General features: G+C 36.7%; 8 protein-coding genes, 1 long non-coding RNA gene and 1 pseudogene across 10 annotated transcripts in view; 8 read left to right on the top strand and 2 right to left on the bottom strand.

The window, feature by feature from the left end:
- Positions 1-696, top strand: part of LOC103930271 (transmembrane protein 184A) — a 3,955-nt gene extending 3,259 nt beyond the window's left edge. The window contains exon 8 of the mRNA XM_048583467.1: positions 1-696. This exon is cut by the window's left edge and continues 58 nt beyond it. Coding sequence (XP_048439424.1) covers positions 1-317 — 317 coding nt within the window. The 3' untranslated portion in view covers positions 318-696.
- A 1,550-nt stretch (positions 697-2,246) lies between these two features.
- Positions 2,247-3,337, top strand: LOC108865792. Its single transcript, XM_018643257.2, has one exon. The coding sequence runs from the start codon at positions 2,596-2,598 to the stop codon at positions 2,986-2,988; it is 393 nt and encodes a 130-aa protein (XP_018498773.2). The 5' UTR covers positions 2,247-2,595; the 3' UTR covers positions 2,989-3,337.
- A 12,225-nt stretch (positions 3,338-15,562) lies between these two features.
- Positions 15,563-17,926, top strand: LOC125476957. Its single transcript, XR_007258230.1, has 2 exons — positions 15,563-16,605; positions 17,325-17,926. It is a non-coding gene; the product is annotated as an uncharacterized LOC125476957 (long non-coding RNA).
- A 5,470-nt stretch (positions 17,927-23,396) lies between these two features.
- Positions 23,397-29,119, top strand: LOC103930273 (phytochrome A-2). 2 transcript variants are annotated; one of them, XM_009339583.3, is made up of 5 exons: positions 23,397-24,119; positions 24,866-26,935; positions 27,087-27,903; positions 28,183-28,473; positions 28,587-29,119. In XM_009339583.3, the coding sequence occupies exons 2-5, from the start codon at positions 24,877-24,879 to the stop codon at positions 28,789-28,791; spliced, it is 3,372 nt and encodes a 1,123-aa protein (XP_009337858.2). In that variant the 5' UTR covers positions 23,397-24,119; positions 24,866-24,876; the 3' UTR covers positions 28,792-29,119. The 2 variants fall into 2 exon arrangements, with proteins under 2 accessions (XP_009337858.2, XP_048439423.1); XM_048583466.1 differs by having other exon boundaries at positions 23,397-24,124.
- Positions 29,120-30,537: 1,418 nt separating this feature from the next.
- Positions 30,538-34,063, top strand: LOC125476829 (glutamate--tRNA ligase, cytoplasmic-like). Its single transcript, XM_048583390.1, has 6 exons — positions 30,538-30,925; positions 31,045-31,287; positions 31,652-31,834; positions 31,878-32,770; positions 32,995-33,459; positions 33,672-34,063. The coding sequence occupies exons 1-6, from the start codon at positions 30,784-30,786 to the stop codon at positions 33,888-33,890; spliced, it is 2,145 nt and encodes a 714-aa protein (XP_048439347.1). The 5' UTR covers positions 30,538-30,783; the 3' UTR covers positions 33,891-34,063.
- Positions 34,064-35,354: 1,291 nt separating this feature from the next.
- On the bottom strand, positions 35,355-36,794 carry LOC125476706 (rhicadhesin receptor-like). The gene is made up of 2 exons (XM_048583090.1): positions 36,597-36,794; positions 35,355-36,040 (listed from the first exon to the last, which is right to left on the bottom strand). Exons 1-2 carry the CDS (start codon positions 36,703-36,705, stop codon positions 35,496-35,498), a joined length of 654 nt encoding a protein of 217 aa, XP_048439047.1. The 5' UTR covers positions 36,706-36,794; the 3' UTR covers positions 35,355-35,495.
- Positions 36,795-41,451: 4,657 nt separating this feature from the next.
- Positions 41,452-43,409, bottom strand: LOC103955831 (pentatricopeptide repeat-containing protein At3g56550). Its single transcript, XM_009367733.2, has one exon. The coding sequence runs from the start codon at positions 43,254-43,256 to the stop codon at positions 41,493-41,495; it is 1,764 nt and encodes a 587-aa protein (XP_009366008.2). The 5' UTR covers positions 43,257-43,409; the 3' UTR covers positions 41,452-41,492.
- Positions 43,410-43,513: 104 nt separating this feature from the next.
- Positions 43,514-47,098, top strand: LOC125476828 (annotated as a pseudogene).
- A 3,726-nt stretch (positions 47,099-50,824) lies between these two features.
- Positions 50,825-53,435, top strand: LOC125476620 (protein NRT1/ PTR FAMILY 4.5-like). The gene is made up of 6 exons (XM_048582912.1): positions 50,825-50,890; positions 50,986-51,073; positions 51,193-51,410; positions 51,517-51,933; positions 52,029-52,153; positions 52,586-53,435. Exons 1-6 carry the CDS (start codon positions 50,825-50,827, stop codon positions 53,433-53,435), a joined length of 1,764 nt encoding a protein of 587 aa, XP_048438869.1.
- Positions 53,436-62,667: 9,232 nt separating this feature from the next.
- LOC125476884 (pectin acetylesterase 12-like) lies at positions 62,668-66,381 on the top strand. The gene is made up of 13 exons (XM_048583465.1): positions 62,668-62,821; positions 62,904-63,165; positions 63,790-63,872; positions 64,111-64,240; positions 64,334-64,407; positions 64,572-64,658; positions 64,729-64,853; positions 64,962-65,022; positions 65,147-65,200; positions 65,326-65,403; positions 65,504-65,609; positions 65,720-65,865; positions 65,972-66,381. Exons 2-13 carry the CDS (start codon positions 62,979-62,981, stop codon positions 66,083-66,085), a joined length of 1,245 nt encoding a protein of 414 aa, XP_048439422.1. The 5' UTR covers positions 62,668-62,821; positions 62,904-62,978; the 3' UTR covers positions 66,086-66,381.
- Positions 66,382-70,096: the final 3,715 nt, after the last annotated feature.

Genomic DNA, 70,096 nt, shown 5'->3' with positions numbered 1-70,096 from the left:
AGAGGAAATATCGGTCACGCACCTTTGTGCCGACTGGCCCAGAGATGGATGCTGTCAGAAGAAACAAGAACATGTTTGGGAACAAGATAGATGACATACAGCTTTCCAGTCTATCATCTTCTAGTGCAACCACTCCGAATAATACTGGCCCAATACCGGAGTCTAAGAATTCAGATGCAATGAAGTCTTCCCTTCTTGTTGATAACTTGAATTCTGCATCAGTGCCGTATGACATGTCACTCATCGACTTAGACCTGAACAGTTACCCCGCAAAGGTTCCTTCAGCAAATGAAGGTGGCACTAGGCGACAACAATAGTCTGTGGTAGACATGTATGAAGAATATTCTTACTAGGAAAACAGCTTTAAAAGGGCCCTGAGGCCTTCGGGAAAGCCTCAGTTGCTTAATAGTGTGGTGAAAATGATGTCGGGTATACTCCCTTTTTCTCTCCTTGGTTTGATGCACTTTCGTCACAAATATCAGGCTTCCCACTGAGATTGTTTTCAATGTCTTGTTAGTTCAGTGTGCATTGTAGATATGGAAAATTTAATTGTCATACTTGCTAGGTCACAATAGGAAACACAAATCGATCTGTTTTTTTTTTTCGCATTTTTTGTTGCACAATGAAGAGTTCTGTTGCCTATTGGATGTCTTGGACTTGATATTGAAATATTTTCCTGAACTGTAACTTGGTACATGGTTCATGTTTTGTTCTTTCTTTACTTTCATACCGAGCAATCGGACTTTATAATCCACCTCTCTTGATGTCTTGGATGAAGTATTTCTATTCGACGAAAGGGTTGAAAAACTGTTATGAGACAATGGTGATGTTCGTTATAAGATAATGATGCATACTAATGTTAGTCTGGCAACAACTCCATGACTATCAGGTTTCTTGACTGCGAACGAAAGCGATGGGCTTCTGGATATAATTCTTTATACATTGCTGTTAATATCTTGTGCTTGCTGGATTAGTTTAGAATTTTGTTCTAGTTTGATGAGGTGGAACAGAAAATATTTTGATGACTTTTAGACGTTAAGTCCTCCCAATGACTCTTGGTGCATCTGATTTGAACTTTGAGGTGTTGTGTATAACAAGGGAGTTGCAATACATGACTATACAAATTGCATCATCTACCTGTAAGTGGTAAACTTGTGAAGGGAGAAATTGCAAAATGTATGAGTTGTTAAGAATTTAGATGCCTATCCCTTCTCTAATTGGTGTTTGGGAAGTTACGGGTTGGTTGGAAGCGTTTTTAATATGACTAAAAGCGCTTTTGGAGTAAATGTTTTTTGGTTTCAAAAGCATTTGAAGTGCTTCTTACAAGTATATAACTGGTGCATATTGCAAGAAGCGCTTCAAATGCATTTTTAGGATTTATTTGCGTTTTTTAATAAAGATTGATCCAAAAAATACTTTCAATAAAAATCTTTTCAGTTATTTTAAGACCAGTTACAAACAAGCCTTTCATCTCTTCTCTAATTGGTATTTGGGCAGTTAATCTCTTCTCTAATTGGTATTTGGGCAGGTATAATCTCTTCCCTAATTGGGTGTTTGGGCAGTTAATCTCTTCACTAATTGGTATTTAGGCAGTTAATCTCTTCTCTAATTGGTATTTGGGCAGTTAATCTAATGATCCAAGTTGTGTTGACTTTCATATTGATTAATTAAACTACAAGTATCATGTGATGTGCTTTGGTAAGTGTGGGGTTTTGTAGACGGCCGTTCATTTTGAACGGAGCTTGGCTGCTGAAAAATCAGCAGCAGCTCCTGCGGCTAGAGAATTACAAATGCACACGTGTTCAAATAATTGTTTTTTTAATTGCAACTTGAATACGTATTCACCCGTGATTCATTAGTAGGAGGAGCTGCTGCTAATTTTTTCAATAGTCAAGTTTTCTCCGTTCATTTTTCACTTAACTTACCTTTCTTATTATTTTTCTGCAATATTTTAAATTATTTTAATATATTGATTAACCTAAAAAGTTAAAACGGTGTTGATGTTGGGTAGAAACAAAAACAAAAGTTAAGGATGATGTCATAACATATCATCACAGAACCTAACCATATCTCCCCATGCCTCCCATGCAATAGTAAATAGAGTGGAAGAAACAAAGTCCAACAAGGAAAGCAAAGGGAAAAGCAAGACATGAAAGGCACGTGACCGTCCATCCAAAAAGACCACGAGCTTATCTCCTAACCACGTGTTAAACCAAGACTAATATATAGCACAAGAGAGAGAGGAGGGGACTCTTAAGTTTAGAGAGAGAAGAAGCAATGAGTCAGTGCTTTTAGCTGCAGGTAAGTTTCTCTCCTGATTTGTACACGCGCTTTGGCGCAGTCGTCGCTGGCCTATGGCCTTCCTAAGCAAACCCAACTTATGACTTAACCAACCCAAGGTACGTCGAATTTATACAATCTCAAGAGTCTCCCACCCACCTTTTTATTTCTCTTTAAACGACGCCTTTACTTTTCAACCTCCATATTTCATACCCCAAATAAAAAGACAACAAAGCCCTCTCCTCTCTCTCTCTCTCTCTCTCTCTCTCTCTCTAAACTCTCAGTTGTTGTTTCTCTCCGGCTGAGTTCTCCTCCATGGCCGACCTGTGGGGACAGAGCTTTCACCGCGTCGGAACCTACCCATCAATCAGCAGAAGCACCTCATTGGCTAGCAGTACTAGCAATGGATCCTACTACAACAGCTTCATGGAGCAGGGAAGCAGCAACTACACGTTGATGGAGAAGAGGCAGCTTTTTCTCAGAAGCTACCAGTTCAGCAGGAAGAAGAGCCTGACGGAGAGGATAAAAGGGTCTTTTTACAAAGTCAAGAGGGTCATATGGCTGCGGCTGAGGTCGGCGAGGAAGCTCCGGAAGTTGGTTTGTTTCAGGCTCAGATATGGCGTTTCCTACCGGAGAAGAAGACTCTTCCGTCTGCTGAATAATTACCATCATGCCCGCAAATGCGATAACTCCTACTGCTTCTGGTAGGGAGTACCAGTACTCACTCATGTCAATTTCTAACTCTTCTTTTATCTCCCTTTGTTTTTGGGGAGCGGTTTTCTCGCACTCTTTTTTTTAACCATTTGCGCTCCAAATTGAATATTTTACATATCTTTTCTACACCAACGGGTGCAGAATGAGCGCAGGAGGTTAAAACAAGAATGTTAAAATTACGATGGTTATTTTTTTTTTTTTTGTATTTATGCAATTTCTAAGAAAAAAGTGGTGCTTGAACTTGAAAAGTATTAGAATTATGCCAGTAGATTCACACCACAATTTGATGTTGTTTCCAGGAGTTAAAGAACCAGTTATATACATGATGAAGCCTCTTTCTAATCATTTGGTGATATATAGTAGTTGTTAATTATTGACATGGTTTTTTGCTCTCTAGTTTAAGGGTGGGGGTAGGGGAGATCTAGGAAAAGGGTGAGTTTTAGTAGCTTTTGGGTGATTTATTTATTTAGGTCTAAAAATTTGTCTATAGTGCGGTTAACTGTATTTTTAAAATGTAGATATAGCAGTAATATTGTTGATGCTTTAATCTTTCAATATGATCTTGTAGATATATCATTGATAACCTTGACTGCACGTTTAAAAGTGCAGTTAACCACACCGGAAAATAACTATATATCTAATTGGTGTGAAAGTCCCAAAATAGTAAAACTTTAGTATATGTTTGATGAGATTGAGAATCTCAAAGGAGAAAGGAATGGAGGCCACCATCCAGCTAGGGTTTGGTTTCTAGGTTACTCAAATTTTGAGGTCCATTTTTGGAAGAGGCAAATGGAAAAAGAAACATTGTGCAAATCTAAGTTCAAAGTTTGAGAACTTTGAGTCTCGATGGATTTGCAAACCCAAAAAAAGTCAAGCGATTCAAAGATCCAAGTTTGAATGAAAGATATGAAGCAAAAAAGTCAACATTGGGGAACTGTGACATTTGTTGAAGTTGATCACAAATTCATATTGCTTGGACTCTTTGTATTCTGTTTACACTTTTTCTTTCTTTCTTTTTTTTCTCTGTTCTCTTAGCGGTTCGCTGGCAGGGTTTTTTCTAGTGCGCAGTAAATCTTGCGCTATAGTTACGAAATGTGAGTAGTTGGTCGATTGACTCTTTATATTTCTCGTTGGAAAACTTCTGTTAAGTGGCATTACAAATTTACAATATAGTTTTGATTCACAGGGCATTGGTATTTCCGTCCTTCACTAAAAGTTGTAGGCAGGATAATGAGACCAAATAAAAGAGTCAATCAAACTACATGCCACTGATTTAAGTGTTCTATAAGCTAGCTGCCTATCTTTTTTAATTTTATTAATATGCAGATGTAAGTTAGGATGATGCGTCTTTCCCTTACATCTACATTCAAATTATGTTTCGTGAATCAGAATAGTTTAGAATATTAATTTTGTATTTCGAAAAGACCGTTTACTTAAAATCTAATCTTTTAGTGCATTATAAATTACGAACAGAAGAAAATGGCTACATGTTGGAGCAAAGCTCTACCCTTTATATAAAGAGAATATAAATATAATCACACATGGCATGCCTAATGGCTTTATTGGGAATCAACGTCAGAGATAAGTGGAAATCTAAGAATATAAAAATGAAGGGGCAAGATTAATCAATATTTAGGTACATTCTGCAGTATCGGGACACATGTATAAAAGGGTTTTCTTTACCAAATTGCTCATCATCTTTTTTTATGGCTTGGCTTGGAAGGAAGAACAAAGAAGAATCTTTCATTTCACATGCTTACAAAGACAGATCCAATTGCTTGGGATACAAAGTGTGAGTAGAAAAATTTAGATAGAGTTATCTGATTATGACAGCTTTTACATAAAATAAAATTAACTTGTAATTAAACGTTGGAGTTGAATTCAACAAAAATATTAAATTAATGGTCTAATGATTTTACGAGAATAATCAAACTGGTCGCGTGATCAAGTTGTCGTACTCAAATTTTTCTCTTGAATGACATTGCTTTCATGGACAACTCATCAGCAAGCTGAATGTGCTCGGTTGACAATTCACAAAAAGATTGCGGAAGAAAATGATATGTGGCTGTACAAACGAGGCCGGCAGCAGTGATGTTTAATTTAGTTTAAATTAATAATATATTTGATTAATTGTTTCACACATATGTCTAAGAATTACAATAAATAGAAGGTGAATAACTTCTTGTTGCATGTGTTTTCGGATCAAGAAAAAAGGTTCTTTGAAGAAACATGTACGATATTATACTATTGGTTTTGGGTTCAAAAGTCAACCAGATTTAAGAACTGACTGCTTGGCGTGGCAACGGTAACATACATACATACTTGCTAAGCAAAAATAAAATAAAATCAGATCGTGTTGAAAACTTTGTTTATAATTTATATATGATCTAACCAAACTGCAATGGTAAGAGGAAATCTTTGTTTATAACATTTGCCATGCGGCAGATTTTGTAGTTTCGATAGGGGTGGGCTATAATTTTCTGTTCAATGTGTTACATATGTGCAAATGACTGATGAGACTTTCTTGAGTACTCTAGAATATTTGATATTCTAAGTGTGTTATATATGTGCAAATGACTAAAAATACTTTCTTAAGTATTTTAGAGTATTTGATATTCTAAATGTTTTAACCGTTAGATCTTTATTTAAAATACAAAAATCAAGATTTAACTGTTAAAACAATACTCTGAACCACCTAAAAATTTTGGTGACAGACTGGTGTTGTGAGTTGTTAGGGTAGTCTAGGCTAATTTTTACTAGGATGGGATGAGCATAGAGTGGCAGTGTACTTGAAAATTGGCACTAAGCTTTTGATTTTTCAAAAACCTGACGCCGCGGGGTTACAACGCTCACCATAGTTTTAAGGTTGGTTCCGGCCTTGAGATAATTGAAGAGATTAAACTTAGGCTATCAGCCTAAAAACTAGAACATGATAGAAAGCTTTCACTTTTGGGTGACTAATTTTTGGTGTGGCAGTTATACGATATCAGAGAGACCATGAAGCCACTCAGCAATTAGAATCATATTATGAGAGAGACAAAGTGCCTAATTGATTGCTCATCTAAAATTTGCACAACTAAAATTTGAGTAAAAGAGTGTTTGATTGGTTTCAAGCATCATGTGATTAGATGCTGAGGGAGAACTTATCACTTTTCTTATGTGCGATCTCTTAGCGCTTTCACCTGTTTTGCCATTGTTCATGCAAGGGCAGGTCAATCACAGATACTATTCACATTGAAAATACACACACACAAACACACACATATATATATATATATATACACTTTGTTGATCTTATCCTCCACGTGTCATTATCACCTTAGATTTCCAATGAGATTTTTGACACACCTCTCTGAGTTTTTAGCTGTCGGATTAAATGAATCAAAGAAGATCAAAAGATAAAAATTAACAAATTGTGTGTGGGAGGTAAAAATGAGTGTGTAGATAACACCACCTTTTTTGTTTTAGACATAATCAAAGAGATATTTTACTTAGGTCTGCAACTTGATCAGTGTTGGTTATGAGTCATGATTCATGAGTATGCAAATCTGTAACTCGATCAGCAATATATTAGCACATATAAAGGAGAAGGAATCAAGTATAGCTATGCATGCATTGCCTCAAGGTTCGTTTCTTTACAGATTTTGATGAGTAGGAGCTCAAAATGGTATTGTTATTGGAACGTTAAAGTGAATCTTTTTTGGGTTGGGAGAAGAAAGAGTTCAGTGTTTGGGATGGTGGCCGAAAGAGAAATCGGATTTTGCCTGTTTTAATTCAAGCTCAAGGCAGACATTGCATTATAGTTTATGTTATGCAGCAACTATGAATTGAGTTCAGACTGTGATGTTGCAGTTTTTGTTTTACTTTAAAAGCACTTCCACCCCTAACAAATGTGCTAGCTCAAACTCTATTTTTTAGGCCAGCCGCCCCCCACCCCCACCCTCTCTTCCCCCCAAAACATTAAAAAAGAAAAACTCACCCCACGCCACCCAATAGGTTGGCCCAAAGTGGAGGCCAGCTTTGAGCCTAACACATAATAGACTGAGCAAGAGACCGGTCTACATGACGCCAGGCTGATGTCAGCTATGTGAATTTGTTTTTTTTTGCCGTTGGTGCGTGGGATAGACATGCGCGTGGGCGCGCGTCCAACAGTTGGATTTCATTTTTTTGAAATCCAAGGGTCCAAATTAATTAACTTAATAAAAACTTGTTTAAAAATACAGAAAATAAAATAAAAGATTATATATATACCTAACCATCTTTCACAAAAAATGTATTTTTGGAAAATGACACGTGGCGTGACAAGATTGGTTAAAAATTATATCCGAAATTAAAATTACAATTATTTTATAAAAAAAATTAATAATATTTTAATATGAATTGACTAGATTTTTGCCTAGCTCATTTTTAAAGGATGAAGATGCATTTGGTCAATTACTGTTCATTGTAGTCACTTACTATTCATTTGGATGGATTAAATAAACTTTGGACCATCTCATAGTTGCTCTAATAAGTCGCGTTCAATATTGACTTTGGTAGCTCGTCGTCTTGCCCGATTTAGCTTAAGTATCGGTAGCTGTCAGGAATGGCTGGTCTGCCCTCCTAGTTTTATCACTGATCTTGTCCTTGAGGACCGTTTGTAATGAATCCTTCAGGATGGGGTTGGGGCTGTTTTGCCTCGCCTCTTTTAATGAAATCTACAAAAAAAATATTGGTTTTGGTATTTTATTGTGCACGAGTCTGAAACCTATCATACCAAAGTCGAACATTTGATATGACTAATTCACCTACCATTAATTGGAAATTGCAATGCATGGTTTGAAATCGAGTTGACCCTATTCCTAAATATCAAAAATTAAAACAAGGGCTGCCAGTCAGTTGTTATGCAATGAAATCAATATAATTTTTGTTTGTTTTTGGTGCACTAGTGTACTATAAAATCTAATTGATCTGTTTATAATTAACATAAATTTTGTCGATATTTTTTTAAGAGGTATTCATCAATTTATCATCTGAACTTGTGACTATTGGCTAATTTTCCCGCTCAATTTTAATTTTGGCTAATTTCCCCCCTCCCCCTCAACTCTCATAATTAGTCAATTTTCCCCCTCAACTTTAATTTTGGCCAATTTCCCCCTTTAATTCTCATAATTAGTCAATTTGCACCTTACTATTTTTTTTTTTTATTTTTCATCTATTCTTCCGTTAAGTACATATCCGCATGACTGCCTTTAAAGGGCAAAAAAGTTATTTTCCCAACACATTCTATCTTCTTCCTTTTCTTCGAACTTTCTCTTCTTCTTCGTTGTCTCCATGCTGAGCCCATGACTGCTGCCAACGCCTCCCTCCTCTGTTGTTTGCAGCCCAGTCCATTTGATATGCTGCTTGTGCAGTTTGCAGTTGTCCACACCCTGTCGCCTCCTCCCTCGGCCTCGTCTACCTCTGGTAAGGTGTAGGGAAACCTACTTAACAGAAAATGACAGTAGAGTGCAAATTGACTTTTTTTTGGCCTTCAAAGGCAGTCATGTGGATACCTACTTAACGGAAGAATAGATGAAAAATTAAAAAAAAATTAACAGTAGGGTGCAAATTGACTAATTATGAGAGTTGAGGGAGAAAATTGACTAATTATGAGACTTGAGGGGGAAAATTGGCAAATCCTTACAAGTTCAGGGAATAAATTGATGAATACCTCTTTTTTTAAAATATTATAACATTTTAAACATAATTATCCTTATGGAAATTCCCGTGATACCCTATTCTTCACATGCAAGATAACGTTGGAAGTGGAAAAAACAATCTATGAGTTCAGTTGGTATTTAGGTTTAGATTGGATTGAATAACTTATATAGTTTATGGTACATGTGAAGGTAGAGGTGAGTGATTAGACATGAAAAACACGTATTCTTCTAATCTTACCCATTTGTGAGGATTTAAAAATATTACTTTTCTTCCTGAGCAATTCATCTTCTACCTTCAAGTTAGACAAAATTTCTTCATTTCTTCTTTCAACAGATCTTAACAGAATGAGTTGTCCAATTCACCTCAATTCCAGGCACCAAACGAGTATACAAAATTATTCCTCACATTAAATGGAGCATTGTAAGACAATCATGCACAATATTCAGTTCACCTACTGAAAATTTTGTCTACTTAATTGGAGGGTAAAAGTTTAATTATGTGAGAAACAAATAAACATTAATAACAAAGTTGTATCTCACTAAGTGAAGATGGTTATATGAATTTTATGACGGCAGTGCCTCAAATTTGGGCCAAATAAGAAAAGAAAAAAAATCATATAAACTGAGACACGGATATACAATAACATGAATAACGAAGGCATCATGCTATTTGATACAGTTCCTAATTGATACAATATTAGGACTGCAGTATTTGATGCTGCATCTCCTTACAGAAGGACGAGATTAGAACTGGAAGCCCCCATTGAGTGGAGAAGATAATAGTTGGATATGCTCCATCAACCTTCATTCTGTTCACAATGTACTACATATCCTTGAAATCCTGCTTGTCCATACAGCCACAGAAAAAATCTTCAGAGTAAGCTTCCGAGAGTGCGATAACCGAAAACCCCTTGGCCTTCCATTCATTTTCTTCACCCATTGTTGCCTTTCTGGCCTTCCCACCTTCTCATTGCTCTTGGCTAGCTTCTCATAGTTGCATCCCAGCCTTCCCCCAACAGTGTCTTGGAAACCCATCAACACTGAGAGGACAAAGAAGATAAAGTGATCTGTATAAAAGGGTGAGATTACAAGACTTCTAATACTCATGTGCCTTATATAAAGGGAAAGAGCTTGTGGGTGCTAAACGGAGGTTATGAGTACAGAATCTGGTTTTAATGTTCTTCCAAATAGATAGTGGTTGTTGGGGTTGCGTGGCTCGATACAAACCCTGGATTTACACTTGGATGGATTCATTGTGCGTAGTTTCACAGTAATATTGAATTTGAGCAGTAAAGTTATGGACAATATCAGTACTAGATCAGGCTCAGTACTGCTGCTGTACCTTGCTCCCTTGCTCCCTTGAGTTTATTAATGCAACAGAAGATTTGGGAACATTAGTGGCATGTGCAAATGATTGATGTCCATGTTAGGGTTGCAAATCAAATCCAATATTTGCTAAAGAAAGTGAGGTTTGCAGTTGTGATGTTTAAGTAAAAGCTGGTTTAGTTGTTTTTGTTTAATTATATTACACTAATGAGTCCATAATCTAGTCAAGGCTATGATCTGTTGGTCTAATTAGTCCAAGATTGAATTAAACAAGTGGTTGGGAATTGGCAGCTTTTGTTTAATTAAGAAGGTTAGAGCATTTTCAAAGGAGATGTTAAATTTTAAACATCAAAATGATGTTTGATAGCTTATGTGACAATTTGACATTTTGTACAATATTTTGCTCTACCTGATATGTTAAATAACAAACGTCATTTAATAAAAAAATTTATTTTTTTGTGAATCCAATGATTAAGGAAACCAATCAAATATTAAAAAAACATAAAAAAATTTATTATATATTATATTAATCTATTAAAAAGTCATTTAATAAACATGGCATCTACTGTCAAATTTGACAGCAAAAGATCTTGCTTTCAAATGACTCAGCGCCACATAAGAAATTGAAGGCTCGGTTGGAGAGAGTTTGCTGCTATTTTTTACTGTTGTATGTCTACGTGGTAATTTTGACAACTTCTTTGAAGATGATCTTATGTTGTATTTGTCTGCATTTTATTTTAGGCTGACTTGAAAATCTAGAATCTATTCCATTTTGTGTCTGGACTGATCAGCCCAAATTTTGGTTGAGCCATCAATTTCTTGGGTCAAATTTGACATAATTTAAGGGAAGGACCTTAAGAATATTTTTTAGAATAAACAATATTATTTATATTAAAGGGTGGTCTAAAATTAATAAGAGAAAGTCTTAAGTCCCCTCATTCAAACTCACCCCTTGCATTCCGACTCTACCATTGAATTTTAGCCGAACATTTGATATTATTAATTCAACTACAATAAATTGAATTCACAGAACAGATGATGCAATGCATAGTCTAAAATCGGGTTAACTATTCATAAATATCAAAAAATTAAAAAAAAAGGGCTGAGAGTTGTTACGTAATCGCATCAATGTATTTTCTGTTTGTTTTAGGTGCATTAGTGTAACTTTATATTTTTTTAGAAAACATTGACGGTTTAAGAGAAACTGGTGCATTAGTGTACCATAAAATCTTTAGATTTACCTATTTATACTTAACATAATATACAATATATTGTGATCATATATATTGTAACATTTTGTTGATTTTAAACAAAACTACCCTTGTTAAAATCCATGACATTTGAAAGAATGATTTTGTGGCAGAGAAAATGAAAGAAGTGAATTCATGTGGATGGGAATATGATGATGATGATGATGATAAAATATAATCCACTTCAATTAATACATAATACACAACTGATCAATATAGATAAAAAGTGCAATATGCCAATCACATGTGAAGGCAAAGGACTATACACACACAGACACACACACACAACCGCGGTTTTCCAAACTATATAATACATATTGTCATATATAAAAGTTAAAAAGCAGGATAATATGTGATTAACTTAAGATACGACATGTGTGGCATCCCAACATAAGTTTCTCTTCTACTTCTAATGCACAAGACAACCAGCACTGGAATTTGGAGGGAGTCCACCAAAGCTACCTGCTTTTAGATGCAAAACCAGTGATGAACAGAAAATAAGTCTCTTTGAGGTTGAAATTTGGGATGAGAAAGTGCCTTGCCACATCCACCTTTGATCCCATCTTATTCTGCCCCTTCTTCACCAGCCGCCATAGTCGCGGCGGCGTAACACTTTCCTCACATGTCTCTGGCTCCTCCTTAATGGTTGCTAGCTTGCTCTTGAGTATTTCCTCTATGTCATTCCAGGAGTCTGTCCGAAAATATTTCCGGCTCATGCACGGCACCACCCGCCACAATTTCCGATATCCCCTTCTCATTTCAAGTCGGAGTTCATCACCTGTAACTCTCCGTTTGGACGAGAAAAATAAACTTGGACCAATCAATGCTCTTCTCTTCGTCTGTACATAAAGAGAGAGATATATAGGGCGTGAGAAGAGGGAGGGAGGGTGGGTTTAAGAAAGTAGGTTAGGGTTGTAGTTTTAGTTGGAAAGCTAGGAAATGGAAAGAGGAGGGAGCAAAAGGCATAACCTTTGCTCTCTTTACAGCGATGGTTCAATCATAATGATCAGCTTTTGTTTGATAATCTTTTCAAACCTACCAAACTTTTATTCTATTTGAAACATCATGAAGTATATATGTTTTCTAGTTTTGAAGTATATACATATCTTGAAAAAAGGATGCATGGGGGTCTCTACGTGTCTGCTACAACTTTCATGGTTTCCTGGAATTATGAAACTGATGTGTCCCCTTGCAAATAATAATGAGAGAAAGTAGACTAGTATATCTCAATTAGGTCAGTTGATCACGATAGTACGCTCGTTCTTTTGTATTAAGAAATTGAATTGTATATAAGTTGATGATGATAGTATGCTCATTACTTTATTCAGATATTGGCTTTTCTTCCTTATAAATTAGAGTAGTTTAACATACACGTTTGAAATATATATATATATATATGTGTGTGTGTGTGTGTGTGTGTGTGTGTGATAGAAAGTTAGAAACTTGAGGATTGAAACCACGGTTCATCCTTTGATTGCATAATTTCCATAGTTATTATTATTAATTAGAAGTTGGAACCAAAAAGTGGACTCACAGAACTTTCATACCAATCTTCCAGCCTGTAAAATACACCATGTTATTGAGGACATACAAAATCATGCACGCACTCATCTGATCCTGTCCAACCGTCATGCCTTCACCAAACCTTTCTACCAGAAATCTTTTGCAATTCATGCATGACTGGTAACTTGTCATTGTTTCTGTTTTTCTTGGTTCATTTGAAGTTAAAGTGGTGTTTGAAGTGAACTACTTTGGCTTTGCTAATAACACAAGAAATCGCCACCATCTACCATGTTGCCGCCGCCACCACCACCTTCACCACCATACCTCTGCCACCATGACTCTACCTGTATTACCACCGATAGTATCACACATGAAGGTCCACCGCCACTTTGCATTATTTAAAGAGTAATGCTATTTTTACCATATTTTTGTACCATATTTTTATATCATTTTAGGTAGAATTTGATGTGGACAGCCACATCATTTGAATTAATCAGATTTTTAAATTTAGTTCATTGTTTAATAAACTAATAATTAAGAAAAACTAGTTAATTAAATAATGATTGTAGTATACGAGGAGTCTTTCTCCTTCCTTTGCTTGGGTTTTGCAAATTTTTTAAATAAAGTGGCTATTCACATCAGATGTCATCTAAGGTAGTACAAAAATGTGATACAAAAATATGGTATGAATAGCATTACTCTTACTTAAAATTTGAAATTAGAGGAAATTTTATAACGGAATACCAAAAAATCCACGAGAATCAATCAAAATCTTTGTTAAAATCTATGATAAGTTCTCACAAACTCCATTACAATTCAAATAAAATTCACTCAAAAATCTATGTAAAGTATTTAAAAGTTAATTAAACTCTCTTAAAATTTATGAGCTTACAAGTTGCTTATACATGTTTGCGGCATTAATCAATATAAAAATTAATCACATTCAAAAATCTTTCATGATGTCTCAAGCAATTGATTGTCCGCATCCTTTCATATATCATAAAATAATGATAGACTTAAAAGTGTATATTCTTTTGCCTTAAAAAAAAAAAGTATATATTCTTTTGGATATCTCATATCTCCATATCAAAATTTTTGGTAATCCAATTGATAAATTAAACCATAGCAGGAGAAATGGTCACACATTAAAATCACAATTCACATCTCTACACATTTCCAATGATTAGGACGATAAGATTTACCTATGTTATAACATGTGAATTTTAAAGGATAATATTTGTGTTTTTCAATTGCGCATGACATATCTTCATCGTAAAAAATTTCATAATAAAAACCGTTCAATGTCTTAGTTTTTATTCGAAGATCATTCCCAAAAAAATCATTCGACTTGAAGTTTGTTTGGTCATCTAAATGTATCAAATAAATAGATGCTTCATCATGAATATGATACTTGGTACCTGTTGGAATCACAAAAAAAAAAAAAAAAAAAAAAAAAAAAAATCACAATCCAACAGTTCCTACACCATTGATTTATTTGATAAACTTGGATGACTAAACGAACCTGATTCAAATTATTTTTTTGAACGGTTCTAATTATGAAACGTTTACAATGAAGATACGTTTTTTGCACATAGATGAATGAGTTTATCTCCCAAAAGGACAATGCAAGCATCATCCAATTTTATATTAGTATTTTATCTTAAGATATAAATTCGTTGTTCACTACAATAACTTTTATGACATTCTTATTTATATCAAAATGAGGCAAATCTTGAAAAAGGAAGAGATTTTTCAGTATGCTCAAAGCACAAGACTGAATACTATATGTTATTAGACAATTAGAGGTGTACTTGAAAAAAAAAAAATTCTATCTAATTATTTAATGACATGCAATGTTTCGTCTCATATTCCAAACACATTGATAAACCTCGCGTGAAAAAAATGATGCTTGATTGATCAAATGCTTATTTTTGTGAATCCACCCATTTTTTAATTTCTTATACTAATAAATGCAAGACGTATTCGAAATGAACACGATACTCAACCTTAATACGAGTCCGTGAAGTAAACATGTGAAAGGAAAATAGAAAAAGAGTATTAAGGAATATAAAAATGGTGTGATATTTACACATCGCTTTTTACTTCTCCCTCATCTTTTTAGTTTTTGATTGTCAGATCGGATGAATTGAAGAAGATCAACAAACATAAATTAACAAGAGGTGTATGAAAAGTAAAAAAAAGTATATAAATAGCACATTCCTATAAAAATAGGTCCAAAGCGAGTGTAAATGAAGCTTTAGAGAAGACTTAAGAAAGGATAAGGCTTTTGGGCTTTAAAAATTAAACTAATCAAAGTCATACCGCCACCAAATGCCATTAAACCCACCAGAAAACCACCACGCGTCCTCTTCCCGCTTTTTACAGTTCTTTTGGGTTGGGACTGGGGACTTGAGAACCGAAAATTTATAACCCAACACGAAGTTTAGATTTTTCCTGCAACATTGGCGGAGAAATCTCTAGTTTCTGTCCGTTCTTCAAGAAGATCTGGAAATTCAATTCGAATTCTCATCTGGGTCGTCGCCATTTCCTCCTTTGGTTCAACCCTTTTGATCGATTTCAAAGCTTTGATGAAATTATTGGTCTTTTTGGAGTTTGCTTTTGGTGAAAAGCATCGAAATTGATACATAAATTTGATGTCTTTGGTTGAAAAGGAGATATCAAGCGTTGTTGGCGGCAGTGGTGGTGGTGGTGGCTGTGTGGTGGGCGATGATGGCGACGACGATGACGAGGAATGCGGCGGCAGTGGTAGTGGTAGTGGTGGGTCGCACGGAAGATGCGGATGCAGTGAGGAGAAGGCAAAGAAGCAGAGAGGGTTTAGTGGTGGTGGGTTGTCGAGAAATTTCCGAAAGGCCAAGCAGGTGGTCCTGCGTCCGTTTGGAAGATCCAAAAAGCAGCTTCCCAGAAAAGCCAAGCCAAGGGCTTCTGCTTCTGGATCTTCCTATTTTGCGTCGTCTTGTGCTTTTTCTTCAGGTAAGAGGTTTGGAGGAGATGGCGGTAATGGTGGTGGTAATAAGGGTTGTTACTTTTGTTTCACGCAATCCCCAACTCTGGATTCCCCAATGGGGTCTCAGACCAGTGACCCTGAGCACCCAAATTTTACTTTTGGGATGTTGAGAGCTTTTGTTGAGAGCAATGAATTTTATTCCAAAGATTGCAATCCCCACTTAGATATTAATGTTTCCTCATATAAAATGGATTGAATTTGAAGGATATTATTATCAATTTCTGCACTTTTTTGGTGTTTTTGTTGTGTGGAAGTGATGATCGTTAAGAATTTTCTAGAAATGAATCGGGGAAGATGTCGAATTTTGATACCGATGGCAAGGGTGTTTGGATTTTTTGAAATTAAATGCCTTTTGATCTCGGTGTCATGATAGTTTCCGTGCTTTTTGACGGTTTTGATGGTGCACATTGGTTTTAAGAATATATGCTTTTAGGACAGCATCTAGGCAGCAGATGGAGAAACCAAGCTTTGATTTGATTTCAAGAACATATTCTTCTCTTTTTATCGCGTGATTACAAATCTAAGCCCATAGTACAAATGGAAACCACATTCGTCTTGCATCGCTTCCTGAAGAAATGGGGTGTACATTTGAAAGACGAGTGTATTTTGATCAACTGTAGGAGTGGAAGAGGTCAAATTCTTTGAATTTGTAATTTTTCGTTCGTACATTGTGTTTTTATATAGTACTTTTTTTCTTTTCTTCTGATATTGTGTAGATTGTAGAATGTAAAGTTTAAAACTTTGTCAATCCAATGACTGAGTCCGGGGGCGCCTCATTTACCGCGTCTTGGATGAGATATTGCGGTCATGCTGTTGAGCATCTACGGTATGCCCTTTTCTACCTTTATTCCGTTTTCACTGGACTTTGGTCATCTGAGTGGACTTCTTGTATTCTGTTTTGAGAATCTCTTTTTTTTTTTTTCTTCCGGTGTAATGATGAGGTGTTGAGCCAGATGTTTTAGAAGTTCATGCATTATTTTGTTATAGTCTTTTCAGAATACCTAGATGTTTTTACATACAAATTAGGCTAGCAGCTGCCAATTTGTAGTAGATAATTGTCTGGAAAAGAAACCAGTATATCTCTGCTTTTGCCTCTTAATTATCTTATAGATCATGCATTTTATGTTGAAAATCATCAAAATAGATACACAGTTAACTAATGGCTCGTTTGGTGTCTAAGATTGGATTCGTTTTCGATAAATCATTATGATTAAATGTATATATGAGGGTGGATGTAGACGATTTTTCTTTTTGAGGGGATTAGATTAGAAGGGATAATTTCCCTTCAGGACTAATACATTTTCTTCCTTCGAAGTCGGACAAAATTTCATTATTTCTTCCTTCAACTTCAGTATAGTGAGTTATCTGGTTCAATCCTAGGCACCAAACGAGCCGTGAATTTTGGGCACTATCAGGGTTCGAAACTCTGGGGATAGCCTACTCCTACCCATCTCCTTGTTAATGGACAGAATCGGAAATTTTCTCTGACAAAGACTCACCTTAAAGAAATTTGATTCCTATAATCTTTGCGTGTGTCTCTGGCAGGAGGAGCTTATGGATACAATTTGTTTGATGCATCACTAGATTTTCAGTCCTTAAGCTCAAGAGAGCAGGATTAAGTTGTGTTTTCTGGTGTTGGTTATGATGGATGAACGATATCAATTGCTTTTGTTGGCCAGCATCAAGAAACTACCTAGGTTATAAATTCCAATACTCTTTCAATCGGAGGCGGTGGAAGCCATGGCAGCCCTTCAACCCCCGGTCCCAATACGACGTATAAGAAGTAGGTGCTCATGCTGCTGTAAACGGTACAAATGGACTGATGATAGAGAAATTGCTCTCTTCTAAGGCATGATGGAGGTGCAATCAACCTGTAAGTTACGGGCGGGGGTGATGCCAGCGGCAATGGCAGTGACGGTGGGGGCATGGTGAATTGGTGACCGTGGCAAGGTGGTGAGGGTGGTTGTGAGAATATATATTGTTGTGATTTTTTTCCTAAGCCTCCTACTGTCTTGGGATTTTTAGAAATGACACTACTTAGATGAAGCTTAAAATTCAGGATTCATGACCTCCAGATTGCATGGATTTTTTACTCACATTGGATTTTAAATTTTATGTTTATAAACCCGAACAAGGAAATTAGTACATTTCAGTTTGAAAGTTATTACTTTTGTGAAACTTTCAAACAGGGGTTTTTAGAGACTTGCAATCCCATCTCAACAGCAATAACATATTTACGTCGCAAGGAACCCCGTGGTTGATAGCATTTACATGTAAGCGCTAAAAAGTAGAAAAAGAGAAAAAAGTTTCACACTGTTTTTCCGTTTTTAGGTCAGTGAAAGGGCAGTTGAGATCTTCACCAGATTTGTGTCTGTAGCCGGCGGACCAGAAAATTCGGTCAGTTTATGAGACAGATTCAAGCTGTTTAAACTTTAAAGGCTTGGTTTTGTGTGATGCGGGCTAGTGTGATAGGCTAATAGAGTCTGCAAGATTTAAATTGAGTAGTCAGGAATATTCTTGGTCTGTCAGTTTAAACACAGAGATTTGGAGCGGATCTCAATTCAGGTGAAAAGGTTTGCACTCAACAATATGTTGGAGACTTGAACAGAGATGAAATGTGATCAAAATCCAACCCATTACCATTTCACAGAATCTGCAAAGCAGCCCTAAACTTTATTTACTGCATTTGGCAGATGGTGCCAAAGGAAAAGGAAGACGGCCAAGGGGATGGAGTCTGGACCACACAGACAAGGATGGGCCAAATCTAGTGGTTTCCCCCCTCTAGTGCCAGTTACCAGGAGATTCACCCCCGAGCAGAGAGACGGGCCAACACCCAAAGCGACTAACATGTTTGTCAGTCATACTTATACTGTAAAAAAAGTTAAGACCCCTCTTATTATATCATCGACTCGAAACACTATTACAATTATAAAAAGTATATACAAGAGTATTTTTAAGAGAGGTAGCAATTAAGTAGTGAACTGCATGATGGTGGTTAGGAGAAGGAGGCTGAAATGCTTCTATGAAATTTTTCGGCCCCTAAAGGGTGAATTGCGTTGACGAAGCGACTAACTGATCTCTTTTTAAAATAAAATAAAACGTAGTAAAGTTTGATTTGTTATGCCATGCACCTTTACCAAATGTAGCAAACCAATTAGCAAATGAAAAAAGTAACACCTGACCTTATATAGACATTTTATTATGTTCTTGGTATGAGATGCCATCATGCCAACAAAGAAAAACTTTACTTACTCCCTTAGACATGCTCTAAAGTCCTTCGATACACAATTTAGAGTTACTGCAAAATCTAATGTTTGACGAGCAGATCAATGGCTATGGCCTATGTTGCAACACACAATCACTCGGCTCTTGTATTCGGCAAATCGACAAGCCTTATTTGTGGTCTTAATTTTGTGAGAGAAAAATCTTACATAACCGGACTTACCTACAATGGATCAATATGTGCAATGTCATATGAGCAAGGTTTGAAATTTAAGTAAAAAAAACTTTTTAAAAACTAGATTTTAATCCTTGAATAAGATGAAGTTTAGAAAAATGTCTTATACAAGATTAAAAATTGATTTTAGTCCATAGACTCTATTTAATGCCAGCATATTAAATGTCTCTCTTTTTTATTTATAATTTTATGGTGTTCATAAATTAAATTTTAGGGTAAATGACAAAAAACTACCTCAACTATGGATCTCACGACACTATCATACCTTATCTTTTAAAATTGGCAATGTCATACCTCATCTTTGGAATTTGATCCAATGTTATACCTTCCGTTAGCTTGACGTGAATTTCTCAGTTAAATGCTGACGTGGCTTGATTCGAGCCCACTTTCTATTAAAAAATTGGGTAAAGTACAAAAAACTACCTCAACTATTGGTGTCACGACATTTTCATACCTCATCTTTTAAAATTGACAATATCATACCTCATCTTTAGAATTTGATCCAATGTTATACCTTCTGTTACTCGGCCGTTTACTTTTCAGTTAAATGCTGACGTGGCTTGATTTGGGGCCCACTTTCTATTAAAAAATTAATAAAATATTATTAAAAACTAAAAAAAATTATTTATTATATTTTAAAATAATAAAGAAAATAAAATAAAATTAAAAAAAAAATCCCTCTGTTCGTCCCTTCCCCCCTCTCTCTCTCTTCCCATCTTCATCTTCTTCCCTGCTTAATCTTCAACCAAAAAAAAAAAATTGAAAACCCATCAATCCCCCCCCTCATCCCCCGCACGCGCCCTGAAGAAGGAGAAGGAGAAGGAGAAGGAGGAAAAAGAAGAAGAGGCAAAAGGAGAAGGAGGAAGAAGAAGGAAGAAGAAGAAGAGGAAGAAAGAAAAAAAAAATCCAATCCAACCCAGTTCCCGCCCCCCCCCCACCCCCAAAAAAAACCCAACCCAGCCCAGTTCGTCCCCCCTGCAACCTAGAAAGAAGAAGAAGGAGAAGAAAAAGAAAAAAAAAACAAATCCAAAGCGAACCAGTTCGTCCCCCCTACCAACCCCAAATCCACCATTCTTATCCATTCTTCACATCCTCTTCTGCACGCATCCTTCACCTTCTCCACGCACCCCATCTTCCCATCGATGGGATCTGGGTTTTTTTTTTTTTTTTCCTGGGTTGCAGGAGGGAGAAAAGGGGGTGGGGAGGGGGGGAAGACAAATTGAGGGTGGGTGCGGGGGGGAAGACAAATTGGATTTTTTTTTTTAGGGGTTGTAGGTGGGTGCAAGAAGATGAAGATGGGGAGAAGAGAGAGGAGGGGGGATGGGGAGAGACGAACTAAGGGTTGTTTTCTCTTTATTTTATTTTATTATTTTAATATTTAAAAAATATTAAATAATTTTTTTTTAGTTTTTAATAATTTTTTAATAGAAAGTGGGTCCTGAATCAAGCCACGTTAGCATTTAACTGAAAAGTAAATGGCCAAGTAACGGAAGGTATAACATTGAACCAAATTCTAAAGATGAGGTATGACATTGTCAATTTTAAAAGATGAGGTATGAAAGTGTCGTAATACAAATAGTTGAGATATTTTTTGTACTTTAACCGAAAAAATTAATAAAATATTATTAAAAACTAAAAAAAAATATTTAATGACACACCCCGACCGAGATCAGGGCGTGTTGCCTGTCACGTGGAAGTGACGTAGCCATGTGCACAGTGCGGAAGCTAATAAAATAGTAATGTAAAAGTACGAATAAATAAAAACTAGCATACATAAGTTAGAAGTAATAAGTGCTAGCGTAAGTGAGACACCAGTTCAGAGCAGAAAGCCTAAAGCAGTTCAAATTAAAAAAGCCTTACAACAGTGCACCCGAAGGTGGACAATATCGTGCTACGGTGGTGGAGCGGGGCGGGAAGTCGTCCTGCCCGGGCCGGGATGTGACAATTTGGTATCAGAGCCTAACCCTGGCCGCGTGTGTGCCGACGAGGACGTCGGGTCCCTAAGGGGGGTGGTTTGTGACATCCCACATCGCCCAGGGGAGTGATCCTTATATGTATATTCTCATCCCTACCTAGCACGAGGCATTTTGGGAGCTCACTGGCTTCGGGTTCCGTAGGAACTCCGAAGTTAAGCGAGAAGGGGGCTAGAGCATTCCCGGGATGGGTGACCCATCGGGAAGTTGCTCGTGAGTTCCCAAAAAAAAAACCGTGAGGGCGTGGTCGGGGCCCAAAACGGACAATATCGTGCTACGGTGGTGGAGCGGGACCCGGGAAGTGATCCGCCTCGGGCCGGGATGTGACATTTAATATTTTTTAAATATTAAAATAATAAAGAAAAGTTAAAAAAAATAATAAAAAAAAACCCTCAGTTCGTCCCCTTCCCCCACCCCACCCCCGTTTCTCTCTCTTCTCCCCCATTTTCACCTTCTTCCCCCTTCCTGCAACCTAGAAAAAAGAAGGAAAAAAAAAAAACCCAATTTGTCTTCCCCCCCGCACCCACTACCTACAACCCCAAAAAAAAAAAAAAAAAAAAAAAAAAAAACCCAGATTCCGTTGAGGTGGAATTGGGAAACCTTCGCCAGGCGGGTGGAGAACCTGGGTGCAGAGAAAATGGGGGGCATGGGTGTGGAGGGAAGAAGGTGGGTGCGAGGAGAAGAGGGGGTGGGGTGGGGGGAAGACAAATTTTTTTTTTTTTTTTTTTCTTCTTCTTCTTCTTTGCAGGAAGGGGGAAGAAGATAAAGTTGGGGGGGAGAAGAGAGAGAAAGAGGGGGGTGGAAGGGAACAAACTGAGATATTTTTTTTAATAACTTTTTATTATTATTTTAATATTTAAAAAATATTAAATGATTTTTTTTAGTTTTTAATAATATTTTATTAATTTTTTAATAGAAAATGGGCATTGGATCAAGTTACGTCAGCAGTTAATTGAGAAATTCACTCCAAGCTAACGGAAGGTATAACATTGGACCAAATTTTAAAAATGAGGTATGACATTGTCAGTTTTAAAAGATGAGGTATGATAGTGTCGTGAGATCAATAATTGAGGTAATTTTGTGTAATTTATCTTAAATTTTATAAAAATATTATAAATTTTAATTCTCATTATGGTAAGTATCTTACATAAGAAAATATTTTTGTAAAGATTTTTTGGTACACATGTTTTTGCATATTTTCTTATGTGCCACTAATTCATTACAATATATTTAGGTACAAACATTTCGGTACACTAAATTAGTATAATATGTTTAGGTACCGACATTTTGGTACACTAGTTTATTATAATATATTTAGGTACCGACATTTTGGTACACTAGTTTAGTATCATATATTTAGGTACGGAATTTTTCGGTACACTTATATTTTTGCATATTTTCTTATGTGCCACTAATTCACTACAATATATTTAGATACGAACATATCGGTACACTAATTTAGTAAAATATATTATGATACAGACGTTTAGGTACACTAATTAGAGGAAGTAAAATAAATATAATGAATTAAAATGTGTATAATAATAAATAATTTTAATTTTAATGTAATGACATTAAATAAGATATCTATACTATTATGAGAACCCTTATTGTCAACTTTTTCTTTTCTATTTTGCTCTCACTTTTGATACACACTATCGACAAAAGGAGGGAAAAATAGTAATTTTGTATCACACACTTTGTATGTGCCCATATACTAGTATAAATTTAAATTAAGTACACATTAGAAGACTAAAATTAATATTTAATCTAACTTCAAATTTTTATTAAATTTTTATTTTCTTCGAGAATTAAAATTCAAAAACCCTAAAAGCTTACGTACGCTTCTTAGGAAAGGGATCATCTTCTGAGCTCAAGATGAAGATTCTCCTTATCACGAAATCCGGACTGTTCAAATTTAATTTAATGACTCCAAACAGAAGAATCCTCTAAAAATTATAATAATTACAAATATTAAATTAAATTTGAATGGTCCGAATTTCATAATCAAGAAGATCTCCATCTTGAGCTCAAGAGTGGATACTCTTCCCGCTTCTTAATCATTATCGTAACATTCTGAGTCCCCCCACTCAATAATACAACGTTGAGGGTGAGAGCAACGTGGCATGCGTATCCTCCGTCACCAATAATCTTACCGCACGTGATCCTCATAAGCCCCCCGCTCATTCTTTTGATTTCATCCCACGCCTGTACTATTATTCTTCCTTTATCCCATATCCTAGAAAATCCCTGACTCTCCGCCTCTTACTTCCCCACTCTCTGGAAACCTAACTTTCCCATTAGTTTATGAAGTAATCATGAAGCAGCTTAACTGCGCCATTGATGACAATAGTTTAACCTGTATATTCTGCCCAATGGGTTGCTTTCTCTTTCCAATTTTCAGCTGGGAACCGCCAGATTTCCATGGATTAATTGGAAGGGGAAGTGAGAGATGATGGTCTTTGCTAATTATGGCTGTCATCAACTAACTCCATTTACCCATTTGGAAAGGGTACCTAAAACCCTCATCCAATCCCTCCCCGCCAAATTTGGTAGCTTTTTCCAGCTGCAGAAACCCTTCTCCATTGTTTTGTGTTTTCGGAGTGGACCCATCTCATAGTTTTTGCTTTTCTTAAATTTGTACTGTCTTTTTTTATTTTATTGTTATTTTATTAAAGGCGGTTCCTTTGTTTACTAACAGTCCAGTCCTGCCGCTGGGATTAGTGTCCATTACAGGGACAGATGGGGATGGGATTGAAAGTTCGAGACTTCAGTGGACAATTTTTTAATTTAATAACAATTTTGTAGTAATCCCATGTTTTTGTTTGCCAGTTTGGTTTTTCTATAAGTTGGGTTTGCACCTGAGAGACTTAGTTGAGCTCTGCTTGCTTGTACTGCAGCTGAAGAAAGGTTAGGTTGTATGCGATTCTTTTCTTGCCTAATTTATTTTATTTTATTTTTTTATTTTTTGTTCTGGTTCTGGTCACTTTTGATGCTAGAATTGTTGTTGACTCCTAGTTTTTGATTTTTCTGATATAAGCGAATAAGCGATATTTTACTTTAAACTAATCCAACTTGAAGGGAATTTGAACTCGGGCTCCTAGGGGATTTAAACTCATAGTCTTGATTTAGTTACTTTGGCTTCTTGAATTACTAGTTGTTTCTACGTTTTTCTTACCTTTGTTTGCTTTAATGAAGTAATTGGTAGATAATTGTTCAAGATATCAGATAAACTTGAAGTTCAGTAATTGCTCTACATTCACTAAAGTTTCTGTTGTAATTAGTTTCACTTGTTTCTGTCAGTTTTTGTAAATGCTAAAGATCTTTGTGTTTTTACTGTTTTGAGAAGAAAGAGTTCTGTTCTCTGCGATAAGTTTTCGTATCTTAAAATGTTGATGCAGTCGTGTAAAAGTTTTGGTATTTTCAGCATCATTAAAGCGTATTAGTAAAAAATCCTGAGCTCTGCTACTGATTTTTTACGCCTAGTATTCCAATGATCTGAACGGCGATTGATATGATGAAAATAAACTCAATGATTACTAGAATCAGCCTTCTGTTTTATGGATCAATACTAGCAATATCTTCAGAAGGGTTTCCAACGTTTCATGTTAGCATGCTTCTTATATCTTTCTGATTAGTTTGTTTTCTGTTCGCAGTTTGTGCGAGAATGTCTTCTTCTAGACCTAGTGACTCATCAAGCAATCCAGGGCGGTCTAGACACAGCGCTAGAATCATTGCTCAGACAACTGTTGATGCAAAGATTCATGCCGATTTTGAGGAATCGGGTAGTTCCTTTGACTACTCGAATTCAGTGCGTATCGGCAGTTCAGTTGGTGGAGATCAACAACCTAGGTCCGACAAAGTGACCACTGCTTATCTCCATAACATACAGAAAGGCAAGACGATCCAACCGTTTGGATGCTTGCTAGCCTTGGATGAGAAGACTTTCAAGGTCATTGCATACAGTGCGAATGCTCCTGAAATGCTGACCACGGTCAGTCATGCAGTCCCAAGCGTTGGGGACTCCCCTGTCCTTGGCATAGGAACAGATATAAGAACAATTTTCACTGCCCCTAGTGCCTCCGCACTGCATAAGGCCCTCGGATTTGGAGAGGTTTCTCTCTTAAATCCCATCTTAGTTCATTGCAAGACCTCTGGCAAGCCTTTCTATGCAATAACTCATCGAGTAACGGGCAGTTTGATCATTGACTTTGAGCCGGTGAAGCCTTATGAAGTGCCTATGACTGCTGCTGGGGCGCTGCAATCATACAAGCTTGCTGCCAAAGCAATTGCCAGATTGCAATCTTTGCCTAGCGGGAGCATGGAGAGGCTTTGTGATACAATGGTCCAAGAGGTTTTTGAACTCACCGGTTATGACAGGGTGATGACTTATAAATTTCATGATGATGATCACGGAGAAGTGGTCTCTGAGCTTACGAAGCCTGGCCTGGAGCCATATCTAGGGTTGCATTATCCATCCACTGACATACCTCAGGCTGCACGGTTCCTATTTATGAAGAATAAGGTCCGCATGATTGTCGATTGTGGTGCGAAACATGTGAAGGTGTTTCAAGATGAGAAGCTTCCGCTGGATCTCACATTGTGCGGTTCAACCCTGAGAGCCCCACACAGTTGCCATTTGGAATATATGAAGAATATGAATTCCATCGCATCTCTTGTTATGGCAGTAGTTGTTAATGAGGGGGATGACGAGGTGAGAGATCCTGATTCTGTTCCGCCTCAAAAAAGAAAGAGACTTTGGGGTTTGGTAGTATGCCATAATACAAGTCCAAGATTTGTTCCTTTCCCTCTCAGGTATGCCTGTGAGTTTTTAACTCAAGTGTTTGCCATCCATGTCAATAAGGAGATAGAGATGGAAGATCAGATGGTTGAGAAGAACATCCTGCGCACCCAAACGCTGTTGTGTGATATGCTGTTACGAGATGCACCCTTAGGTATTATGTCACAGAGCCCTAATGTTATGGATCTAGTGAAATGTGATGGAGCTGCCCTATTGTACAAGAACAAGGTATGGAGACTTGGAATGACTCTGAGTGACTTTCAGCTTCATGACATAGCTTCATGGCTCTCCGAGTACCATATGGATTCTACGGGTTTGAGTACAGATAGCTTGTATGACGCAGGATTCCCTGGGGCTCTTGCTCTTGGTGATGTAGTATGTGGAATGGCAGCTGTGTGGATAACTTCCAAGGACGTGCTCTTTTGGTTTCGATCCCACACTGCTGCAGAAATTCGATGGGGTGGTGCAAAACATGAAACCGGTGAGAAAGATGATGGTTCTAAAATGCACCCTAGATCATCATTCAAGGCTTTCCTTGAAGTTGTCAAGACGAGGAGCTTGCCTTGGAAGGACTATGAAATGGATGCAATTCATTCTTTGCAGCTTATTCTGAGGAATGCTTTCAAAGATGTTGAAACCACCTTGGAAGCAAACACCAAAGCAATTAATGTAAGGCTTAGTGACCTCAAACTTGAAGGGATGCAAGAACTGGAAGCTGTGACAAGTGAGATGGTCCGTTTAATTGAAACAGCCACGGTTCCAATTTTGGCTGTTGATGTTGATGGGCTGGTTAATGGGTGGAATACAAAAATCGATGAGTTAACTGGTCTTCCTGTTGATGAAGCAATCGGAAAGCATTTGCTCACACTCGTGGAGGATTCTTCGACTAGCGTGGTGAAGAAAATGTTGGACTCAGCATTGCATGGTATGTCGCTCATTTACCCTATTCGACAGTTTAGGCATTTTAGATTTTCAATTATTACTGGAAATAGCTATATGCTTGTATGGATATGTATTAGGTTTTCAATTATAGTCCTCTGTTTGTATTAAACTCATCCTTTTTTTTTCCTGGTCAGGCAAAGAGGAACAAAACATCCAATTCGAGATAAAAACACATGGTTCTAGGGCTGATCTTGGTCCCATCAGCTTAGTTGTGAATGCTTGTGCAAGTAGAGACATTCGGGAAAATGTTGTGGGGGTGTGTTTTGTGGCACAGGATATCACTGGTCAGAAGAATGTGATGGACAATTTCACCCGGATCGAGGGTGATTACAAAGCAATTGTACAAAACCCTAGCCCCTTGATTCCCCCAATATTTGGTACAGATGAATTTGGCTGGTGTTCTGAGTGGAATTCAGCAATGACAAAGTTAACAGGGTGGAAACGAGAGGAGGTAATGGATAAAATGCTTCTGGGAGAGGTTTTTGGGATCAACATGGCATGTTGTCCTCTCAAGAGCCAAGAATCTTTCGTAAATCTTGGTATTGTACTTAACCATGCCATGACAGGTCAGGTGTCCGAAAAGGTCCCCTTTGGTTTCTGTGCTCGTAATGGAAAACACATAGAATGCCTGCTGTGCGTGAGTAAGAAAGTGAACAGTGAGGGCTCAGTCACTGGGGTCTTTTGCTTCTTGCAGCTTGCTAGCCCAGAGCTGCAACAAGCACTTCATGTCCAGCGCTTATCAGAACAAACTGCTGTGAAGAGATTGAAGGAATTGTCTTATATTAGAAGGCAGATCCGGAATCCTTTAGCCGGTATAATATTTTCTCGGAAAATGATGGAGGATACTGAGTTGGGAGCAGAACATCAACAGCTTCTGCATACGAGCGCCCAGTGCCAGCACCAGCTCAACAAAATACTGGATGATTCAGATCTTGATACCATCATTGAGGGGTATGATTTAGTCGTTGAAGACTGATTTATTTTACCTTGGATTTTTTTTTTTAACATTTTTTTTAATTCACATTAAGCTACACAGATTGGATAATTGGTTTATAGTAGATCTGTTTGTCTGAAACAACTTACATGCTGGCACCTTGATATCCTTACAACAACCCACTTTCGGTTCATAAAATGGCAGATTAATCCGAAACATGTTCTTTTCTGGAGAAGCTATTGACTTTGTTTATTCTGACTGGACAATGTTTCTTTGTTTTTCTGATCCCTCGACAGCTACCTGGACCTGGAGATGGTCGAGTTTACGTTGCATGAAGTACTGAATGCCGCTGTCAGTCAAGTCATGATTAAGAGCAATGCCAAGAGCATCCGCATTGTCCACGATGCAGCGGAAGATATCATGACTGAGACGTTATATGGGGATAGTCTTAGGCTTCAACAAGTCGTAGCTGATTTCTTAGCGGTATCAGTTAGTTTTATGCCAACTGGAGGCCAGCTTACTATCGAAGCTAAGTTGACCAAAGATCAGTTAGGACAATCCGTTCAGCTCGTGCATTTGGAGCTCAGGTACAGCTTCACAATTGAATTCATAACCTACTACTGATTTCATGTATAATGTGGTTGCTTGTATTACAAGTTAAGCAATTATCACGAGATGCTGATTTGATATATTGAAACAGGATCACACACGCCGGTGGTGGGATTCCAGAAGGATTGCTGAACCAGATGTTTGGAAACAACGGAGACATATCTGAGGAGGGCATTAGCCTGCTCATTAGCTGTAAACTTGTGAAGCTCATGAATGGAGAAGTACGGTATCTTAGGGAAGAAGGCAAGTCAACCTTCATGATATCCGTAGAACTCGCCGCGGCAAACAAGATGTAAGTCCTAAGACAATTTTCAACGGCAGATGACACAAATCGTCAAGTGTGCATACAACTTTTTCCGTTGGATCATTCGTGTTGGTTTTAACCTGCAAATCCGCACGTCTGTCGCGCGTTCTTTAAATGGTGTTGGTTTGTGGTGGATTTGCAGAACTTTAGAGCAATGTGTGAAGAACAATAGAAAGAGAAACGGTAAGAGATGTTGTACTTCGTGCTGAGGATGAAGTTTGTAATTGTCCGCCATTTCATGTTTTTGGCTTAATTATGTCTTGTTGTAATTCGTCGACCTAATTAAATTTTATTTCAGCGTTATCTATAGCTTCACTCTATCTTGGTCTGTTTTCTCATCCGAAAGTGGTAGGAAACTAAAAGATTCATCCATATAAAGATGAGAACTTTAACGAAAAGTTTCCGGTACTGTTCACTTTAACGAAAAATCACATTTTTACACTAAAAATGCAATCTTGGTATTATTCACTTTATCCTTTATTTTATCTTTATCGTTAAAACTCAAAGTTTTCAAGCTTTTTTCATTAATTTTCCTTATAAAAATAGGAGTAGAGGTTTATTGTTATTTTTCACTAAAAACTACTTCACTTTAAATTTAAGCAGTAAAAAAATGTTTGGTAAAAATAAAATATTCCGCTTAGTTTAAAAGAAATAGCTTTCAGGCCTGTAGGTTGATTTTGAAAGTTGCGTTAATAAAAAGCAAAATTGAGCATTCAATGAATATTTTCAATTCTTGTAATACACTCATTAATTCCAAAAAAAAAAAAAAAGCATTATTTATCATTTTAGACTTATTTTATCATTGGAAAGCAAAGTGACCATCACCTTTCATTACAGAACCTAACCTCTTACACCACCAATGCCATTATCACCACCAATGCCATTATCACCACCATTGTTACCACCACCACCATACCATAATCACGCCCCTACCACGAAAACCACCACCACAGCCAAACTCGTCACGACTACCACCGCAACCACAACTTCCACTACCATCGTTGCCGCCGCCACCACCACCACCCTCACCATAAACACAACTACAACCACCACTATCGCTATTGTCCCTACCCTTACCACCATTACTACCTCAGTAGCCCAACCATCACACCTCTTTATTGGTACCACCACCACCATCATAGCCATTGCCTTCACCACCGTTGTTATTTTCAATGAATATTTTCAATTCCTATAATACGTTCATTAATTGCAAAAAAATAACATTATTTATCCTTCTGGACTTATTTTATCATTAGAAAGCAAAGTGACCACCACCTTTCATTACATACCCTAACCTCTTGCACCACCAGTCCCATTATCGCCACTATTGTTGCCATCACCACCACACCACAATCACCCCGCTACCACTAAAACCACTAAAACCACCACCACAACCATATTCGCCACCTCTACCACCACAACCACAGCTTCCAGTACCATCGTTGCCGCCGCCGCCACCACCACCCACACAACTGCCACCATTTCCAACACAACCCACAACCACCACTATCACTGTTGTCCCTGCCCTTACCACCATTATTACCTTAGCAGTCAACCACCACACCCCTTTATTGGTACCACCACCACCATCACAACCTTTGCCTTCACCACCGTCGTTATTATATACAATTATATCACTTTCACATCAAAAAATTCCAAATGCATTTATACTGCTTTTCATACCCATCACTTTTAAAATACAATTGTCAAACGTTCAACTGCATTATTTTATATCTGATATTCCTAAAGATCAAAACAAGTTTTTCAAACACTAGCCCTGATTGAGGAAAGAAAACGGCCCATCGGTCCGGTCCGTTAGTTTTGAGTTGCTTTTTGTACGCCCACTGGATCAGTTGTCTGGTTTCGCACATCGTCGCCGTCGTTTGCGTTTCTCTCTTCATCTCATCTTCTTCGTTCAATCAATACATTTACAGCAGCCAATCAAGCAACAAGTCCAGGAGCAAAATCTACACCTTGGATTCTGATGATGGAGATTAAGGCTGTTTCGTTCGCCGCCGAGAACCCTCCCCTCGCGGAGCTCCTCGCCGCCAAGCTCGCCGGAATCTCTCTCCCCACCGACGCCTCTCTCCCTCCCGATTCCCTTATTCTTTGCAATTCTCCAATGGGTAAACCCTAAACCCTTTTACTATTTGCCCTATGAAATTTGTTTGTACCATTTTTTTTTTTTTTTTTTTGCAAAAGGTTAAACTTCATGTTCAATGCATCTCAAAAATCTTTGGATTTAGGTTGAAATTGCATGGAAAAAATGTACTTCTCCGATACATCGGCCGAATTGCGAAATTGTATGGTGACAATCCATTCGAAGCCGCGAAGATTGATGAGTGGCTTGAGTACGCGCCTGTGCTTTCACAGGGTTCTGCGTTTGAGAGTGCTTGTAAGCATTTGGATGACTATCTGGGAAGCAGTACCTTTTTTGCTAATCAATCTTTGTCCATCGCCGATATCGCAATCTGGTCAGGCCTTGCAGGTATAGCTTTGCTTCTCTCACGGTTTGTTAGTCGTTAATTTTGATCTTTATATGGCATGGTTGCGAATAAGTAGAAATTTAAGGACAAGTAACATTAAAAGTAGTGCTTTTTGGAGGTTTCGGACTGCTTCTGTAAGAAGCACTTCTGCTCGAGAGCAATTCTACTAGACGTGCTTTTATTGTAACCATTGTCAATTTTTATTAAAAGAGGTGCTTTCTGAAGGAGCACCTAGCAGGTGTTTTTCCAGAAAGCGCCTCTGTGACCCGGAAATGCTTTTTAACTTAATCTACCAAACTAGTTAGAAGCGCTTTGGCTGTCAAAAAGGCAAATCCCGAACCAGCCCTAATACGTTTTTCTTAGCAGGAACTGGGAAAAGATGGGAGAGTTTGAGGAATTCAAAGAAGTATCCAAACCTTTCTCGGTGGTTCAATTCACTCTTTGCCGAATATGGTGATGCCCTGAATGAAGTCACAGCTACCTTCATTGGCAAGAAGGGATCAGAAAGCCAACCGCAACTAAAACAAAAGGCACTCAGGCCGATCAGCAGTTGAAGAGTGTAAATGGAGATGTATCTGGAAAGATAAGGCAGGAAGCAAGCCAACATTTGAAGTAGATCTTCCAGAAGCGGAGGTTGGAAAGGTTCGACTGAGATTTGCACCAGAGCCCAGTGGTTATCTTCACATTGGGCACTCGAAGGCAGCATTATTGAATCAGTATTTTGCTCAGCGGTATCAGGGTCAGCTTATTGTGCGGTTTGACGATACAAATCCTGATAAAGAAAGCAATGAGTTTGTGGACAATCTTCTCAAGGATATTGAGACTTTGGGTATCAAGTATGAAACGGTTACCTATACTTCAGATTACTTCCCGCAGTTGATGGAAATGGCTGAGAATCTGATTCGCCAGGGTAAAGCATATGTTGATGATACGCCACGTGAGGAGATGAAGAAAGAAAGGATGGATGGCATTGAATCAAAATGTAGAAACAACAGTGTAGAGGAGAATCTAAAATTATGGAATGAAATAATTGCTGGGTCTAAGAGGGGTAAGGAGTGCTGTGTCCGTGGGAAGCTGGATATGCAGGATCCAAACAAATCTCTTCGAGATCCTGTTTATTATCGCTGCAATCCAACACCACATCATCGGATTGGGTCCAAGTACAACTTATACCCAACTTATGATTTTGCTTGTCCATTTGTTGATTCCATAGAAGGTATTACACATGCACTTCGATCTAGTGAGTATCATGACCGCAATGCTCAGTACTATCGAGTTCAAGAGGATATGGGACTGCGAAAAGTGCATATCTATGAATTCAGTAGGTTGAATATGGTTTATACTCTTCTCAGTAAGCGCAAGCTTTTGTGGTTTGTTCAAAATGAGAAGGTTAGTGGATGGGACGATCCTCGTTTTCCAACTGTCCAAGGAATTGTGCGCAGAGGTCTCAAAGTTGAAGCATTAATACAATTCATTCTTGAGCAGGTAGGACACCAGTCTGTCGTAGTATTATATTATGCATCAAAGAAGTTATGAGCTATGCCTATAACATTTAAATATATAATGCCTGACCAATGCTTCTTTTATGTCCTTAATTTCACAGTTGTTTTTCCTTACTTGGTACTATTTTGTATACATAAGTCGAGAATTCAATTTATACTCTTCTGAATCATTAATTTTGTTACTGATTTTATACTATTATGTTTTAGGGGGCTTCAAAAAATCTGAATCTCATGGAATGGGACAAACTCTGGACTATTAATAAGAAGATAATTGATCCTGTATGCCCAAGACATACTGCTGTCATCGAAGAGCGGCGCGTGTTGTTGACCCTGACTAATGGTCCTGAGAAACCATTTGTCCGCATCATTCCTAGGCATAAGAAGTACGAAGGTGCTGGGGAGAAGGCAACAACATACACAAGGAGGATATGGCTAGATTATGCTGATGCGGGGTCCATCAAAGTAGACGAGGAAGTAACCCTCATGGATTGGGGGAACGCCATTGTTAAGGGAATTGAGAAAGACACGGACGGAAATCTCAAACTCACAGGGGTCTTGCATCCTGAGGGTTCTGTCAAGACCACAAAATTGAAGCTCACCTGGCTCCCTGAATCAGATGAGCTAGTTAAGCTCTCATTGATGGAGTTTGATCATCTGATAACAAAGAAGAAGGTATGTCCCAATCAACGAGTATTAAGTTATACGTCTTAGCATATTACTTATGAATTAATCTGTGGATTGCAAACACCTTGGATTTTCTTTCCTTAAGGACAAAAACGTAACTTGGGGGTCTATGGCTTATCTGTAGTCAGCTGATTCTTTTCTTTAAAGTGGTGTATACAGGCTGAGTTACCTTTTTTGCTTTTTGTAACTTGTGACCTCAGCTCGAGGAAGACGAGGACTTCGTCGATGTTGTTAACCCATGTACCGAAAAGGAGACCGCAGCGCTTGGGGATTCCAACATGCGAAACCTTAAGCGTGGCGATATACTGCAACTGGAGAGGAAAGGATATTTCCGATGCGATGTTCCCTACCTCAGGCCTTCAAAACCCATTGTTCTATTTGCAATCCCCGACGGCAGGCAGCAGACCGGATCGAGGTAAAACCTCTACAATTTTCAGGTGCTTTATGTCCAACTGCATTAAGTATTGTTGATTTCGTTTTGATTTAACAGTTTTTTAGTCGGAACAGATTGAAATGTTTTATCGAACACTTGAAGTTATATGGGTAGATGAATTGCCGTTCGTGTTCTGCTTGAATTGGCAATTACGTTGCACCGATTTGAGTCACTCTATCTATTAATTTTATCTATTTCTCCAAATAAAAAGATGATTTCGACCAGGGAACTGATTTCTGCACTCCACGTGTGCTTGCGTGCTCCTTTCTAGCTTTTGTGTTGAATAAATCAAAGGCGAAACGCCGGGCAAACACAAGGGGAGTACAGAGGGAGAAAAAAAGTACGCGGAAATCATTTTCCATCCGAATATTGTATACGTAACCGTAGTTTGAATGGTAATACCTCGCCTAGTTTGAACGTTAATCCGAAACAAATAGGTCCATAATTCACTGCAAGCTTTGTGGTTGATTGAATTGGAAGAGAAAAGTCGAGTAAATACAAAGAGAGCAGAAGCGTTTTCTTTTCTTTCGACTTCCTTTTGGCTGAAACGTTGCAATGATGGTTAAACAATAGTGTCGTTAGCAACAGCTAATCACGGTTTTAACCTAATACGGTTTATTTATCATATCCAAATTAAGCTTTTAACATGTTTAATCATATAATCCACCCAATCCCTCCCAACTCATGCTTATTGTTTATTCTACATTATTGCTTCTATGCCATTACCATATAAAACATGTGAGCGTTTTATATGAGCTGGATGTGCTTTTTAATTTAGGTGCATTTTTGCTCATCATCCTCAAGTGGTGGTAATACTCATCACTTTATTTATTATCGTTGAATGAGTTTAAATTTTGATATTTGTGTATATCCTCTACACAGATATTGAAATTTAAACTCATCTGACGGCGATAAATAGGGTGGTGAACAAAAATATTTCCTTTCAATTCTTATATAGTTCGGAACAAATAAATCTAACAATTGCCACTTAGTACTACGATCTAGTAGGGGTGGTATTCCTCTTCACATGTAAGTGAGATGTTTTAGGTTCGATTCTCGCAAGAGGTGAATTTGAACCACATTATTGCTAGTCCATTGTGGGGTTTAACTCACTCATCCACCCCTTAGTGTAGTAAATATTGTTTGTAAAAAAAAAAAAAATGTAACATTATTTTTATAGATGACGCTTTACCGCAGTGACGGAAAAGAATAATCCCTACGCACTCTGGCGTGGGTTCATTCCCCACCTCCCCTTCCCCCTCCCTTAGTATCTCAAGTCAGTAACATCTGTCATGCGTTTTAGCTTTCTCACTCAATAATGATATAGCCATAATGGCGTCCCCGTTGCTTATAAGTACTTCTCGTTCGGAAGTCCATTGTTATGAATTGAAGCTAACAAATTTAACTCAAGTGAAAAATTACATGTAAAAATCTTGAAGGAACAACCACAGAAGCAAAAATGCAAACAACTTTTGATTAATCAAAGAGAGAGGCTGCATACAATGATCACGACAACATACCGCCATCCCACCAAACTGTAAAACAAACACAAACACAAACACATACAAATTCAAAGCCTCTTTACCCTTCCCTAGACCTTGGGTGCAAGCCTAGACTTTATTTTGTCGACCATCTTGGTTCCCACCTGGAATGTCTTCGTCAGCACATGATCCGGCACCTCCGGCGTGGCAGCGAACAATGTGAGTGCAATGTTCACCGTTCCCTGCAGCTGAGAGTTGAACCCGGCGATCACGGAAGCCGGACCCTTCCCGTTGTTGTTCTGGAAGTGAACCAACCCCTTGGGGAACACAAAGACTTCACCTTTCTTGATGGTTTTGCTGATGAGCTTGTTTGCCGTGGTGATGAATCCGACGTCCAATACTCCTTCAAGAACGTAAACAATTTCTGTGGCTCTGGGGTGGGTGTGAGGCGGGTTAATTCCACCGGGGGCGTAGTCGATTCTGGCGAGCGAGACGCCGAGGGTGTTGAGGCCGGGGATTTTTTGGACATTGGCTGCTGTCACCAGGGAGCCGAATGTGTTGTTGGTGAGGCCTGGTTTGGCTAGTCCGGCGCTGAAAAAGTCCTCTGCGGTTGCATTTGCTGCGTCCTTGCAGACGAACCCATTGACTTTCACGCCTGTTACCGCAGTTGAGTTGGATTAAGCAAAACTTGTACTTAATTTTCGTAAACCATGAATTGGGTTTTCTTAATCAGGTTCTTGTGTGTTAGTTGGTTCATGTGCTTAATTCTTGGGACTAATAAATTTAAGGTGATGATTAGTTGGCTTAATAGCAAAAAAGTGAGAAAGTAAAGCTAACCAACAAAAAGTAATCGAAGAGAGGGTAATTAATCATGGTTTTTGTTCTTATTTTTTCCAGAAATCATGAACTGCTCAATGTGATTGATCCATGATTACTGGGCTTAAACACAATAAAATAACCAAAAAAAAAAAAAAAAATTATAAATTAAAGAAAAGATGGAATATTTGACACAAAACTTTCCAGAAATCATTTACAACATGAAAAGCAACTGATGAACAGAGTCAACTTTATAATGGAGGGGACAAGGAAACGTGGCAACTTTCTAGTCTTTTTGTTTTAACATGAACTTCTGTGATCACTTTTAGCACTAGAATACTGAAACACTGGAAATATAGATAAAGAACTGATGAAGAAGAAGAAGAGGGAGTTACCGGCGGCGTAGTCGGCAACGCAAATGTCCTGAAGCAAGTCAGGATCAGCGGCAGAGCTGCCGAAGACGGTGGCAAGAGCCACAAGAAAGAGAGCAAAGACAGCCGCCATTGTTGGTGGTTGTAATTGGAAAGAAAATACAGACTATTGCAAGAAGACCAAAAGGGAAGAGAAAAGTGGATGTGTGAATGAACAGGAAATGATGGGTGGGCCGAGTACTTATAGGCTTATAGCAGAGTAGTTGAATGTTGAAGCTTTTGGTACGTATTGATAAATAATTATTGTTGAATTATTATTGCATTCTCACTTACAAATAACGTATATTTACAGTAGAAATTTCATAATCGGGACTGTTTAATTTCTTAATATCATTTGAAGATTATCCATACAAAAAAAATCATTTGAATCGGACATTGTTTAGTCATCCAAATGTTTCAAATAAATCAAATACAAAGTAATATATTAATGATAAACCGTCCATTTGTCTACACATTTGAATGACTAAACGATCTCCTATTCAAATAACCTTTTGCATCGATTATCTTCAAATGAAGATTAAGAAATTAAACGGTTATGATTATGAAATTCGTACAGTGAAAATACGTTAACTGCAAGTAGAGATATAAGCACATCTCAAGGAACCCCAAGGGGGGAATGTAAGTATTTTTATGCACATGGTTGTTTATTTTTGTTTCTTGATTCTTGTTTTGATTTATCCAATACATATATCAGAACTAAATAGAAGTTTGCATAAAGTAAAACAAAGTGTGCATAAATCATTTTTCAAAATCCGAACACTAAAAGTAAATAAGAACGTGTAGAAGAAGAAGAAAAAGACGTGTGCAGAATTCACTTCCCGTAATCGAGACTGTCTGGTTTTTGCTTGATTTAGCAAAGCTGGTAATATTTGATTATTTGTTGTCGATGTTGTGAGTGAAGGTAAAGGCAAAGCATGGGGCATGCCTTTGCCTTATTGGAGATTTGGACCCAAAGCTAAGTCATGAGTCACATTTGAGTCCTTGACCATCCCTCTGTTTTATGAGCAAAGCGTTGACCCCATTTGCGGCCCTTTGCGCCTACAGCGGATCTGACCCACATAAGATTTATGTTTTTGTTTATTTTTCGTTTTTGAAGATTTTTGTTTATTTATTTATTTTTTTTGTGCTTAATTATAATTAATGATAAATCATATGAACGATTCTTTTCAACACGATTGCCCAATTCTATGGCTTTTTATGCATCTTTCTCTTTTTTTTCTACTTGTAATTTGACCCTATGAGATTTATTACACATTTTAATATGTGTGCGTATTTTTATTTATTTATATTTTTATATATAATTGAACAGGTGTGCCAAATTTTGCAATGATAATTAACTGTTATGCGGTAGATATTCTGTTACAATGTTTGCAACCTAAATGTAAAAAGTGAGAGAAATCACTTATGAGAGTGTTTTTGGAGTATTAAAGCTCGCACTGTATTTGTCATCTCGAAGCTTTTTATTTGTTAAATAATAATATGAGCTAATTCTAAATCATATTTGTTTCTGATATAAAAATAATAGCATGTATAGTGCTACATGTATTATGATTTTATTGCTTTTAATTTGACATTTTAGTTTTTTGTAATACATTTTTTCTTTTTCTTTTTTTTTTATTAATTTCAACCAACAATTGAGAAGCAATATTTCAACCGTAAGCCTTTGTACTTTTATAGTTTGTACTTTTTTGTGTGATTAGCTGGATTGTACTTTCTTTTTTTTTTTTTTGAACGCCAACGAAATGCAATACTAGAAGCCTACAGAGAGGCAAACACCAAGAAAACATACAAGTAGTGAACAGGGTAAGGCCACAAAGACCCCTCCACCAAGTGGAAGTGTCACCCCAATCACCACCACAACCAAATTAATGTGGACATGGCATACCATCATTATTCAAAACAAAGACCAACGAAGATGGGGGCCGATCGACCTAAACAACATCAATCATCTCCAAAAAACCAGCCGACGCAAGTTCATGCGCCTCACCATTAGCTGATCTGGGCACCCAAGACCAGCGACAGTTCTGAAACTCCCCCTCCCCACCCCCCCTAGCTGCTTGACCCGAGCCAACACAGGGAAAGACTCCCAACTGCCCATAGACAGAGAACAAGAAAGACAATTAACAGCTTCAAGTGAGTCCGATTCCATAATGACAATTCAACTCATGGAAGGGGAGGGATTTGATCATTTGAGCTTTTTTATTTTTCAATTTTATTATTATTAAAAGAAGGAATGATTCGAAATTATTAAAATAATTTAGAAAATGAGAGAGTTTCTAATTCAGGATGAATGAATGAAAACTCGACATTTTATTCACTAAAATATTGGACCACATGCATTTGATCATTTTAGTCAATTCCAAGTAAAAGGCTACGAGTCACCTCATTCTATTCACCAAAGGATAATGTTACAGGAGACTAAATGTGTAGACTAATTTTTGTAAACTAAATCACAAGAAATAATTGGATTATCACTTAAGTGTTTATTTCTTATTTGTGACATGTCATTTATTTTTCAAATTTAGTCCACTAACATTATTCTTCATTAAATTGACCCTTTAACCTCAATGTGATGAGTCGATACATTCCATCTTTTTTTTTTGTCAAATAAAGATTTTGTTAGATTAATCACTAACGGAGTTCGATAAATTTCATATACCTTCATTTTTTCAAACAACAAATTGTGAAACAAAAATTAGATGAAGTTGAAAAATCATTAATTTTGTCATTAGTTGTTCTTAATGTTGATACAAATAAGTTGTCCATTTGTTTTCTTATTACCAACAAAAGTTGGTACAATTAAAAATAGAAAGAAAAAAAATGGATAGGGGAATCGAGAATATGGATATATATTTCACCAAGCAAATAGGACAATCCATTAATCTTAATTATGTATATAACAAATCAGATTTTAATATTATTATCAATATAATGCGATTGCAATATGCTAAATGAAATCTAAACATTTAGGCAAAGAATATGCGAGATTAGCTATTCAGCAATGATCACGTGTGCGACACCTACTGCGACACCTACTCTCTCTAGAAGAGGAGAGGGCCATTACACCCCCATATGTCCCTCATCCACCAAGTATATTAATAATAAATGAAAGTAAACGAAAATGATCCAAGTGCAGGGACTATGACAAGACCCGCAAAGGCAAAAACAATCAACGAAAACAATAATAAGAACAACACGAAATTTCACGAGCATGAGCAGAGGCTACAAAATCTGGAACTGTAAACCACCAATAATAAGCATAAGTTTCTGCTCCAAAAGAAGTTAAAGCTTTTGCAACTTGATATTCTTCTCTATGAATATGTGCACACCTAAATCGCATTTGACAAAGTCGCCAGAAACAGTTCTTCCAATCCATCATAAGAAATCACGAGACAATATTACGAGCCTTAAAGTAATCGGTTACTTGAAAGTATTATACGGGGCACCACAAGAGCTACTTGGGCTACACCCACCGACTAGTGTAACTAAGTTGGTTAACGCAATGTATCATCTTTTAGAATTTAAATTCGAATCTCTCTCTGTAACTTAGACAATATTAACTCAAATAAATGAATAAAAATATTGTTTGCATGTGGAAGGTTGCCAATGCAATTGTTGTTTCCTTTGGTTGAGTTGTTAGAATGTATGCAAAGCTAAGACTGCCTCTACCCTCCAGTGGGGTCTCACAAACTCCTTTGTTTAGACTCCATTGTTTTAGACATTTACTTCTCAGAATTGTCATGTTTTGGAGGTTGCTTCCGGCAAATGGTTTTTCTGTTATCTGTTACCTTCATCCTTTTTTTTTTTTGCATCTTTGGTTGGAGGGTCTTCATCTCCAACTTCATCAATCATTTTCTTAATCGCATCACTTAACACACTTTATTAAGTACTAATTGTCCTTCGAGCAGCTTTGAGACGACCACGTCGGCATCATTAAGCTCCTTCCAGGTAACATTTAGAAAATTAGTAAGAAACTTCCAAGAGCATATGCTTGTTTTGAAGAATATATACTAAAATTAGATAGATGTAAACCAGATTTATTTGTGGTAAATAAAATACTGACGCTTATATTGACAGGTCGTTTGGTGAGTAAATTTGGTGCATAACTTTGTTGATCCGAGCATGCATTATTGTTTTTCTAAATGGCTTTTGATGCAGCGATGGGACAGACTTGCTTCTGAGTGCAGCTTATCAATTGGAAGTAATGAAGTAATGAAGCAATTGGCATTACGCCTCATTTTAGTTCATGCATTGAAAATTGATAGAAGCGGTTGTTGAGTTTGTCCACTTGTCAATCATTTTGGTCATTCTGTGAAAATGTTCTGTTAAATGAAAAAGCAAGTGAAGGGATTGGTTGGACAAAAATACTCACAAATCAACGGAGATTTTGCACGGAATAACCAAAATAATTGACAGGCGGACAAACCAGAGACCATTTCTATTAATTTTCAATCTCAATGATCAAAATGAGGAGTTATGTCAATATCTTGGACCATTTTAGCTAAAAGAACCATAAAAATGAGTTTAATATGCAAATCTATGGTTAATTGCCATTCCTGCTCTGAAAAAATATACTTGTTTTCCCAGTTCATCTATAAATCTGAAAGAGTTCACTTTGAACGGATAAGGATGAAGATAATTTGGAATCCTTCTTCACGGGAACAAAAGCAAATTTTCCAAGTATTTATTTATAATACTACGTGCTTCAAACCTACAACTTGCAGATTAGATTATGAACTTCCAGTGTTCTGCCTCACTGTGTTCATTTTATTTGTTTTTTTTCGAGAAATCTCGATGGCACGAGGGAAATTTTATTGGATGGAAAAAAAATTCTCATTTTATTCAAATCACTAGGATAAGTTACCAATAATCTTTACATGAACATAATCCACCCTTGAAGTGATGAAACCGAACACGATCCCTAACAATTATTTCTCGATCGAAAGCTTGCGAAACAAACTTTGTAAACGAATGGCAATCTCTACAAACTCTCAGGTTCTTAACTATTCGTAAAGGCGTTCCTTCTGGAGTTCGTGCCAGGCCAAAAGCGATTGCCAGCTTCTCACTGTGACATGAAGCAGAAGTTCCTAAACAATCTGTGTCTATGAAGGGAAACTCAGAAGTTGTGATAAAAGGTTTCTCCTGCACATAACCGTGCAGAGCAGCTCGATGAACAACTGCTCTCAGTTTCCAATAAATTTCATTAGTGTCAGGATGTGACTTGTCATCCACAACAAATTTGTGAACCTGATCACCAATTTCAATCCAGCTCCAACCAGGAGTTGTCTTTACTCCCTCGGTTTTAATCAACTTTCTCATCTTTGCAACATCCATCTGCATTTTTCTCTTTGAATAGATTGTAGCAAGAAGTACGTAGTCCCCTGCATTCGATGACCCTAGCTGGATTAGATTCCTCATGGCAATTTCCCCTATTTCTACATTCTTATGAATCTTGCAAGAGCCAAGCAGGGTCCGCCAAAGGACTGGATCGTCCTGGGCGTGCGAAGTCCTAATAACTTGAAGTGCCTTTTTGAGCATCCCAGCTCTGCCAAACAGATCCACCAGGCACCCGTAATGCTTAATTCCAGGCTTAACATTGAACTTAGAGATCATCACATTGAAGTACTCAACACCCTTCTCTACCAAGCCTTGGTGACTGCATCCACATAACAAACCAAGAAATGTGATGGAGTTCGGCTGGACTCCTTCCACCAGCATACGCCCAAAAAATGAGATTGCTTCATCCCCACAACCGTGGACTCCATACCCAACAATCATGGAGTTCCAAGTAAAAACATCCCGCTTCCGCATCCTCTCAAACACACTACGAGCACTATCCAAGTTACCACATTTAGCATACATATCAATAAGCGCATTCCCAACATAAACATTCCCCAGAAGCCCCTTTTCACTAGCGATTCTATGCATCTGAACTCCAGTATTCAATGCTCCCAAGTGAGCACAAGACGAAAGCAACCCAACAAACGTAAACCCATCAAGACCCACATTCTCATTCCTCATCACATTATACATCTTCAACGCCTCATGGTGAAGGCCCTTTTGAGAGTAACACGAAATCATAGAATTCCAAGACACCAAGTCTCTCTCAGGCATATTATCAAACACCTTCTCTGCACTCTCAATCAACCCATCTCCCGCATACGACCTCATAAGATTGGTGCAAACAACGACGTCACTCTCGTACCCAAATCTTACCACAGCTCCATGAATCTCTTCACACTTCTTCCGGGCCTTCAGTTTCTCGCAGGCCTTGAGCACGAAGGAGAAAGTGTATGTATCAGGAGAAGAATCGGAACCAGATGAAAGCATGCGATTGTAGTAAAAAATGGCTTGGAGAGGAGAAGGGCTGTTGGAAAAGCCTCTGATGAGGGAGTTCCAGTCTTGGGTTTGTGGATTTTGGAGGTGGTGGTGGAAGAGCAGCTGAGCGTAGGGCAAGCTGCCGGAGACGGAGACGGCGCAGAAGTTGAGCAGCTTGTTTGAAATGGCGGGGTGGGGTTGGAGACCGTTGGTGATGACGTGGGCGTGGATTTTTTTGAGCCGTTGGAGGCTGTTGCATCCTTGCAACAAGGATAGGATGGCTTTGGTTTTTGAAGTTTGGCACATTTGAGTAATTTTGGGTTTGGGATGAAATTGTTTAATGTTTTAGTAAAACGTACGTACGGCCGTTTTGTTAGGTAAACATTTTTAAAATTTTATACAAGCGGTATTGGGACGGGAGAATTGAACATAATAGTCATTTACAATGTGAGAAAATCGGTTTAAGGAAGTGATTTGATACCTAGTTGTTCAAATACGAGATAACCGTTCTTAATATAAGACCTACTTATTCAGGTAAGTGATTTAACTGAAAACACGAAGAAATGAAGCCTACATTAGTAGCTTTGCAGCCGTTACTGGACCGGGAACGAGCAGCAACCACAGCACGAGACGGTTCTGATGAGCCGGAATTCGACATTTCAGTGGTTGGACAATTATGGTTTTGAGAGATTGCCACAAAGGAGACATGCACACCAGGTCTGATCTCCTTAACCTCCAATTAAGATGGTGTTAAAACACTGCATAATATCTTCAAATTTGATAGAGATGGGCTGAGGCATATATTATCCTTTACATTCAAATTGAAAATTTGGCAGAAAGTAGTCTACATAGTTGCAGAAGTCCAAAACTTTACATCAACATCCTCCAAAAACAACCTAAATCTTGCAAACCTAACATAAAACGAAAGTGCGCCAACCGTAGGAGTCTGCTCAACTCCATCTCATTTGAAGTTATAATTCAAGTTTAAATTATAAAAACTAACAGAGGTGCATGGTTAGCACTTCGCTTTTTATATTCAAGTTTAAATTCCTCTCCCAACCTACAGCTCCGTCGAGCCGATGGACAAGAAGAAGGGAGGATGCACTTAGATCATGGCCAGCAATAGCATGGTGCTGTATACGTGATGCACTTAGATCTGGCGCACTCTGCCAACCTTCTCACAAACTTCATGGGATCAACTTACCTCCTCGCCCTAGTTGGAGGCTTCATATTGGACACTTACTTGAGCAGATTCACAACATGCCTGATTTTTGGCGCAATTGATATACTGGTAACGTAAAAAATTCACATCATTTGGTTATTTTCTTCAAGTTCTCCAGTTTTACTTATCTCACAAAATTTTATAAAATCTGTTACAATTTTAGGCTTTGGTGATGATAACGCAAGCTTATTCAAAGTATTTGCAACCAAAAGAAACTTGCACAGCAAATTGTGTCGAAGGCCGTATCACTGCCATGCTCTATGGATCCCTGTGCTTGTTGGCACTGGGATCAGGCGGTGTGAGGGGAGCACTGCCCGCACTTGGTGCTGGCCAGTTTAACCGGAAAGAGGAAGCGAAGTTGCTCGCGACATTTTTCAATTGGCTTATGCTCAGTACTACAGTTGGAGCAACTATTGGTGTGACAGCGATTGTGTATGTTAGCATGAATGTAGCTTGGTACTGGGGTTTCTTGATAGCAACTGTTGCATCCTTTGTCGGGTTCTCTGTTCTCGCGATGGGTAAGCCTTTCTATCGTTTCCAAGTCCCCGGCAACAGCCCCATTATAAGGATCGTTCAGGTCTGCCTCTCTCTCTCTCTCTCTCTCGTCAAAGATCTGTCTTGCTATCTAATCAAACTCACTAGCACAAAAACTATGTTAATTACATTTTCATACGCCTATAACTAATGTGTCTAAATGTTGTGATAGGTTATTGTTGTTGCGATAAAAAACAGACATTAGACGCAGCTAGGGAGCTCTGATGAACTGTACGAAATCAGCGAAAATGAATCAAATTATGCTGAAGAAAAAATTATCCATACAATTCAATTCAGGTGATATTACATTAATTCATGATTAAAGTTCACCAATAAATGAGCTCTTTCATGCATGTCAAACATAATCTAACAAGGCTCACCAAATGGAATATCCCATCTTGTAATGTAAACATTCGTCATATTTGACAAAGAGAGAAAACACACAATTAAGGAGAAAATTGATCATACAATCAAAAGTTTACCTCAAAGTTTCTGTGCATGTAGTAGGGCTTTGCCTTTGAAAGTGGACAATTTGTTGGACCAGGATACCTGTTTGTTGATTGGAGGGGTGACAAGGATGTGTGAAGTTTTTAAAAGGCTTTTTAGCCAAAATGGTTATTGAGATTTGCATAATACATCACTTTGGTCCATGAGATTGAAAATCAATAGAAATGGTCCCTGAGATTGTCTACCATTCATTATTTTGGTTATTCTGTTAAAAACTCCATTAAATGTACCGGAGTTCTTGGTCAAAAGTTTGGGCAATTTTCAAAGCTTTATAACTCAATCGTTTCTTAATCAAATTCGACCCATAATTTATCAAAATAAAGATAGGAAAGTGTAGAACAAGATTATATCTATTTGAAAGCCCAATGGTTGTCAAAGATGGCCGGAAAATAGTCTGAATGGTGACTGATCCGAGGAAAAACTGAAAAACTGGCCAGAAACTGGGTAAACTTTAAACGTTTATAACTTCTTCAATACTCAACGAAATCGAGTGATTCGAAAACGAAAATCATACTTCTCGATGATATGAAGAGAATGGTATCTTGCTTGATAGCTAGTTCGCCATTTTTTGACCGGAAAACGGCTCGAAAGTGCCTTAGGTTTCGACACAGTTCACAAAGTTTCGACGCAGCAGTTCGCAAAATTCAAACTTTAGTTACTGTATTTTCAATTTCATCGAATTTTATCTCTAAGGACATCTGTCAACTACCCTTACCTTTTATGTGCTGCACACGTGACGATTTGCTAAAAGAAATTAGTGCCTTTTATGTGCTATGATACAATAATGTACTAATTACTGCCTAATGGTATTGAATCAGTTGTCTAGACAAAGCTGCCATACTCGGCAAAGACTCCAAGCCCCAACCATGGAAAGTTTTCACAGTAACACAAGTAGAAGAAGTGAAGGTCCTAACAAGAATGTTGCCATTTCTCTTCAGCACCATCATAATGAACAGTTGTTTGGCACAACTCCAAACATTCTCAGTCCAACAAGGAAGCATCATGGACCTCCACTTAGGCTCCTTTGAGGTTCCGGCTCCATCTATTCCCGTCATCCCTCTCCTCTTCATGTCCATCCTCATCCCGCTGTACGAGTTCTTCCTCGTGCCTTTCGCGCGAAAGATCACAAAGCACCCATCAGGCATAACGCAGCTTCCGCGTGTTGGCGTTGGACTATACCTCTCCGCAATCTCAATGGCAGTAGCAGGCATGGTGGAACACAAAAGAAGGAGCCAAGCCAACAAGGACATAACAAAGCCCAAATCTCTCTTCTGGCTTTCGTTCCAATATGCTATTTTTGGCATAGCTGACATTAGTAGGGTTGCTTGAGTTCTTCTACAAGGAAGCTCCCGCGGGGATGAAATCGCTCTCTACTTCATTCACTTTTATTTCGCTTTGAGCTCGGTTTTTGTCGCAGTGATCAATGCCTGAAAACACGTAATTGTAACCGTTTAAATATGAGGGATGGAAAGGGAGAGAGATTAGGAGGGGACAGAATCCTACTCAGTGAAAGTGAACAGATGAATCCTTTTTATGTCACTGCCTGAAAACATGTACTTGACATGAAGAATTTGCGCTGATACACAGCTGCAGGAAAAAGGCTAACTGAAAGGGGAAGGTAAAATCTTGAGGTAAAAGGAAGAGAAGTCAGAGAGGGCGAAGAAGGTGGAGCATGCACGTATGCAACAACTTTGCAAAAAGCCTGTAGAAATTAAATGATGAAAATATAAATGGGAGGTGGGGCAGCAATCTCTGTGACCAACTTATGTTACATCAAACAAACCATTTTTGAGGTAAGGTCCAACTCTTTATGATCGAGGTGCACCCATTAAAGTTGAAAGTGATATCAAATTATTTGATTGAACTTCACCTCACCCGTGCTGCCTGTTGATGGAGAATTCCCAACTATAATTGGTTGTCTTAGACTCTTAGACGTATTCTTATATCACTGGTTGTCAAAAAGGTGTCGTCCCCAGTTCCAATCAATCCAAGTTTATCATGCCATTTTATAAGATAGCATGTGGTCTAATATCACAATTGATAGGCTGTTGAATACGTCATTGGTTCAAGATTTTTTTTTCCTCTGAATTAATGTAACAGTTGCAAATTCTTTCACTCTCCTTTTTATAATTTTTCTTCTTCTTATAATGAAGATTGATTGACAAAAAATACTGTCACTGGTTGTATATATATTTATCTAAAGAAATTATGTTAGATCACTAATTATATTAAGTCACAAGATAAGAAAGATAAAGATAAATATATAAAGGGGAATATTATATCCTTCTATGGCCACATAATGCAAGCAACTTCTGAAGTATATTATTGGATGAAAAGGGTGAAAAGAAAAATATTTGGATTATTAGTATAATATGAATGTGCCCATGATCTGAAGGAGCTCTTGATCAAGTTGAGTTCTACATGTGTGTTAAGTATATGGGTGGAAAAAAAATACCAAAATCGCAACCGACCGAACCCAAACCGAAAAAATTCCAGAACTAAGAGTATTTTAAATTGAATCTCCCGTATGTTAAGAGTATTTTATAACATCGACTTGCGAAATTTAAGGAATATTTCTTGAGAGTTTTGGTTTCTTTCTTAACCTTGTAATTAAGGAAACAGCTCATGCATTAACTAGCAAGAAGTGTAACTATCAAAGTATATATGTAGCCAGAGTTCACACAGTTTTTCGGAAAATGATTTATGCTTTTGGCTTCATATATAATAAGTTATTATTAGGCTGATTTGAGACTAGGCCTGACAAACGAGTCGTGTTTGTCGTGTTCGTGTCGTTTTCTTGTAACATATGTTATCTTAACGGGTCGTGTCGTGTCACACCCGTTAGCATAATGGGTCCTTAATAGGTTGGGTCATTTTACCCCGACCCGTTAAGAAAAAAAAAATATTTTTTTTCTTAAATTTGCATATACCACACATTGCCACATAAATATTACTTCAAAACATTAAAACACATTGGTCGTTTAAGTACTACACCTACACTTGAAAATAAGAGCCTAATAAAAAAACATTCATACACTACTAGTCTATTACAAAATATTAAATGTGCAAGGATATGCAAAATGAAAGAGTTTTTGTTTTCAAGGTTGTGAAGCCTTTCTCAAAAGTTTAAACCTTGCCTATGGAACTCAAAGCTTGCATGTTATTCCTTTTACAAAATCCTCAATTTTCGTCGATCATCATGAGGAAATTGTATTGAAACTTTGGCTTGATCTATTGCCTTCAAGAGTTATGTTGATGATGTTTTCAGTAAGGTTTTCCACGCCAGAACTCTCTTTCGCATAAACTAAGTATAGAAAAACCAAACATTAAAAACCATTCAAATTATGAGAAGTTTACCAAAATAATTATGAAAAGAAATAATACAATAATACTGTACCATATAAAAATATATTAGCCTCCAACCTAATGCGCAATGGACGGCTAAGATTAAATCTCAGTCGATCCAATGGTCACCAATTTCTTAAATTTAATTTAATATATATAATTATTATAGTTTTTAGGGGTATAAAATTGTTAAATTAATATATATAATTATTATAGTATTTTTTTAGGGTTATAAAATTATAAAATTCGTGTTACCCTACTTGTATACCTGAACTAACCCGTTATTTTAACAGATGCTTATCGGGTTACCCGATAATGACCCGATTCGTTATCGTATCGATCCGAACATCTGTTAATTTCGTATTATGTCGCGTCGGATTATCGAGTTGTGTCAGGAATTGCTAGGCCTATTTGAAACTACAAATACTTGAGAAATGAAATCTGTTGAAGCCTTGGTCCCAGAAAACATGATGAAATCAAATTCCTTTTCAGCTGTATGGTCAACTACTACTACTAAAAAAGTATTTGGATCAATGAGACGACGGTTGACTTCATGTGCTTCCCCTTCAAATTTGCAACGGGGTAGATGCTTTCTTTCTTTGGTCCCAGGGTTTCCTTATAGGGTTGACCAAAGAGAAGAATCGTTTTATACGGTCTGATTGTTGTATCGATGTATATGGCTCGTTTGGAAAATATTTTTAACTGATTAAAAATGTTTTTAGAGAAAATATTTTGAAACCAATCTTTAGTTACAATGCAAGCTAATCATGGAAAAACATTTAAGGTGCATCTTGCAAGAAGCAACTAGTATTTCTTTTTATTTAAATGCGCTTTTAGTCATTTAAAAGCACTATCTGAACGAGCCCAAAGTGTTAACAATTATTTTTTTGGTACTAGATGATGCCTACACACTATATGTGTGTAAATATAAAAATTAAAAATATATGGAACAAAAAGAAGTTGCAGAAAAATGTGAAAGAGAGAGGGAGCGTGGGAGTGGGATAATATTTTTTTAAAAGAAATAGGCATGCGTTGATGACATGTGAGTGAGGGAAGAAGAAAAAATTTTGGACGAAATTACTTGTGATATTTTATTCAAATTAACATGGAAGGGTATCATAGTATTTTTCTTGGTTTTTTTGTTGACAAAGAGTGTTATATTAATATGTAGTATAAATAACAAGCAAATAATATTTTTAATATACTTATTAATTTTCAAATATGTGCGATAAATCATTTGTTGACGTGAACAGTCACATTCAAAACTTTCTTTCATTCTAGAAATGGTAAAGAGACTCTTAAAAGTAGAACTCTTCGTAGACTCTATGTCACCTCATATTTTTTACACAATATTTTATAATATTGGTACAAAAATTATGCTAAAAATATAAGGTAACGAAAAGTATATACATCGAACTTTGAGAGAGTCCCGTTAGCATTTCTCCTTTCATAATGAGGATGGGAAAAAGATGATGTAGACAATTTCAAATACCAGAAAAGGCAAAGAATAATATAAGTTTTTAAGTTTGATAATGTGGTAGATCGAAAATATATTTTAATACAGTGGTGCATGCACTGAGGAGTGACAAATTCAATAACAATCAAATTGGCCAATTACCAATTATGATCATGCCAAACCACCACCAACGTATTATAATGAAATGTACGATGCATTTGCTTTATTAGGATTTTCTACGAGATATATTTTAATGTGAGGGAAACTAAATTTACAAACTAAATAATGTGACATAAAAAAAAATTGGCACGTTTATCAACGTTTAAGTAATAAATCAATCATCAACTTCCATGTCTTTTAATTTCCAAAATTTAGTCTCCATAGCATTACCCTATTTTTTAAGTTCTCATTTGCTACTTAGGCATTTGCCTCAATAAGACCTGTATTTGGGTGAATCATTAAGACTCACATCGGATTCTTGACAAACAAAAATACAACTTCACACTTACTGGATTGTACATAGTTTTTTTCATTTACATAAAATTTGGTCATTGTACATAGTTTTACTATTTAAACCCGCACAAGACGGTTTGAAAAATCATGACCCCAAGATTTAACCATCAACTACAAAGTAAACTACTTCCTTTTTGCGCACAGAGAGATTAGAAAGGGTTAAGTTCCCATGAACTTAGAGAGAGAGAGAGAGAGAGAGAGAGAGAGAGAGAGAGAGAGAGAGAGAGAGAGTTGACAACAGTACGGCAATCAATCTGATACCTTAAGGGTTAAATTCTAGGCATCTTTGTATGCTATATGTTCAAGGCCTCTTGTGCGAAAACAAATATTCTCAACCTAATTTATTCTCCATTTTCAAATATGGTAAGTAAAAAGAAGAAACCTAAATCTTCTCTCTGTTTATGTCTGTTGTTTTTGTGTTACTTTGGTTAATATGTTTCACAATGTTCTGCACACAGGCAGAAGAGAATGCCGAGCCAACCTACAGCTCCCTCGAGCCGACGGACAAGAGAAAAGGAGGATTCACCGCCGCCAGCTTCATTTTCGGTAAGCAGCCATTCCCAGTATCAGAAAAGGAGTCTGCAGAAATCACTTCCTAGTACGCTACTAATATCCTTGCTTTTGTATATTATGGTTTACATTGAATTTTATCCACGTTTTTGTAGTGTTGCTGGCATTGGACACCATGGCATTCGTCGCAAACATGTGCAGCTTGGTGCTGTACTTTCTCTACATGATGCATTTGGATCTGGCGCACTCCGCCAACCTTCTCACAAACTTCATGGGATCAACTTACCTCCTCTCCCTTGTTGGAGGCTTCATTTCGGACACATACTTGAGCAGATTCACAACCTGCCTGATTTTTGGCGCAGTTGAAATACTGGTAACAAAAAAAAAAAAAAAAAAAAAAAATCACATATATTTTGTTATTCTTGTTGTAGTTCTACTTATGTCACAAGACTGAATATGCTTTTGTTACACACCTTTAGGCTTTGGCGATGACGACCGTTCAAGCTTACTCAAAGCATTTGCACCCAAAAGAAACTTGCCTGACAAAGTGTGTCGAAGGCCGTATCGCTGCCATGCTCTATGCTTCTCTGTGCTTGTTAGCACTGGGAACAGGCGGCGTGAGGGGAGCGCTTCCCGCACTTGGTGCTGATCAGTTTAACAGGAAAGAGGAAGCAAAGTCACTCGCTACATATTTCAACTGGTTTATGCTTAGTACTATAGTTGGATCAACTATTGGTGTCACAGCCATTGTGACTGTTAGCACCGAAGTAGCTTGGTACTGGGGATTTTTTATATGCACGGTTGCACCCATTATCGGGTTTGCTGTTCTTACTATGGGCAAGCCTTTCTACCGCCTCCAAATCCCCGGTGACAGCCCCATCATTAGAGTCATTCAGGTCTGCCCTTCTCTCTAATCAAACTCAATTAGCACACAAACTCGTTTAATACTAGTTAACAGGTGTATAATGTATGTGTCGAAATTATGTGATAGGTTATCGTTGTAGCGATAAAAAACAGACATTTACCGCAGCCTGGGAGCTCTCATCAGCTGTATGAGATCAGTGAAAAGGAATCAAATTATAATGAAGAAAAAATTGCACATACAGATCAATTCAGGTGACATTACTGTTTTGCTTAAAAGTTCATTAATAATTTGCAATAGTTCAAACAAGGCTCACCAAATCGTATGTCCCCGTCTTGGCATGCCAAAATTCTTCAAAATTTAGAAGAAAACATAAGAGAAACATATGATTAAGAAGGAAACTGATAATATAACGAATAGTTTACACCAAAGTTTCCGTGCATGTGGCAGTGGTTTGCTTTTTGCAGTGAACTTGTTGGACCATATGCTATCTGTTTGGTGATTTGAGGGTGAAAAGAATGTGAAGCTTTTGGAAGCTTTTAATCATTTTTTGTTGATTTCATTAGATAGCAATTTCCAATTATGTATATCAGTTTTTTTTTTTTTTTTTTTTTTTCTGGAAAAAGCTTGACTTTTTGGTTATGACACAGTAGTGTACTAATTACTGCCTGATGATATTGAATCAGTTACCTAGACAAAGCTGCCATACTTGGCAAAGACTCCAAGCCCCAACCATGGAAAGTTTGCACAGTAACACAAGTGGAAGAAGTGAAGGTCCTAACAAGAATGTTGCCAATTCTCTTCAGCACCATCATCATGAACACTTGTTTGGCTCAGCTCCAAACATTTTCAGTCCAACAAGGAAACACCATGGACCGCCACTTAGGCCGCATTGAGGTTCCAGCGCCATCAATCCCCATCATCCCTCTCCTGTTCATGTCCATCCTCATCCCGCTCTACGAGTTCTTCTTCGTCCCCTTCGCGCGAAAAATCACAAAGCACCCAGCGGGTATCACGCAGCTTCAGCGTGTCGGGGTTGGACTAGTCCTCTGCGCAATCTCAATGACAATAGCCGGCATAGTAGAAGTGAAGAGAAAGAACCAAGCCAACAAGGACGTCACAAAGCCGATATCCCTCTTCTGGCTTTCGTTCCAATATGGTATTTTCGGCATTGCTGACATGTTTACCGTAGTAGGGTTACTTGAATTCTTCTACAGGGAAGCTCCCACGGGCATGAAGTCGCTCTCCACTTCATTCACGTGGATTTCGTTTTCTTTCGGGTACTTTTTGAGCTCGATTTTCGTCGCAGTGATCAATGGTGTGACGCGAAGAATTGCACCGAGCAAACTAGGATGGCTGCATGGAAAAGACCTAAACAAAAACAATTTGCATCTTTTTTACTATTTTTTGGCAATCCTTAGCTGCTTCAACTTTGTGAACTATGTCTATTGGGCTTCATGGTACAAGTACAAAGCAGATGAGGCAGATTCTAAGCTGCAGCTTAGGGCTTTGAATCAAACACCTCAGTCACAATGACTCAAGTGTTTTACAAGAAAGTAGAAGCAGGGCTAATGAAGCTGCTGCCTCGATCCACTGAGGAAAAAGAAAGAAGAAAAGGTGGCAACTTTGTGAAACACAAAAGAAAAGGAAAAAAGAGAGAGAAAGCATAGCTAATTAACCAAGGGCAGGAATCATCGATGATAATTAATGGATTTTATTTTCAGTCTCTATTTTTTGTCTTGTTGTTGTGTGTTTGGAATTGTAAGATATAGTTTTTAGGTTTGGGACTGACAATATGTCCAATTTACCCCTCCTCTGCATATGATAAAACAAATGTATTGATTTTCTCCATTTAATAAATTTTTCCTTGCAAAACAACGTTGGCATTTTGCTTTCATTTTATGTTATTATACTGGTCTAAACAATAAAAGCATTTAAGAATTGTTTGAAAGTGTTTTTAAAATAAATTTTGTAACAAATAATATTGTTAGTGAGTTAAATTGTTAGTTGTTAGGAGGGAGGAGAATTGGTGGGAATTGAACTTGCACCAGAATGCAGAGGTTTCATTTCTTTCTGTCACTGCCGTAAAACACTTGAAAAATAGTTAAAAACACTTTAAATGACAATGTTTAGGGCTGGTTTGAGATTGCGATGCTTTAAAAAAAAAAAATTATTAAAAAATTTGGAATAGTAGAAAAGCAAAATCAGAGTCTACCGTGCTTCTAAAAAAGTGTTTTTTTTTTTTTTTTAAAGCATAGTAATCAATTCTCATTTAATGAAATTTTTAAATAGCAAAGTATAACCCCACATATTTTATAAAAATACAATGATTGCCCATACATTATTTTTTATTTGAATAACCCCACATATTTTATAAAAATACAATGATTGGCCATACATTATTTTTTATTTGACAATTATTATATCACATTAAGTACCATATCATTTTTAGTCATTTAACATATTTACAACAATTTATATAAAAGTTTATCAAATACTCAGACACTGGTTTTTTTTTTTTTTTTGTTAAAAGCACTTTTACAAAAAAAGGTTTACCAAACACTCAACAACTTTATTTTACAGCTATTTATTCTTATAACACAGTAGAAGCGGTTCTATTAAAAAACACAACAATACCAAACTAGCCTTTAATTAAAAAGGTTAAAAGTACATCCACGTTAGAAAAGGCGCTTTGAAGATATAATTTCTGAGTTTAGTACGAGTTGCATATTCGTATTTGGATTTGTTATAGGTTATGTTTAGAATTTAGGCTAAATCAATTAAAAATGTAGTACAAGAGAGATAAAGGGATAATTCTACAACGTATTGTATCTAATAATTTGAAATTCCTTCGTCTAATATTTTGTTGCTCATTCATTTCACTTCTAAGTTTTCCTATGTCCATACGTCTCATGCAAAATCTCTCATCCCTCATCCATGTCGTCCACGTGCCTTTGGTAAAATATTTTTCCAGGTTACTATGTCTTCATGAGCATAATCAACTTAGCTCAGCTCAACTTACAAACTTGATAAGACCCAAATATGATGTCCTCACCTTCTAAATTTTTTATTTTTCATTTTTTTTTTATATAACGATATATTTATTCTAAGGGGTGAGGAGAATAACTTGTATTCAACTTGTCGTTCATGATATTTGAACCTAACTCTTATTTAGAGCATCTTCAATGGGGGCTTTATCCTTCTTGAGGCTACCACATTTGTAACTCTAATGAAAAATTTCATCCCTAATGGACCAAAAAATGGGCTACATCCACCACATGGGCTAACAACTTCAATCCTTGTAGCAAAAAGTAGGTTGCATTTAGCCCCAAAAAGTACGGGACCCACACCAAATTGAGAGCCCAATCTTGGTTTTTTATTTTTTTATTTTTTATTTTTAGTTTAGAAATGAGTGAGCCCAATTTTAAGGGTTTATTTTTTAACCGTTATAGAATTTTAAGGGTTTATTTTCAACCGTTTGTTTGGTTAAGAAAACATATACAAACAACTATGTTCTGTGTGAACGATTAGAAAAAAAAATGTAGTGCTTTGTGTTTAATTTTCTAGATTGAAAAATTCATAAAAAAAGTGATGAAATTTAACATTGGTAGTTTAGAGACTAAACCAAAAATATAAACAAATAACATAGCTAAATTGTGATAAGATAATCTCATCCAATGGTTGTTATGAAATGAAAATCTTGTTTGATTTCGAAGAATGTCAATCAGAAAAATAAACCAACGAATGAGATTGAGATAAGATAAGAATCCAATGGTTATTATGAAATGAAATCTTATATTTTCTAATTCATAGAAACAAACCAACGGATGAGATTGAGATAATATATTCTATAACAATGCATAAGTGATAAAATCTAACCTTGTCAGAATTTGAATTCTTTAGGTTAAATTAAAATTTAAGATAACACGTCCAAAAATCAAGTTAAGAAAAGTTAAGACAAAAATAAATTTACGGTGTAATCAAAGTACTACATAAATAAAATATATAGCCCCATATATAGTTTGAAAGATATATAGCTCCTTATTGGGAGAGATTTTTTTTTAAAGCCCCAAAGATTCCTCGGAGCTATATCCAGCACTTTTCTAAGAGCATCCTCAATGAGGGGCTTTACAATGGAGCTAGAAAAGTGGTGAATATAGCCTAATTTAGAGCTCTGAGGAATCTTTGGGGCTCTAAAAAGTATCTCTCCCAATAAGAGGCTATATATCTTCCTCGGAGCTATATTTATTTATGAACTTTTTAGCCTAAAAATTTCAAATTCTAACCAAGTTAGATTTTATCACTTATGCATTGTTGTAGGATCTCTTATCTCAATCTCATCCATTGGTTTGTTTCTATGAAATCAGAAAAAATAAGATTTCACTTCATAACAACCATTGGATTTGATTATCTTATCTCAATCTCATCCTTTGGGTTTTTTTCTCTGATTGACACATTCTCCGAAATCAAACAAGATTTTCACTTCATAACAACCATTGGATTGGATTGTCTTATCACAATTTAGTTAAGTTATTTATTTATACTTTCGGTTTAGGCCTCTAAACTACCAATATTAAATTTCATCACCTTTTTATGAATTTTTCAATCTAGAAAATTAAACACAAATCACTGCATTTTTTTTTTCTAATCAATCACACAAAAAATAGTCGTTGTTTGTATATGTTTTCTTAATCAAACAAATGGTTAAAAATAAACCCTTAAAATCTTAAACGTTTGAAAAATAAACCCTTAAAATCATGTTTTGGAATTAAAAATGGGGCTTACCCATTTCTAAACTAAAAAACAAAACAAAAAACCAAGATTGGGTGCTCAATTTGGTGTGGGTCCCCTACTTTTTGCAGCTAGATGTAGCCTAACTTTTTGTTACCCAATAATTGAAGTTGGTAGCCCAGGTGGTAGCTGTAGTCCTATTTTCTGGCCAATTGGGGATGAAAATTTTCATTATAGATACAAATGTGGTAGCATTAAGGAGGATAAAGTCTCCATTGGGGATGCTCTAATAGAACCCCTCATTGGAGATACTCTTACAAGTGAAAAAAATTATCACTAGAATATAGTATTAAGCAGTCTCACTTTTTAAATTTTGACCTAAATGAAACCAGTTAGTGATTATATTGACTCTTTCTCCAATTGTTGTTGTCCTGTTACAAAGTCGGAGCAGACTTGTCATTAGCTGGGTTCTCTTGTGGGACTGGTATTGCATGATGAAATTGCTCTGTATTCGTTTCATGGATCGGTTTCTAGTGAGCTAGTGATTATATCAACAATATAATTAGTATGGGCCGAACCCTCCTCTTTGAGGTGGTATTATTGTGCAAATAAATATAATAAAATTAGCTTATCAAGAAGCCCAAACATGATGGCCTCAACTAGACATTTTGTTTTTCGCTTTTCCATATGACGAATACTATATTCTAACCTATAAAGGAGAGAGATTAGAACTCCTATGAAACCGACATACAAATTGTTTTAACTAACTAACCTTATTCACGTCTATGGCTTTGAATTAAAACTTAAAATTCAACATTCCATCTCTCTGCGTTATTAAGTTATTAGGTCAAACCCACGTTAGCATGAAAAGACAAATGAAGTAATTAAGCAATAACATATCAGGTCTCAAATTCACAAGTACAGTGTCGTGGAGATTCCAAGCTTTGTAGGGCCTTCGCCATTAAAGCAAGTCCACCGGGGACTTTTAGGCCAGCAACGAGCACCATTTTTGGCCCGGCACCCAGCCAATCCCCTCCAGTCCATGTGGATAAGACGGCACCCAACCCAAGCTGGTTTCCAGGCTAGCCCAAAATGGACTGAGCTATGGGACGGCCTGCTTGACGTCATGCTGATACTAGCGTGACGTCGCAGGCCAGTTTAAATTTTTTTTGCGCTAGGCACTTGCAAAACATGCTTACGTGGCCGCATGTCCCAACAAGAAAACGTGGGGGTGCCCAGCCAGCGCAGGCGTACTTAGGGATCTGATGGGGGAGGCCACATGTTTGTTTCTGGGCCGTTGGATTTCCAACGGCTAGTTTTTGGACCATTGGATTTCCAAAGGTCAAAAAATTTTGAATTTGACATCTAATGGCTAGTGATGTGGCTTGATCTGGACCATCCAATCCAGAGATCAATAGTCCACGTTTTTTCCCCAAAAAAAAAAAAAAAAAAAGGCACAACGGTCAGAATTATGACTGTTGGTCACGTGTCAACGTATAGGCTGTTGGATTTGAATCTTTTTCAAATCCAACGGTCCAGATTAATTAACTAAATTAAATTTTATAAAAAATTATTAAAATTTGTTAAAAAATACATGAAAATTTTATTTATTTTTTTTCTATAAATACCTAACCCTCATCTTCCACCTTACACCACATTTCAATATTTTCAACACTTTCTACCAAAGCTTTCATATAATTTTTGAGAGAAAAAAATGACTATGTGGAAGCTCATCGAAGATGTTACGTTGTGTGAATGCTGGGTTCACACTACTCATGACCCGATTACAGGTAATGGGATGGATAAGCGAGAAATGAGGAGTAAAATTATGAAAGCGTTTTGCGATGCGATTAGAGATAGATAAATAAAAATACAATCAGCCTACACAATATCTTAGGCGTTAAAAATAAAAGTTTCAGATTTGTGAAAGGCCTCCTATAAAGCAAGATTCTGGCTCTGCCATTGCCAAGGACATGGCATACCACAAACCTCTTTGAAGACTTATAGAGGGGTCTTAGCCCATGTTTTGATGTTTAAAAATCTCCCACCAAGAGGAATTGCCGGACAAAACTTGAACCTAAGATTTGGTTTAACGAAAGGAACGATCCTTACTAACTCAATCAACCTTCGTTGACAACTTGAGTGGTGACCTCCACAATGATATTATCATGCTAATTCTGTGGTTAATTAGCAAAAGTAGGCAAATTAATGAGGGATTTGGAGTTGTAAAACCAAGTGTGCCGACCAAACCCAGATTTGTTGGTGGAATACAATATGTGGATAAGAATAGTGCGTGACAGAACTTGGTGGGTTGTGCCATTCAAGCTTCAAAAGATGCATGTGATTATGGGACCGAGACAAAGAGCTCAGCTAGCTCACAGGCCACCACCTCTTTTCATTAATATGATGGTTTTCCAAATAAACTGAATTCTTCGTTTAATTATTGTGTCTCTTACACGTGACTGCAATACACTTATACGGTTTTTTTTTTTTTTGTTTTTTTTTTTTGTAATGATCAGTTGGTAGTTTTATCGCAGCAGTCCATCATTTTGGAACTAAAAATACTCACGGAGACATTTTAGACATTCTCTGACTACTACCGTGTCATACACCAGCATCAGGAATCAAAAATAAAGCGTGCCATATAAAATACAGGCCTAGAATGTATCCCCAACTACTAAGCCACTACGCAATAGTTGCACTTATATGGTTTAAATTTTGCCCAAAAAAGTTCCTCCTTTAGATTGTTTCTAATTTTTATGTATATAGATACATACAAACGGTATTAGAGGTGGGAAATTCATATAAATACACTTGATTAACAAAAAAAAAAAAAATGGAAGAATGACTTGGCTCTTCAAGATTGAGGCAAAGTTCCTCTTAAATTCACTTAGTTTCCGATTTATAGAACTACGTGCTTATAATCAGAATCGTTCATATTATAAATTGCTCTGTAAATATCACATGTACAACAAATTATTTAAAGCTAAGGTTGTTCGGTCAGTCAACTGTAGTAAATAAATAGATGGTTAGTAATTTTTTTAGCGAATCTGTCCATTTATTTTTATACAGCTTGATGACTAAATGATCGCATATTTAATTATTTTACAAATAATCTTTACAGAGTAATTTAAAATAGAAACAATTATGATAAAAAAATATAAATTTTCGTAGATTCACACATAATGAATTGAGGAGAATCTCCTCCTTAATCATTGAGGAGCCAAGTTAAATCCTTAAGAAACCTCTTGCATTAAGAAAACTTGCTAAACAAAAGGAATAAGGGATCATGGGTGTGTCGGTCATAAAATGGGTTTATAGAAAAGTACTACTATGTTAGTGCATATCATTATTTCTAGAGCCCAACACAATGCATTGAGATCCAACAATTCTTTTGAATACAATCTTGAATTCATTGACCATATCAAGACATGTAACATGCAAAATTTAAGGTATATCTGGGGTTGTTTTCTGCTAGAAAACATATAAGTGTTTGCCTCATGGACGCGAGATTTTTTTAGAGAAGTCGTTTTTTTAAGAGGAGGTATTTTCCAAGGAGTCATTTAAGAGCACATAGTCGAAGAGGTTATACCTTCAGGTACTTGTTAAAATAACAAATACAAACACTCTTATAAATAGAGAAAACGAAAGCAAATTCTAAACTTAACGAGCAAAACATCTTAAACTTAACGGGCAATGAATCATAACTTTGGGCCAAAAAAACCAATAAAAATGAAGAAACTAATTTTCTGACTGTATATATAATATACATAACTATATGACAATCAAACTAAAAAAATCTTACATTTATGAAGAACTCATACCACATAAAGACGATGTCCTCCCTCCCATGAAAATTCATCCTAATTAAGCAAAGGAACTAAAACATCCTTAGAAGAAAACACGAGTCCACAAAACCTAGTTTGGTGTGGAAGTCAGACTTGTAGCCAAGGGATGCTGAAATGCTCTGTGAGTCTTCCCGACCTCCGAAAAGAGTGGATAACCATGACTTGTCATCAGTTATCCCCTTTTTCTAAATAAAAAATAAATAAAAAACCTAGTTTACGAAATGTGTGGATGTATGTACTTGTACGCGGTGTACATTAATGGCCAATTAGTTGCGTGAACACCAAGGAATAAGATGGTTTGTTGACCTAATCTTATTAGATAGGGAATTACGTACAAGAAAACGCCAATTTCTTTTCATCCACTATGCACTAATTAAATTGGGCTTTTTTTAATTAAAATAGTTTCTGAGATTGACATAGCTTCTCACTTTCGTCCTTAAGATTTAAAATCGATACAAATGGTTCCTAAGTTTGTCTACTATCACTCATTTTAGTCATTTCATGAAAAATGTCATTTAAATAAGGACTAAATAACAAAAATACTCTCAATCTAATAAACAATGGACCAAAATGATTTGACAAAAAATGAGTGTGTTTGTCATTTTTTTACCTTATTCAACGGAGATTTTTTGAATGACCAAAGTGATTGATGGTGGACAAACTGAGAGACTAGTTCGAGCGATTTTAAATCTCAAGATAAAAGTGATGAATTATATCAATCTTAAAATCCATTTTAACTAAAAAGTCATTGAATTGTGCATTATTTATTTCTTTTCTTCGCTTGGAAACATTGAGAAGAATGTTGACGTCCCGTCCACCTAATAATTGAGCAGTCTCTATACAAAATAATAGTCTATTAATGGATGGGAATAAGGCTTAAGCTCAAATGGCTTTAATCAATTTGTTCATTTCGAACATTCCAAGCTTTCTGTTAGATTAGATTTAGATTGGATTTAGCTGGCTTTATATTACAATCCCCATTCACACTATATCAATCTTTCCCTCCTATTTTTCCCAAAGTTGTCGGCAGCCTTACCTTGAGTTAACTTCCTAAAAAGAGTTTAGGGTTCCTTCCCACTTGTTTCAAATAATTTACCATACAACTGGAGATATATTTATTTTGTATTTATTATTCTAACCATAAGATAATTATATACTATTAGATCCCGTGGCATATTAATTTTTAAAAAGTTATATTATACTCTGATATATGATATGCATTGAATGAATAAAACGTTAAATGTGCAGTTCATGATCTAACAGTAACAGCAACAAATGTTGGTATGACGTATAGACTGTATAGTATATTGTATATATAATACATATCTTCCATTGTTTAGTTTTCAGGATCGATGAGTTCCTTCACCATTTGAAGTTCGCAGTGTAAAGGTTTTGGCCAGAAGAAAAGATGATGGCAGAGGCACCCATCTATCTTCCCAAATTTGCATGTAAAGGTTTTATTTATTTCTATCGTATAGTAGCGTAATAAAAACTGCAGGTTAGTGCATTGTTGCTTGTCGTTAAATTAGTTTAATTTCGAGATTTGCATCTTAAATTATTTAAATTATATTAATCTGCTGAAGTGCGTAAAGATGGGAAATAGATCATTTTCGAATCATTTCCACCAAATTTATAAATTCGGATTTTTAAAATTTGATCTAACGGCTAAAGTTACTATAACTTTTAAAAAAAAGCCAGTTTTTAATTGTTGGATTAAGTTCAAGAGTCCCGAATTGGTAGATTTGATGGATTTAGTAGAAGGGACATAGAGAGGATTATTTTCTGTAAAGATGCACTGTAAATATTAATAAATAAATAAAAATATTCATTTGGTTATGCATACAAGGAAAAGAATTTGCCGCCAAAATTATTGATTAATTATATGTACTGTTTAGTTCTGCTTTCCATTTAATCAGTGGACAAAAGTCAAAAAACACTGCACAAGATCTGAACTCCAATTACCACGATATTTACGACCAAAGGTCACCTACAACAATGTCCATGGTAGGTCCACTCAAATCGACCATCTGATCAAGGGGCGATGATTGTTCTAGCTCAAATCAATGGCAGTAATTGTCCTGTGACCTAGCTTGTCCCGTTGTCCCCGTAGCTTTACCATTACCCTCCTAAATTACGTATTTAATATTCGAAGGTTACGTGCTTCTGGTGCGGTAAACCTTAAAAGGCCTGCACACACTGTTCTCTCTCTCTCTCTCTCTCTCTCTCTCTCTCACTAGATTTACCGAGCTTGATTTACTTCCATATAAACTCCCAAGCTGAAGAACTTTTCCTTCCAAGAAATGTTATAGCAACCAGTCACTACCCATTTCGCCAAATACCAAGGCAAATCAAAGTTTTCCTGATTTCTTCAATTCTTTTCCGTTTATTTTTTATTATTCATAAATAAAAGTTTATATTTTTACAGCGCTTGGGTGGTGGCAGAGAGATTTGAACCACTGAAGAAGCAGAGAGGAGAGAGAGGGCGGAAGGGAGAGCAAAGATGAAACTTTTCTGGGTTAGCATTGTGATTTCACTTGCTTTCAGCAAATGGGCTGCTGGGTTTATGGAGTACGGCTTCAATGAAACAGAGATGGCTTTGTTGGAGGGCTATGGAGAATCAAAGGTTGGAGCTAACTTGCTGATGGTTGGACTGACCCTCATTGGAGGAGCTGGGGCCAAAGGAGCAGGTGAAATCTCCGCTCTTATGATATGCATTTTGCATATTGTTATTTTTTTGTTTACAAGATAATATTCTAAACTACTCTGGTTTACGAGGATTGGAATCGAACACTGTGCAAGGGGACAGGTGGTGACAAACTGGTCTAACCCGCATCTTTATTTTTCTTTTTTCAATTCGAAATATTTTGCATATTGCTTGATTTTGATAAATTTAGTACCTTTCTCTGTTTTTCTCTGTGCTTTTTTGGAGAGGTGAGATAACAGATTGTATGCTATATGTTGATTGCTTTGTTTTGTCCCTCCATTTATGTATTTCTTTTAGCTTGTATTGCAATTCTCCTGGAAACATCTTATTTACTACTTGAAATTGTGTTTTCTCAGTTCTTTTTTCCCTTTAGTGGCAAAAGATTCTGAGTCAGATTCCTGCTTGAATTGTTAGCATACTGTTTATCATGAAGCTGATGTGATTGGTGTTAAATTTGTTACTTTTCTTTTGTTTTCCAATTCATTTTGTGAATAATTTCTTATTCATTATTCCTGAATGATAGTGATTTGAATTTCATTATTTATTTGGGATCTGTCTTATTTTTATTTTGGCTTAATTTACCAAAACGTGCTTTCGAATTTTGCAGTCTGCTTGGATGGAACCTTACCGGGGTATCATTTGCATCGCGGATTCGGGTCAGGAGCAAATAGTTGGCTCATTCAATTGGAGGTTTGTGATTCGTGTGGTTATTGTTTCTGAAACTGCGGACTTAAGAGCGTGGTTTGAACGAAAGTAATCAGATGACAAGTTTTACAATCATCTGCAGTAGTGCAATGCTTTTTTAAATACGAAAACCATGTTTTTATCATGTTACCTTTGGTTGATTGATTTCCAAACAAGCCTCTCAAGTCCTTTGATTTGCCGACAATTGGCGGAGTTTAGGACTTGAATTAACATCTTGTGGCAGGGGGGAGGATGGTGTAACAACATTAGAACTTGTGTTTATCGAAAAACAACAAGGCGGGGATCATCAAAATACATGGAAAAACAGTTAGTATTCAGTGGAATACTAAGCAATAAAGCTGAAGAAAATCCTGGTTTGCTCCTCAAAGTTAATGCTATGCTTGCGCATCTGCTTTTTCCTCGTTTAACTGTCTTGATCCTCATCTTTATCATTTATGGGACTGCAGATTTTTTCAACTGGAACAGAGTCAAGGTTCGTTATTGCGATGGTGCTTCTTTTTCTGGGGATAGTGAAGATAAGGTTAGTGGAATGTTCTCACTGTTTACATTTTTCTACCAAATGGCGGCCTTGATATCATTTGGCGGCTAAAAAATTGGCTTAAAACTGATAAATCAACATAAACCTCAACTGTTTTCACTCATATTTGCTCACCAGATGCTAAAATATTGTGATTCTGCTTTTAGGCCAAAGAACTGCAATTTAGAGGAGAGCGTATATGGTTGGCTGCAATGGAAGACTTGAAGTCAAAGGGCATGAGCTACGCCAAGCAGGTTCTTCTTGTTTAAGGTCTATTCTCATGCTATGCCACATCTTTCAGTATATTGACAGATTGTATTTCAGGCTCTTCTTTCGGGTTGCTCTGCCGGTGGTGTTGCAGCTATTTTGCACTGTGATAAGTTCCGGGGTTTAATGCCAGGAACTACGAAAGTGAAGTGCCTGAGTGATGCTGGATTGTTTCTTGATGCGTAAGTACTATCCGGAATGCTCGCTCTTGCTCTCTGTCCAATGTGAATACCTGCTCGAGCTTATTAATTTAACACAGATATTAATGGTGATTCTGTATCAACTTGTAGGAATGACGTTTCTGGTGGACGCACACTCAGGAATTTATATAGTGGCATTGTCGGCTTGCAGGTATTGACTCGATCTCAAAGATTTGTAACCCACCCCCAATTCATGTTTTATCTTCTTCATTTTTTTCTTTTAATTTTTTCCATGTTTTCGATGCATGCTTATGGTTTTCTTATGATTATCACAGGGGGTGAAACCAAATCTGCCACAATATTGCACTAATCACCTTGACCCGACTTCGGTAATCATTTCCTTTTCCCCTTCTATATATTTCTTCTTTTGCAGTCCTTAACTTGAAGATAGGTGGAAAAATCGAAAAGTTACGTGCACCGCTATTTACTCTTAAATTACCATCCTTCCTTGCAGTGCTTCTTCCCTCAGAACTTGATCTCCAGCATCAAAACCCCACTGTTTATACTCAATGCAGCATATGATTCGTGGCAGGTAAAGTTTCGCTTTTATAGGGTTCTAAAATTTGGTTTTACCTGATGTTCCATGCTGCACAGTGTTTGATAAGTGACTGAATGATTCTGCTTGAAAACAGATCCAGACCAGTTTAGCTCCACCGGCAGCAGATCGTGCCGGCTACTGGCGCGATTGCAGATTAAACCATGAAAAATGTACTCCATCACAGATCAATTTTCTTCAAGGTGATCCCACATTTGAGGAATTACTTTGAGTCTTAAGATTTCATAGCATTTCAGAAACACATGACTAAATTCGTACTGCTTGTAATGATTTTTATTTTTCTTTTAAACAGGATTCAGGAACCAAATGCTGAATGCAGTAAAACAGTTCTCTATGTCTGAACAAAACGGGTTGTTTATAAATTCGTGTTTTGCGCACTGCCAATCCGAGAGGCAGGATACATGGTTTGCTGATGATTCTCCAGTTATTGGAAAGAAGGTGAGCTTCTGATGCAACACAGTATATCAAGTTCTCCCCCAGTCATAAAAATCAAGAGATCTTAAATTTCAAACTCTAATGTTTATGTGTGACCGATGATATGCAGGCAATTGCTATAGCAGTTGGAGATTGGTATTTCGACCGAACAAGCGTGAAGATCATAGATTGTCCCTACCCATGTGACAATTCTTGCCACAATCTGAATTTCGAAAAAGCTTAGTTTTCCCTTTCGATAAACGAAATAGCTTTATAGTTCGATTGAAAATTGGTATAGAAGACCATAAAACAGAAATCTGCTGAGAAGTGCAAATGCTATCGGCAAGCATTTCGCAATTGATGTAATGTTTTTCGTTTTAAGTTCTTCGTATCTTTGATTGTGTCTCGAATAAACTCGGTTCAATAGCAAATTCGTAGTTGAAGAAGGTAGGGAGAAGCCACTTCTGTAAGGAGTTTGTAATAGATTGTGTAAATTTTAATTCTGGATTTTATGTAAGGGGTTAGCAATTCTTTATCGCAGCCATTCGATTTCTGTTATGATTCATGAAATTCAACAGAAATACAAAATAGAAAGATTATAAAAGTACCACTAGACTAAAAGTTAGTTAAAATCAAATCTTCGAGTAGACTGCTTTCACGTACTAGGTCGACCAAATCTTTCACATGATGGGTATAAAGAAACTATCCCCGAGTAAAAAATGGAAATTGTTATTAGCACTCAAAAAATCTCATTTTACACTCCTCACAAGTGTATTTTTATTTCTAATTATAGAAAGTTTGGAGTGCCAAATGAGATTTTTGGAGTGCTAATAACAATTCCTAAGAAAATATCAATCAAAACTAAATATTGTTAGTACTTGGCAGACGTGGGTTAGATCAACATGCCCTCTTGCGCTTAATCACTGTCTTTGTAAATTAGAATAGATTACAATACAGTCTTAAAAAAAGAGTAGAGTTAGTGATTTTTAGATGTTACTAGATCATTTTAGGTTAGCCTCCTCTCTTGCACTCAATCACCCTCCAAAAAGTAGTTTAGAATATCACATTGTAAAAAATAGAAGATTGTAAATAATTTGATCGTCTTGATGATTTTTGTGCTTATCAACACCATTGTATTAGGAATGTATTTCCTTGGAGAACTAGGATTATTTTCCTCCTTATTACTATAAATAAAAGCAGTTTTTTAGTCAAAATGGTCCTTAAGATTTGTATATATAATTCATTAATTTGATCCCTAAGATTTGAAATCAATAGAAATGGTCCCTATGTTTGTCCACCATCAATCATTTTGGTCAATAAAAAATATATTAAATAAGGACCAAATGACAAAAATATCCTCAATTTAATAAACAATGGGCTAAATGATTTGACAAAAATTGAAAGTATTTTCATCATTTTAGCCTTATTTAATGGTGATTTTCCACAGGAGGACCAAAATGATTAATGGTAGACAAATTCATGGACTACTTCTATTGATTTCAAATTTCATGGACCAAAATGAGAAGTTATACAAATCTCAGGAACCATTATGGCTAAAAAGCCAATAAAAGCGTTGGGGAATAACACAACCTCAGAATTACACACTTCACTCTACCATTGCCGCACCCCCTCTCTCTTTGTCAGATAAATTGGCCACAACAAGCCAAATTGATGTATCATCTGCCTTATAGTTCTGGACAGGAGAATATTCTATTATCTATATTGCTGAGTCTATGCATGGCAATATGGCATACAAACATCCAAAACTGGTAAATGTTTATAGTTTCCCAAACAAATAAATAAATAATCTCCTTAATTAATCACATTTTAAAGATATGATAATGATTTTTCTTTTCCCCTTCTGTGATACCCTTTCAACTTGTTCTTGTATTATTAAGCTTCCTTTGACCTTAGCAATGTCTGAATTCAAAATATCCTGCCGGGAAATTGAATATCAAAACCCTACGAGAAGAGGCTTGTAATCTCAATGCCTCAATCATATATATGATGTAAACTTATATGGTTATATAATTAAAACACAAAATAAGGAGTTGGCTAACCTGATCATGAAGCGGTAGCCATTGGAGACCAAGCGAAGAGGATGTAGGTTGCGGCAACACCGGAATCTTCCACAAAGCACCTAGTCAGATACAATTATTTAGCGTTTGTTGTGTGTCTAGGGTTTGCAGGGACCTTAGTATTTATACTGGCTAAGGCATTAAGGTTATGTTCATAAAGGAATCCCAAATCCCATTTTCAGCCTATCAGTTAGGTATCATAATCACATATAATTAATCAAAGACTCCATCAATCTTACTTGTATTAACCTAATATAAGATTGATGTCTTAGGAGATCAAATCACAATATCTACATTAATATCCAATATTACATTCCTATTGTATCTTGTAGACCATTTAAGGTTGATTTATATTGGAATAAATTCAACATTCTCCCACTGGTCTACAAATATAATATTTATGTTTATACTTGAGATTGGAAATTAATGTCACTTTAATGGCCATGTAGTTGTGATAATATCTCATCCTTGATACAAGTTTCTGTCAAATAAGTCTTTCAACATGGAACTAATAAGGTTGTAAGGTTGTAAATGTAGCTACTCGTATTTAATTCAATAAAGTTCTATCTTTCGACCAAAAAAAAAAAAAAAGGTTGTAAGGTTGACACAACCTAGAACCTTCATAATCACACATGCTAACAATTTTATTTGCCTCTATTTGCTATTATTAGGGGAATTTATTATCAATTTCTGCCTCTAAAAAGGAGAGGCGGATAAATGATTCGCCCCTAAAAAAGGCGTTGCTAAAAGAATTAGAGGCAAATATTTTCTTAAATCCGTCCCTATTGTTTTTACAGCCGCACCTAATGTTTTGCATGACACACTGGAAATTAGCACATTAAAGGCAGAATGCTCCACCCCTACTTAGTATTTTATAATTATAATATAAGATTACTATTTATTAGCCATTATTGCATTTTGAGGAATTCGTTTCAATCGGAAAAGGTTTTCTTTCCACAATTAATAACCTACAAGAACTTGATAAACAAAACCCAGAAGAAGCTATTACCAGCAAATATGGGAAAAAAAAATTCAGATTTCATTTCATTAGATACAAAACATACATGAACACGATAGATTGATATTTGAACTACAAATCCAGTAGTGTACATAAGGCTTTGAACAAAATTTAAAACTAAATCTAATGAAGACCCATTCTCTAATCCGGACACACAACTGATGTAGATTACATGTCTGTCTTTCATCATCCCTGCAGAGTCAAAGCACTAAAAGTTACAAATTTTCAATAAATTTATACACGCTAAACCCAACTAAAAGATGCAATATTAAATAACAATATGTAAATAATTACTCACCAATATGAAATGAGCAACCACTCTCAGTCACCCCAAACAAAAACAAAGATGGAAATGTCCAAGCCCAAACTGAGAGACCTGGGTTTGATCGTTTTCATTGGTAACAAACACAATATATACAAATATAAGTTTTATAAAATAATAACAAATAAATAAGGGAAAATAGTGGGAAACCCCAAATCATCTCCTAGTCTTCGATTCAATCAAGTAGCTTGGACCAGGAAAAACAGAATTAAGGAAGAAAGAAGGAAGAACGAAAGGAAAGCTGGTGAGAAGAAAGAAAGTGGTGGAGAAAGTGAAGGAACGTGGTTCAGAAAGTGAATAAATGGGAATGTAAACGGCGATTTAGCGTTTTTAAAAGTTAGAAGTTGGATTACGTGCTAACTCTACATTTAATATTATAAAATTTTGAATTACAACAGAAAATAAACAGTTTTTTTTTCCAATTAAAACACAAAAATAAATAGTTGTGGCCAACATTTTCGCCCCTAATGCCCCTAAATTAATGCAGGCAATTTAATTCGCCCCTAGTTTGCGTGTAATCCGCCCCTAATGCATTTTCACTAAATCCGCCTCTAATGTCAATTAATTGGGGCAATTATTTTTTTCCGCCCCTAATAGTTACTTTTCTTGTAGTGTAAAATCCTCATCACATGAAACACCGTCAAATTATGATTACATAGATAAACTTTAATTACCTGAATGTATCTCAACTTTTATCATCTCAGGTCATCCTTAATGTAAACTTTTATTGCAGTTGCAAACAAAACTTCATAAAACATAATTATTCCACACCTACGAGCAAGATGAATTAACATGTTTTTGACACTGGTTCATATACCATATTAGTTACTTGTGTGA

This window comes from the organism of the source record quoted next, unplaced genomic scaffold (assembly GCF_019419815.1).
Source record: "Pyrus x bretschneideri cultivar Hongxiangsu unplaced genomic scaffold, Pyrus_bretschneideri_v1 Contig2, whole genome shotgun sequence".
NCBI lineage: Eukaryota > Viridiplantae > Streptophyta > Magnoliopsida > Rosales > Rosaceae > Pyrus > Pyrus x bretschneideri.
This window is presented reverse-complemented; position numbering and strand designations above follow the sequence as displayed.

What these genes read in the sequence shown, in the direction of transcription:
- LOC108865792 (XM_018643257.2), top strand. Translation starts at nt 2,596, where the DNA reads ATGGCCGACCTGTGGGGACAGAGCTTTCACCGCGTCGGAACCTACCCA.
- LOC103930273 (XM_009339583.3), top strand. Translation starts at nt 24,877, where the DNA reads ATGTCTTCTTCTAGACCTAGTGACTCATCAAGCAATCCAGGGCGGTCT. An exon ending in GTTGGACTCAGCATTGCATG is followed by an intron (nt 26,936 to 27,086) that starts GTATGTCGCTCA and finishes TTTCCTGGTCAG; the next exon opens with GCAAAGAGGAACAAAACATC. An exon ending in CTTGATACCATCATTGAGGG is followed by an intron (nt 27,904 to 28,182) that starts GTATGATTTAGT and finishes ATCCCTCGACAG; the next exon opens with CTACCTGGACCTGGAGATGG.
- LOC125476829 (XM_048583390.1), top strand. Translation starts at nt 30,784, where the DNA reads ATGATGGAGATTAAGGCTGTTTCGTTCGCCGCCGAGAACCCTCCCCTC. An exon ending in GGCACTCAGGCCGATCAGCA is followed by an intron (nt 31,835 to 31,877) that starts GTTGAAGAGTGT and finishes AAGATAAGGCAG; the next exon opens with GAAGCAAGCCAACATTTGAA. An exon ending in ATCTGATAACAAAGAAGAAG is followed by an intron (nt 33,460 to 33,671) that starts GTATGTCCCAAT and finishes TTGTGACCTCAG; the next exon opens with CTCGAGGAAGACGAGGACTT.
- LOC125476706 (XM_048583090.1), bottom strand. Translation starts at nt 36,705, where the DNA reads ATGGCGGCTGTCTTTGCTCTCTTTCTTGTGGCTCTTGCCACCGTCTTC. An exon ending in CGTTGCCGACTACGCCGCCG is followed by an intron (nt 36,041 to 36,596) that starts GTAACTCCCTCT and finishes CTGCGGTAACAG; the next exon opens with GCGTGAAAGTCAATGGGTTC.
- LOC103955831 (XM_009367733.2), bottom strand. Translation starts at nt 43,256, where the DNA reads ATGTGCCAAACTTCAAAAACCAAAGCCATCCTATCCTTGTTGCAAGGA.
- LOC125476620 (XM_048582912.1), top strand. Translation starts at nt 50,825, where the DNA reads ATGTTCAAGGCCTCTTGTGCGAAAACAAATATTCTCAACCTAATTTAT. An exon ending in ATTCTCCATTTTCAAATATG is followed by an intron (nt 50,891 to 50,985) that starts GTAAGTAAAAAG and finishes TTCTGCACACAG; the next exon opens with GCAGAAGAGAATGCCGAGCC. An exon ending in CCATCATTAGAGTCATTCAG is followed by an intron (nt 51,934 to 52,028) that starts GTCTGCCCTTCT and finishes ATTATGTGATAG; the next exon opens with GTTATCGTTGTAGCGATAAA.
- LOC125476884 (XM_048583465.1), top strand. Translation starts at nt 62,979, where the DNA reads ATGAAACTTTTCTGGGTTAGCATTGTGATTTCACTTGCTTTCAGCAAA. An exon ending in GCTGGATTGTTTCTTGATGC is followed by an intron (nt 64,854 to 64,961) that starts GTAAGTACTATC and finishes ATCAACTTGTAG; the next exon opens with GAATGACGTTTCTGGTGGAC. An exon ending in CTCCAGTTATTGGAAAGAAG is followed by an intron (nt 65,866 to 65,971) that starts GTGAGCTTCTGA and finishes GATGATATGCAG; the next exon opens with GCAATTGCTATAGCAGTTGG.